The sequence below is a fragment of the Dromaius novaehollandiae genome, chromosome 5 (genome assembly GCF_036370855.1).
Source record: "Dromaius novaehollandiae isolate bDroNov1 chromosome 5, bDroNov1.hap1, whole genome shotgun sequence".
Taxonomy (NCBI): domain Eukaryota; kingdom Metazoa; phylum Chordata; class Aves; order Casuariiformes; family Dromaiidae; genus Dromaius; species Dromaius novaehollandiae.
Genome location: NC_088102.1, coordinates 26,078,419 through 26,149,288, shown reverse-complemented (window position 1 = coordinate 26,149,288; position 70,870 = coordinate 26,078,419). Strand labels below are relative to the sequence as shown.

Sequence of the window (70,870 nt, the reverse complement as noted above, 5' to 3'; positions counted from 1 at the left end):
TTATCCAGAAAAATCAGATCGGTTAAAGGACTGAAAACCAGTATCAAGAATCTTACTCAAGACAGCTTCCAAGAAGAGCTACTGAATCATTTCCAAAAGAAGCAGATCCTCTATTTATGATTGTAACCAATATCTGGAATATTTTCGATAAACCAAGACAGCTTAATCTATAATAAAGTTGCCAGAAGTCAAGAATAGCAACATATAAAAACCAGTTTTATGAGAACCGTACCATTCGAAGGTAGTCTCCATCTTAAAGAGCACAAGCAAACAGATGCTAACTGCAGCACGAACTTTCTCTACAGACCCACTTTTCAAGACAAAGAGTATCAGTATCCTGGCAAAAATCAGTAAGAGTGTCTCCAAGTCTGGAAGCTGTCTGCATCTGCCCTGCAGCTGACCACATATTCACAGTGGGTTATGCACAGAGTACTGACCAAGAAGGAAAAAAAGGATTCTACACAGTCAGCACCCGGATAGGCAAGAACCACCCATTTGAAAATAAGTACAAATGGGTTACTGGACAACTGCAACCCAGATGACCGGAAACTCATGCAACTAGTGAAAACGTTCCTCTACAGCAGCTGGTTTCAGGCCTAGAAGAAGCTAGACATCCATAGGGGTGGCCATGAATTGGCCAGTTCCCATCCACAGACTCTGAAAGCTGCTGCAGTTCAACCCACAAGTGTTCGGGGAATCTGCTTGCTACGGGTTTAAAAAAGGTCAAATAGAAGGTGCTCAGAAAAATAGCTATGCTGTGATCACTCTGGCTGCTTTAATCGGGCAGCCAACTCTGCCTTGTGACAGACAGCTGGGAAATAGGGTTTATGATTCTCGATTCTAGTGAGAGACTGATCTGTATCCACATTGAAGCACTTGTGTTTCAGGAAAGCATATGAACTGCACAACAAGAGCTTAGAGTATAGAACAGCTGCATTATGGGATTTTTCCCCTTAATTTGGAGACTTATAGGCTGAGGGGATACAACTGAGAACTCTAAAATTATAAAGACAATGGAAAAATTGAGAGCAGAACTGTTATTCACAAAACTCCATAAAACTAGAAGCTTGGGGTGCTCTCTCAGACTATGTGGGAGATAGGTTCCAAACAGACAGAAGCAGTAACTGTTTTTTTTTTTTTTTAAACACAATAAGTGAATTTCTGGAATTTGTTGCCACATGAGACTGAGAAGAAAAATAGTATCAGCAGGCTAGACAAAAAGGATTAATTTATGGATTTATGGATAGCAGTTCCAAAACAGACATCAAAGGGAATAGGCACACATACACCTTCTAACACTTCTAACCCAATGACTGTGAATGCTGGGAGAGAATGAGGGGAATGCACAACAGAAAGCAATCAGGATCATGTTCTTGCCCTGTATAATATCACCTCTTGTTACTGTCAGTGGCAGAAACATTCATCTAGATGGGCCATAGGTTTGACGCAGTAGAGCACTTATGTTTTTATGAATGAATCTGTAACTGGGGAAAGGTCATTTACACTATAGATCTAACAAGCCTGCTTCACTGCAGGAAAATACAGCTGGTGTGGCTGTACTTCTGTCAGGCTACACTTGAAAATACATATAGAAACTAAAAAGTGCTAGGTGTAAGTTTTGAAGAAGTTCTGCTACCTAGAGACCTAGGTAGGTCCTACCTTCTGTTAGAGCAAAGAAGCTAAAATCAGGATGGTTTGCTCTTATATTTCTGTAGCTGATAACTCCTGCAGGTTTAGAAAATCTCATCTGCTGTTCTTCCTTAAGTGCAGTTCCTCTCTATACCATTCCTTGCTCCATAAGAGCCCAATGAAAATAGTGAGCTTTGTCCCTGTTGCAGTGTGAACTTCTCTGCCAAACTTGCATCCAAGCAAGCTCACTTTATAGCTTCATAAAGAAAGCATCTAACTGATTCAGCAAGGAAAAGCTTTTCCCTCTCTCATGGTATGAGAGCACAAAGGTTTGAAGGAAGTATCCATAATGTGGTAGAATTCAAGCACATGCTGACTTCCTCTGAGCACAACAGATTTCACCTGCTTTCTTTCTTTTCCTTTCAGACCTCACAGCTGTGACAGATGTTGTTAGCACACAGCACATGTGCCACACATCCCCTCATCTTCCTCTCAGCATTTCTGCACTCCTGATGAACTAACTGAAAAGGAAACAAAGCTGGGCAACAGCCACCTGGATGTATCCAAGGCCCAACCAAAGGCTCATGAGATCTGACTGAGAGTTGAAACAGTTCCTGCTCCTTTTAGATATTAAATATAGCTATGAAATTCTGGGAAAAGAGCTGACATATGCATTTATATGCGACACATCCCAAAAGCCTTCTATAGCACAGAATTTGCTATATTACCTTAATTACTGGGCAATGACAGCAGCTGATAATCTATACATAGAAGAAAACATAACAAACTTACCCAACTTCATACTAATGGATGAGCAGGGGGATTTCTGAATATGCTTGGGGCTCCCTGGGTAACCAGATAGAAGAGGAAGATTCCTAATAATTATACTGGATCCTACTCCTTTCTCAAGTCTGAGGAACTGTCTGTTTCCATTCTTTCTGAAGCCAGCCAGTGAGAAGATGCAACTTTTTCTTTACTGAAATCTAAAAGATATGTCCGTATACTAACTAGCTCATGTCTTAGCCTTCCAAATTTAACCTGAAAGCGTAAGGTTGTATAATACATGAAGCCAAACACTGCCCTGGGGCAACAGAGATTTTATCTACCTCCTGCTTCAATACAAACTGGACAGCTGGTATTTGTCCATAAGTAGTTGGTTGCAGAATTAGTTACACTGGTCCCTATTACAGCCTTGAAATTGAGTCTCTAGAATTTATGACAGAAAAGAACCTATTAAAATCACCCATTTCCTCCACCTGGCATCACACAAGCTTAATTCATTCTGGATTATTAGACAAAGCTGCTTTAGACAGCAGAGGATTGGGCTTGATGATGCTAAGTCCAACCCTTTAGAATCCTTCCTAGTGGAAGATCCTAGCAGTGTCACCCGTCTACCACTGAGAGCAACAAATGAGACAACAGGCTCTTAGTATATGAAAACAGTTGGTATTTGCTGAGATCAGATTCTTTTCAAGTGCATTTTCTCACAGCTGAGCTGTTCATAAGGTGACCCCTCCCAAACTCCCAAAGAAATCATAAAAACATCCGATCCAAAAGTCGTTCTCATTGTGGGAAAGCAATAAACCATGAAAAAAAATTCCCCCAAAGAAACAGAAAATATAAAATTGGAAATAGAAGCAAAAAAATAAGAAGATGCATAAAAGTAATCAGGTCAACCTTGGTAACAGTCATCAAACAAGAAAGCTGCTGTTTAGTAAAAGCTTATAGCACACAAAAAAGTTGCAATGATCTTGAAATTTCAAGTTGCATAAATTCTAAGCGATTCCCAAACCAATTTTTACAAAATGCTATACCTTTCATTGTCCTGAGGAACAGATTAGATTATGTATTTTTCATTACAAACCACTAGGTGTCACTCTTCCCATTTTGTTCTCATTATGCCCAGGATGTATATTGTAGAACATGATGGATTAATTTTATATCATTTTTTACCTGAAAAGTCTGCTAAATAATCACTCTACAGCACAATAAACAAGTGATCAAATAAGGCACAAAGCCTCCCTGAACACAGGCTCTATAGTCTGAAGTGAAAAATCTGGCTCTCAAATACTTGCAGTTCGAAGTGTTTTGGAGCTGAGGTTTAGATTCAGCACTATCTCCATCTAGAAAGGGTGAAAAATATAATCTCAGTAGATATGAGTACAGATTTATGAACTGTCCAGTTGATTTCCAATTTTCAAACACTCACAAAAGTGAACAACTTGGCTGCAAGGCAACACCTCTCTGCGCAGTCCATTATATCCTTGGAGTGTGACCCTTAACCCTGCATTTGTCCCTGCAAAACTTGTATCCAAACAAGCTCACTTCATAGCTTCATAAAGAAGGTATTTCAGTTAAGCTACCAGGCAAAGTCCTTAGCCTGCACCATCCTATTCCTTATAGGATATCCACTTGGTAAACTTCTGTCTTTTTAGCCCCCAGCCAGAAAGTGGCTTTCCTCTTTGATACTGCCCATATTGATGACATTCATGAGGAACCAGTGTTTCTCTTTGCACTACACCTTAACTCACATGTAAGCTCAGTCCTACCTCCAAAATCTGCACTACCTAATTCTGTGCTCATAAATGAATATGGACGGTGTTGTGTGGCATTAAGCACATTTGATATGATACCTACCAAAAAAATGTAACATATTAGTGAATGCAAATGTATCAGTGCCAGGAAAGTAGCTGTTTTCAGCAAACCATGGTAATACCAAAGAACTGCACTGTAAAATTCCTTCCTTAAGGACAAGGCTGGATTTGTTTTAGCTTTGCTGAGACTCTTCTGGTCCTCCTCCAGCTTTCCTTTAAGCAAGACAACATATACTGAAAGGAAGGAAAGAAGAAAGGCCAGGGTATTGATAAAAGAAAAGGAGAGCTATATTCTATGCTACTTTCATATTGGGAAGTGCATTTTCTTTTCTTAAGGGTGTACACAGTATATTTCTTGGGAATAAACTGGAAAAAGAGGCCAAGAACTAAGGTTCCACTTAAAAATTGACTCTTCTCAGCATCTCCAGTTTGAACAGTAATTCTGCTGCCCTGCATCAACCTGATTAATTTTAGGTCTTCAAAACTCATCATTTTTTAACAGACAGGAAGAACACAAACACTCTTCAACTCAAGTGAAGTGCAAACTAGAACATCAGTGCTGCCTCTTTGGTCCTTTTCTTATGCCTTAAAGGATTTCCAGAGGTTCAGTTTGGAGAAGTAAATGCTGCTGACTGCTACAAAGCTATGCACAATATTTGCTCTCTCTCTGCAAGTTTTTCTATTTTCTCAGTCAGAGAATTGTTCCTCTCCCATGAGAAATTTTAACAAAACTTAATTGAAAAATTTGTATTTGAAATGTTTCAACCATTCTCTACATTTAACATCAATTTTACTGCTGAGACAAAAGGTCAGGATTCTGACATCAGGAACACACTGCAGCTGCATCCACTAACATATTCCAGTTTTCTCACACTTCCCATGCTTTCACAGATGAGATAAATTGTTGCTTACTTACTATACAGTGAATATCTAACACATCATGAAAATGAGAAAATGCTTCCACACTGCAGACAGCATGAAAAAAATAACACCATCTTTGTATCCTTGCTGGTTAACAAATTTGGCATAGTAGAACTATGAATAAATTAGTAACAGTATGAAAAATCAAAAGCCAATAGATTAACATTGACAAAAAGAACGTACCTTTTCTTAAATAGAGATAAACCCAGTATTCAAATGAAACACTTTACTAATCTTCTTCTAATAAATCCCTTAGTATAAAAAAATTCTTTTCCAGTCTGTGTCATGATAGGGCAGGTCAATGCACCTCTGCTCTAACTCCAGTAAAGAAAAGCAAGATGGAACTCTGACAAATTAGTATTTTATTTGTATTTCCAATAGCAAAAAGGAAACCGAGCTTTTCCTTAAACCAACTAATCACATTCCAGCTGACTCTCTCCATTCCCCAAGACTCATCTTGCTATAGGAATGAAGCCACTTTCTGAAAAATAACAAAAAGAAGTCTCTCTTGGAGGCACAGGCTTTTCATTCACTTACACTTTATGTAGCTTAAGAACTAAAGAAAAGAAGGTTGGCTTGTTGCTTAGGAGAATGATGCAGAGCTCTCCAAGACTGTGGTTTCCCAAGCCAGGAAGTACACTTGGCAAGGCACTGCTGAACCAGTATGGGCCAAGGCAGCACCAGAATATCATAGCACAGGGAATTGAACCTGAGACTCCATTTCCCAAATAAGTGCCTGACCCAACACACTGCTGGCTAGTTTGGGATTAGTCTCTCTCTTGTGTAAATAACTGAATACTCACTCTGACCCACATAAGGGAGACCTACATTATAGCCTGGGACAGTACACTTATTTGGATGCAAGAAATCCATGCTTAAATGTCTACCACACATCAAGTATAGGTGGGATTTGAATGCAGGTCTTCAACAACCAAATAAATACCCTGAATGCAGGTGTTTTTGCTATTCTGGTTCTAAATAAATCTTTCAGATATATCTGTTTTGTAGCAATGCAGAATAGGAAAAAAAGGTTTTATGGGATGGGAGGCTTTCCTCTCCATCTCTAGAGAAAGTATCAGATAGACAGAAAGGAAATGAAGATTTTTATGATAAAAGAACCTCCTAACTTTATCCAGAAGCATATCAGAGAAGATAATTACCTTTTAAACCAGGAACATTAGTTTTCATCTCTCATGTGCCCCAAATTTTTTGCTGGAGTAACTTTGTTTTTTAACTAAGCCATGGCTGTTTAACACTCATGTAGGAGAAGAAAGTTCTATTGATTTTTTTGTGACTGCTAAAACTGGAGAGTTTGCCAGGAAATATAGCCCCTTTCCTTTCTGGCTAAGTAGAATACCTTGACAAACCTGTTAGCTATTCAAATTCCTTTCACTGAAGTTTGATGCGAAACCACTGCAGTGTATGGTCTTTCTCAGAAGGAAATACCAGAACTTTAGAAAGCATTTACTCTTGCAAATCTTTCACTGGTCACCCAGATATCACGTTGCTCTTCCCATCCCGTCTGGATGAATTAATCCACAATTGCCAGTGTGCACACAAAACTCTAGCTTTTGGTCCCACACCCTGCCCCTAAGCTGGGGTAGCACAGAGCACATAAGCTGAAAGGCAGTTTGCTTCCCTTCCAAATCCTGAAACTCCACACCCAAGCCCTTTCTAAGGCCCTTTCATCAAGAAGGCTTATTATTAAGAACAAATGAGAAACTCAAGATAGAACAGTCCAATTGTGAAGTTCTGATCACTCTCTCTGGTCCTCTCCTCATTCCAGTGAGTCCAAATCTTTCAGCCTTCTTGAGTCCCAGTGTCTGAAACTTCATGTGTTGGATGATGGTAGCTGGTGTACTGATTGTGTCACAGATGGGATGGGGGGTGCCATGTGACAGTGTGCTGGGTTATGGGACAAGGCCAGGTCAGTTGGTTTGTGGTAACTCAACAGGCCAATGATAAAGCAAGACAGAGTTCCCAGGTACAAAAGGTTCAAAAATATTTACTGGCATTTGAAAACCTGACAGGATCCAAGTCTTCTCTCTCTTAGATCTGACCTACATAGGGAAAGTAATTAGTGTAACTATTCCTGAATAGGAAAATACATACAGTCACTATCCTCTGATGAAGTCATTCTTAGCTGCTCACAGAATGGGTCTGTTCTGGCACTGTTACACCAATCTGTCTCTCAGATGGACTAAAGGTTATATTGGCTTTACAGTCAAATAAAGAGCTTTGCTGGTGTCTTTAGAGATATTCTTGATTAGAAATGAGGCAAGAGCAGAATTAGGAGCAAAGGTAGAATTCCTGCCCTAGGCAAAGATCTAGTATAACATACATACTGCTCAGCAGTACACTGATCTCATCCGGGTTTTCTGCATAACAGAGAATTTCGTCCCACATAAAGACATTTGTGAGATCAGGCTACAGGCTGTACAGTTGTGAGCTGGAGAAAACTAAACACAGATGAAGGAAACACCACACAAACAAAAAAATCTGCAAACAAAATGCAACACTTAAAGATAAAATATGATTTGAAAAACCCTCTAACTGAAAGCAGCTTTAAAAAAAAATGTCAAAATACAACACCCAGAAAGGTAGCTCTCAAAGTGTAAAAAAGATATTACAGAGAAAACTTCCACTAAGCTACTCTGCTCTGATGTTCCACCCTGATATACACTACTTCTCGCATTTAAGAGCAAGGGTCACTCATGGGAGCAAGCTTAGCTTACTGTACCACACAGACAGCCCTTCAAATATGTGAAAACTCTCCACAGCTTCAGTGTCAATACATTAGACCACTGATTTTCAGCCAGAGAAAACAGGGCAGTAAAGGATTTTAACAGGTTCTTTCCCCTCCTCCCAAAAACAGGATCAACTCTGGCTAAACCACTCTGGCTGACAAGCAGTGCTTAAATTTCCTCAATGATAGAGACTCCATATTTTGCTAAGGCCATTTTCTCCAGTCTTTCACCATCCTTATGGAAAGCTTTTTGCTGTTGTTTTGGTTTGTTTGTTTAAGTATAACCCGAATCTCTCTTATTTCAAACTTGAATTACTTCTTGCCCTAAGTACCCCCTAACTGTAGGACATGACTCTTTTCAGTGGCCTTTTATATGTCTGAAGACTGTATCCTCTCAGACTTCTCTTCCCCTAGGCCTAATTCCAGCTCCTCCATTTATTCCACACAAAAGTGATATTCATGTAAATATGTTCATACAACAAATTAACACATATCTCACATAATTATTTTGCATAAAAAAGTTGCAACTAGAAAGCTATATAGGTTTCCTCCCCTTCCCTTCACAGAGGACAACAGCTCTGTGAAACTGTCAGGCGAAGGCCACCTGGGCTCCACCATGACATTCCTCCCAGCCACTCTACTCTGCAGCGTGACTTACCCAGACACTGCAGGGCCCAAGCACAGTCAGCCGGTTCCAAACCTCACTTCCTGCCCTTCACCTCTTCATTTCCTCTTGTAATTGCCATCAGTAACGTCAAGCTTGGAAGAAAATTTGTGAGTCTACAAGAAATCTACTAGAAGGACCTGGTGCAAAAGAACCTGTGATACATTGGAATGCAGCTCTCCGGATAAAAACCTTTCACAAAGAATGCTGCAAGCCATGGGGTCCGATATAGATGCACTGGGTGACTCAGGCAAGTAGAGAACAATTGCGAAGTTCTGAAAATCCATTTAGACAACCTGTAGGTGACTGTAAAACAAGCATCCCAAACAAATACAGAATTAAACCAAATGAACATGTAACAAATGTTGAAGGGAATTCAACAATTTCTTCTATACACAGCTTTCTGATAATAGCTTTGGAGCTAAATAAAATTTGGGAAACAGATTAAGAAAGATGCTTATCTGGCACCAGAAGCTTGCCACTGAGCTGTTTCAGGAACACAGAAAAGGGAACCCACTATGAAACAGCTATGAAAAAAGGAATATAGCAGCTTAAATGGCAAAGAGTAGGTCAAGACAGATAGAGACCACAGAACCCCTGTTCATGCTGTAAGCAGCATTTAGTGTTATGGAAAGGGTTCCAGTTCATGCTACAAAAATGTATGTTAACTAAACCAAGTAAATACTGACATAAAACTGCCATCAAGAACTAGAAATCTATGGTAGGTGTTTCAATTGCTCTTACACAAATTCAAAAAGATACTGCTTAAAGAAGAATCTGCTGCTTCTGAATTTTTTTTTTGTTTTTATAAAATGACTTAACATAATGACAAATGACTGGCAGAAATCAAAAGATGAAATATTAAACATGTAAAGGGCATTATGAAACAGAAAGTCTGCACCACTCACTATTGTCCATGCTTACAAAAACAAATTTAGGGTCTCCTGTAACAGAGACAGAACTCCCAATGCACCCATAAGAGCAGAAGCAAGCATTCCTTTTAACTGCTCTCAACACTACTTGAATGCCTGTATCAAAAATTCCTTATCTTATGAAATAATTCAAGTAAGTTTTGGCTTGTTGATTTTGAAGTCTTCCATCAGTATTATTTATTCTTTCACTAACAGCTTGGCAAGTCTTAAGCCCATCTTGACAAAACTTCACCTTTAACCCATCCTCAGGTGTGATTCACGCAGAATGCCTGCACAGACTCCGGCACAGTACTGCATCAGAGGATGTAAATAGCTCACAGACTTGGGCCAGCCCCATAGCATGGATGTTACTCTTGCCCTAGCCCAAACACTTTCCAGTCACTGAAGGAATGGAGGGTAGGTAGAAGAAATCTTTTTTTTATTAAACAAAATTGAATAGAATTCCAGTCCCTCATTGTCCTAGTCATAATAATCTGCTGCCAGATTAACACCTTAAAAAACTGAGCCCCTGCTGCTGCAAAATGATTTAATCATGGCAAGAAGGGAGGGACACTGCCTAATAATTAACTAACATAAACTGAGGCAAAAGGCCCCATACAAGCCTTATTCTGAGGCTTGCTGATTGATTGTCAGCTACATTTTCTGCAGCTGAGATTTGAGAATATGTTTTAAGGCATAAAAAATACAAGAATTATATTTCATTTTTATTTTAATACATTATTTTCATTTTTAAGGAATAATAATTCTTAACATGCCACAAATGTTAACTAATCTTTGCAAAATCTCCGGCTGCAAGTCTAAATTATTTGCATTTCCCTCTAACAGACAGAAAAACTGAGCCATAGAAGGTAATGGGAATTACCAACAATGAATTAGTGACAGAGCTCAAATGAGAAACCAGCATCCTTGTTTCTGTGGACAGCTGTGCTTAAGTTTCAGCCAGGGGAGGCCACACAGCTCTAATGGAAGCATTTAAAGGCATTGCACCCTGTCCTTTCCCCAGTCATGTTACTGGAAGCATACCAACCACTCAACCAAATGCAGATGCTGTCCCCTAATACACCTATGTACTGCCACTGTATGACAGTCATACTCCCAGTTCTGTGTTTAGATAGGAACTAGGGACCACTGCAGAAGAAAGAATCAAGGAATGGACTTGTGGGGGAATTGACTTTTCTGACAAAATGCACCTGCTTGTGGGCTACAGAGTGATCCTGCCATAGGCTCTGCTGTCTCTTTAGATATAAGGATTCAACTTCCGCCAACCACCGCTTGCTCACAGGGAGAAAACAAAGATGACTAGAACAATAACAAAAACCTTACTGGAGTGATAAATCAGCACTGCTCATGGTTCCCAATCAAGAGAAAAACCTTATTCAGTAATGAATTATGTTTAAGTGCTACAGAAGTCAATGTAAGTAGCATGAGGTCATACTGGTCATTTGTTTGGGCGGCTGAAAGAAGCAAGAGGCAGGGGCATACATTCAGCTTAATCTTCCTGAAAAGAATTTCTCCTTTCAGTAGTTTGGACACTGTTGAGTTCAACAGGGATGCTGCATTCAAGTATTTTGCCCTCAGAAAAAATCTCATATAAACATTTTCCCACAGAGTATTAGAAGAAAAGCAACATTTCTCTTTGAAACACTCTGCCAGTCTCTACAAAGGTTATATCCAAATCCCAGGACACATCAAATCCCATAGCAATCAGACGCAGGATGTTCATTTTCTGCATTGAAACTGAACAAGAGCCCTTTGTTTGGAGTGCTAAATGTAAACATTTCAAAGTGCCTTTTTAGCAGGTCCATCAACAGCTGACATGTTACTGTATATGCATTTCTTTTACTCAATGTTTAATTTACCAAACACCCTTCCCTTATGCTGGGGCTTTAAAAATGGGATTAATGTTATGGGGTGGGGAGGAAACACAGCCCGCAGTCCTGCCCATGCCAAGGCATAGCTTGGCCCTCATGGATTAGATCACAGCTGTCATACCAGCAACACATGGCATAAGAAACAGCTTCCACATCCACTGCAGTCTGCAGAGAACCTCCCATCACAGGTGTTAACTTTGCTGTACTACATGATGACAGAAACAGAGAACCAGACTGTGAAGCCTGAGCAAATCATTTGTTTTTAGACTTTAGTATATCTTCAGATCTTATCTGAAGATGCATTTTGTCTCCTTCCAGAAGGAAGGCAGAGTAAGTCCACAGGGCTGCTCCTGCAGGGACAGCCTAAATCCCACAGCACAGCCAGAGATCAGTGACTTGGTTCCTACCTGGGGAAGGCCCTCTCTTCCTTCCTTCCCTAGCACCTTCAGTGTTATTTTACTCTTGATATTATAATAAGCCAAAACAGCAACACCCCACGGACTTTCTCCTCCATTCATTGCTTTCTACCTCGCATTTTTATCCTAATTTTTCTATTCTCTCCACTTGCTCCTTACACGGCCATGTGACTCCACTTCTAGTGGGTTTCATTACCCATACATAGAAGCTCTCCAGGCCCTTCTGCCGACCAGCAGCCCAGCCCCGGGCCCATCCACCTAATCCGCCTCCACAGACCATCATTTCACATTTCAGCTCCAGGAGGTATCGGGCGAGCCCCTCGCTCGGCTCCGCCAGGGCACCGCCGGCCGCCAGCAGCCCCGCTCCCGGCCACGCGGTGCCTCTCCACATTCCTGCGTGGGGCCCCCCCCCGCAGGGCGACCGTTAAACGGCCGCTTCCTCACGCCGGCCAGCCCAGCCCAGCCCACCCATCAGGGCGACCGTTAAACGGCCGCTTCCTCGCGCCGGCCCCCATCGCCCTTTATCGCCGAGCGGCAGCCGCCTCCTAGGCCTTATCGCCGAGGGCCGCGACACCCGCCCCCATCCCGCCGCGGCCCGTTTCAGCAGGCAGCGCATGCGCGGGGCGGGCCGAGCCCCGGGCACGGGGAGGGGGGGCGTCCGCCCGCCCGCCCGCCGGCCGCAGCCCCGGGCCTCGGGGCCCGTGAGACGCCGCGCGGCCGCCGCGGCCCGGCCCGGGGCGGGGCTGCGCAGCCCCGCCCCGCGCGGGGCTTTGTTACCCCGCATGCAGCATCCGCTGGGGAGGTGGCTCTCTCCGCCCGCACGCCCGCCGCGGCGAGCGCTCGGGAGGCGGCGCGGCGGGGGCTGCCCTGGCGGCAGGCCCGCCCCGCCCGGTGCCCGCGGCGCCCACCGTCAGCGCCGCGGGCTGTTGGGTCACCGGCACCTCCCGCGCCGCGGCGGCCTGATGCGAGCGGGCGGCCGGCGGCGGTGGCAGCGGCACCCGGCGCTGCCGCGAGGGGCTGTTTTTTTCTCTTTCCCCGAAAATCGCGTGGCTTGATCTTCCCGGAGGCGAGTCCGCGCCGCCTCCCCGGGGCTGCGCGCGAGCCCCCGCTGTGGCGGCGCCCCGCCGAGGGCCGGCCATGCGGGGCGCGGCCCGCGGCAGCGCGGCCGGCGGCGGACGCTGAGCGCGGCGGCGATGCCGGGGGGCGGCGGGGCCGCGGCGGCCGCCAGGCGCCCCCCGGGTGGCGAGGCGGCGGCGGCGCCGCGGGACGAGGAGCAGGACGAGGAGGGCGAGGAGGATCTCCGCGACGGGGGCGTCCCCTTCTTCGTGAACCGCGGCGGGCTGCCCGTGGACGAGCCCACCTGGGAGAGGATGTGGCGGCATGTGGGCAGGATCCACCCCGAGGGCGAGAGGGTGGCGCGGAGGATCCGGGGCGCCGCCGACCTGCCCAAGGTGAGAGCCCCGCCGCGGCCCCGCCGCCCTGCGCCGCGGGGTCGGGCCCCCTCCCGTCGCGGCACAAAGGCGGGGGGGGGGGGCGGCCCCGTCGGCGCGAGGCGCCGCAGTTGAGCGGGAAGCCCCGCGCTGAAGGGCCGCCCAGGGGCTCCCGCGGGGCAGCGAGCCGCGTTGCAGCGTGGCGCCCGGGCGGCGTTTGTGGGTCGCTCTGCCCGGCCGCGGCGTGCGGTGCCTGATCGGGGCACCCCCTCCTGGAGAGGCCTCGACGGAATACAGGCTTGAGGTGGCGAACGCGTGGCCTGGGAGAGGGATGGGTCGCCACAAAGAGGGAGGCTGGGTAAGAGATGAGGAGATTTACAACCATCCGAATACTTGAGGCGGGGTGGGTGACAGAGCTGAGGGTTTGAATCGGGAAGAAATTAGATTTAGGTACAGTTTCCCCCGCCAAGAGGAATTCTTTTACAGGACAGTGCAGGTCAGAAGAGGGATTTTGATGCTAGAGATGTTCAAGAGGAGTTAGGTAGCACACACAGAGGTTGTTGCTGGTGTGGGATCAGATGTGATTTTGAAGTGCATTCCTGGCTTTGCTGCTGAGAACTGTACAAAAAGAGGAACTGAAGATCATTTCACTTAGCCTTGTGTTGTTCTGAATCATTTGCACATGAATCCTGGTGACTGTTGCTATCTGTATGTGTTGCTTGTCTGCTGGAGAAAAATCTCCCCCTTTATTGGCATCCTCTGAACAAAAAACACTGCAAGCATTTGGTGTGGCACTCCACTGGCCAGTTATGATGATATTTCGTTGTACAAATGGAGTAAATTCAAATACAAAAAACTGAAGCCTCTATGGGAAGGTAATATGGAGTGAGCAAGAAGTTGTTCCTATATAGGAACACGCAGGCAAGCTGTCCTGCTTTCCATGAGCCTCTCGGAGGGAGTGTGCGATGTAAGTTCTTTGTGCAGGGATGAGTTATAGGCATCTGTGGCAGCAACCAGACAAATCTTGAATCCTGATTACAGTCTCTGTTCTAACCACTAGACTTTTCTTTTCAGCTTTCCTTCCTCTCTTCTAACTTTGTCCTAAGCCTGGGGTGAATGCTGAAAGCATGTTTCAGATCAATCTGAACATGCAGTACTTCATTTCCTGACCAAAATAGGCTGATTTGGCCAGGAGAGATGAGGGTGCTGGAAGAAAGAAGTTCAGAGTGTGATGTATGAGGAGAGGGAAATACTTTGTTCGGTCTCTGTTGTTGATCTTGCTGTGAAATACTTCTGCTGTTTTCATTTAGCTGTCTTATACAGTCTTAGTGCCAGAGGGTTTTAGTTAGGGGATACAAGCATTACAAGCTCCTCTAACAATAACAGGTTAAAATTCGGCTGTTTATTTAGTGCATGCCAGCACACCTGGGAGCCAGATCTATGAGCTCTGTTCAATACACTGCAATCTGAGATGTCGTGCCCAAGCTCCTCAGGCATACAGATGAGAGGATGCTGGGATGCAGGAAGCAGCTGGGATGAACGAGTTCTTTCCCTAGCTCCTTCTCACCTCTAGGGATGTATTTATATCTTTGAGGGCTGCTAATACTGCCACACATCTCTGTGCAATCAAGTTTCTTTGAAAGGCTGATGCAACAGATTAGAACTAGGGCAGTGAGTGTACTCTGCAGGGCTGGCTCTTCTGAAAGGCCAGCTACCCTTCCTATGCTAGAAGCTGAATAGGCCTTTTTAGGTGTTAGGAGTTGGACAGTGGTTTGCCTTCTCACAAATTTTTACCTCAAAGGGTGATCAATATTGGGTGCTGGGGAAAATAATATTCTTTCAAGAGTTGCCCATAAACTTAAAATGATGACTGCAGGAGGCTGTGACCAGATATTATAAATATGTTCACAGATCAGCTATAGGGGCTGTCTCTTTCACTGTTGTATTGACAGCTTAGAAATTTCTGGTTTCCCAGGTTTCCTTCTGGAAGATTTGGGGAGTCCACCAAATGAGCTTTGCGAGGCTTGCAAAATATGGCTGATTGGCCATGTGTCCTAGTCTTGAAAGTGCCCCCCTCTTGTAGGTTGTTTCCTTTGTAGCTACAACCATTTGTTTCCTGTGTAGCATGGTACAGCTTTGCATGGAACTGCTGGGACCATGAAGTAGGTACACACTGGAAGACAAAGTGGTGTGTGCTTTCCTCCTTAAGAAATGATGTATTTTAAATGGGGAAGTCCTGAGGGTTAAAACAGGAAGAGCTATCTCTGATGGGTTCAGATGGATGGAAAGAAAAAATCCAGATTTTTCAGTGAGGTAATATCTGGAGTTGGTATTCTTAGTTGAATGAATGTTAATGAATGAACGTATGTTAATCCGTAACCACTGTCAGTGCAATATTGCTAGCAAAAGGGGAACAGGGAGATGCTTGGATACATATAAGCACTGTAAGAGAAATTGTTGGTAAACCAGGCTCCTCCAAAACACCTCTGTGATATGGATAAGAGGGGACCTGTGTCTGTGCCTCTGTTCCATCAGTCTGGTCTCTTGTACAGCATGGCCCACTTAGTATATGAAAATCTCTGTTGCTCTCTGGATCCCTTTTCCGGAAGCAGAGTCCCGATTGCATGCACATAGTCTGCCCGTCTAGCAGGACGTAAATGCAGTAACTTGGTGTGCATGAATCTAGGAGGGGTGTGATGCAACCCCTCCATGCGAGGACTCCCTCCATGTAAGGGACTAAGGATGTGTTCAAACAGCCTGCGAAGTCTGCCAGAAATATGTGTTCTGGCAAATCTGGACTTTCTTCCTAGCTCTTTCTCCAGTGTCTCTCTTCAGTGTAACTAAAGGGAAAGCAAAACGGATCTGATCTTCCCTCTGTTTTGTTGCAAATAAATTCCTCTCTGCTTTCTTCAGGACTGTGAAGACTGGCTAATGTTTATAGCCCTTCTGAGATGTGCAGTGGATGATGCTGGATAAGAACAAAGGGCTAGGGTCTCCCATCCCGTCAGTGTGGGGTTGAGGGATGAATTCCCTATTCCTCCCTTTCTGTTCCTATTGCCCCAGTAAAATGCTGGAGACCTGATGCAAAGGAAACTGTAGCCTGGGCTGCAGGCCCAGATCTGAGGGAGAGGGGGAGAGAGGGAGAGAGAGAGCATACTATGTTTTCATCAGTTTAATTATTTGAGGTGCAGGAGGCTCTTCTGCATTAACTAGTCCCCTGCTGAACTGGTTGCCATTACACTGTCTCAATGTTGCAGTCCTTTGAGGAAAAGGCTATCTGGGAGTTTGTACTAGTAAAGAAAGGAGTTACTAACCCAAATTATTCATCTGAGCCGTTAACATGCACTTAATCTGTTTGTCTCCACTCAAAAAGCATGAAAGTCTCCAGGCTGAAGAAATGAAACAAAGTTAAATAGTCAGCCTGTCCTGCTTGTTACCTCTTCCATTGTTTCTGCCTGGAAATGATTTCCTATGACTCAATGTGTCAGCTCACAGCATCCAAACTGATTCAGCTCGCACGGTTCCAGAGACGGCTCCATCCCTGCGCTGTTCACTGGAGCCTTCCCTGCTCCTGCTGTGGTTGAACAAACCAGGTTTCGCATCTGCTCCTGCTGTTCGTGCGCCGCCTCCTGCTAGGGAGGCAGCCGGTGCCCCTGCCTGCTCAGAGCAGGGAGCTGAAATCAGGCACTGGAGACAGTAATTGGCACCTCCAAGAGGTGCTAGGAAAATGGGTACTGGTGGCCAAATGGTGCTACTTTGTTTTCCTACAGAGAAAGGAAAGACCAGATACTTGAGAGAAAATGAACAGAGATTGAGTTTAGCTCAGCGTTGAAGTGCTGCAAGGGTTTGGGGCTAGAAAGAAAGATGCTTAGAGTACAGACAGTTTTCAGTGACAGCTCATCTCTCAAAGTTGAGCGGTCACTGGCTCCTGTGCTGTACTGGCACAAGTTGTGTGCGACCTTGTGGCAAACCAGGTCAGGGAACCAATCTGACTGAAAAATAACCGTGCCTGCTGGCTCAGCTTTCAGTTGGTTCAGGTGCCTGAGCTGGTTCACTGGTCAATTGTGCCAACCCAGGGTGGAGGAGAAGGTATGGAAATGAGGGGCTGTGGAAGTAGATGGGGAGGGCGATGGGTGGCTAAGCAGCGCTGCTGGCTACAAAACTACCGCCAACAGAGGCAGTGAGCACACAGCAGAATAGAAGGCCCTGAGGGAAGATCTGGGTCTGACTTGCTCTTTCTTAGGTGGGGCATAGCCCATCTCCTGGGGAAGTCCGAAGAGGAACTGGATAGTTAAAAACCAAACTGCTGTGGAGAGCTGCAGCTCTGGTATCAGAGAGATGTGTGTAAGGCATGAGCTATGAGAGAAGATGCTGGTCTGCTTCTCCGAGTCTTTCAGTCACACCACATCTGTGTCTTCTCCATTGAATTTGTTGAATGAGTGTGTCTTCAGGGCTGTCTGCCAACCTAGCTTGCCTGTCTGCTGTAGCTGAGCAGACAGGGCCCTTCTCCTTGCTTAGACACATTTTATCAGCCTCTGACAAGGCTGCAATTATCTTCTGTGGAGCAAACAGAGAGAAGAATTTGACCCATAAGGCCAAGGCCTCAGAATGGGACAGCAGTCTGAGTGGTGGACTTGCAAAAGTCATTCCCTGACTATGTAATTCAAAGCAACAAACACTGAAGGTAGGCAGTCATTATGCTATTAAGGCTGTGTCCTAGCCAATGCCAACTCACCTGAGGTGCCAGGTGGCAGTGCTTCTGTCCTTTGCTTACAAGACTGCTCCGTTCTCTGGTGACTCTGGGGAAATTCATCCTCGATCTTTGCCTCTGTCCCTCTCTGCCCCTCTTCCCTTGTAATGCTGTCTAAATGCAGAGCCCATTTGCACTGTGTCCCTGGCAACTTTTTGGTGTTAGTTCTTTCTCAATTCTTTCCCGGTTACAGGTATGAGAACAGAGGAGTGTTCATTGTGTAGCCACTTCAGGCAGCCAAAAGGGGCTGTTTTCAGAGGAACGCAATGCACTCCCTATAGCTATGCACCACTGAGTTCAGCAAGGAGCTGGAAAGCTTTGGAAGCTGTGATTCATGCTGTGCTCCCCATTTCAGATTCCTATACCGAGTGTGCCTGCGTTCCAGCCGTCCACCCCCATCCCTGAGCGCCTGGAAGCTGTACAGCGCTACATCAGGGAGCTGCAGTATCCTTTACTCTTACGTTTGACCCTGATGTGATAACCTAGGAAGAGGGAGCAAGGAGAACTTCTTTCCCTGGGCAGGAGAGACCAGCTGGAGGGGAACTGAAACTTGCTCCCTGAAAACAGGAAGCTGGACTTGGGATGACGGTTTGCTTTGCTGCTCTGTTTTGTTTCTATCTGACTTCCCTTCTGATCTTATTCACTCCCTGTAACAAATTGGCACTTTGTCAGGGGCTTTCTCCCCACAAGAACCTTGTAGGTCAGTACCCTGTCTTTACAGAGCCATTCTTCTAAAACATGCACATCCCAGAACCTGACTGCTGGGTCTCACATGGGCTACCAGCTTTCTCATCTCACTGTTATGCCTGGCTGAGCTGTGGTGGAGAGAACTGCCTGTAAGGTCACCTTACTTGAGCACTCTTCTCTGCTGTTTAAAAGGAAAGTCAGCCACCCTGCTTTTGTGCATCTGTGGTATGCTGCCCCTTTATATGTAGAGCTGCCTGTGTAACTGTGTCCTGAGAAGGAGATTTCTCCATCTCTGCTGCACTGAAAAGCATAAGGACAGGAGGCATGTGCCACACAAGCATAGTTTAATCTCGCTGATGAGAGAGAGCCAGCTCTGGTTGCAGCCTTGACACACAGTAAGAAGGCAGTCCTTTTGGCATCTTGTTCACGTCTAAGGTGGTTGTGCTCCTGGTTGCATCCCAGTCGATCTGAGAATAAGATACCATGAATGTTTCTAGGCTCCATGTATTCTCTGCAGACAGGAGCAGGCAGAGACCTATCAAACTTTATTCTGCCCTTACAGTTGGAAAGTCGAACAGAGCACATGCTGTCAGCAGGAAGCTTTGGGAAATGGGTTGGAAAACTGTATGTGAGGAGGAGGAGAAGAATTGATAGGAAGAAAATACAGTGGGAATAAGGAGGGACTCTAAATGGGAGAAATGCAGAATAGGGAGGTGGGGACTTTCTTGCTTTGGTGTTGTGTTTGTGGGATCCTGACGTTGCTGTGAGAATAGTAAATAATGTCTTTGTGACGGTTCTTCAGACAGGTTCCCTTGAAACTCTACTCTCCAAGCTGCAGAGCCCTTAACCTCTTACCTCCAGGTACAATCACACTGGGACACAATTCTTTGAAATTAAGAAGAGCAGACCTCTGACCGGGTAAGTGCTGGCAGCTTTTCCTGCATTTTGTCCTTGCTTAAAAATGCTGGGGCCTTGCTATACCTGCTGCTTGTTCTTCCTTCCTCTGGCCAACATCCAGGTGGCACTTGGAGCTCTCAGCACTGCAGCTCCATCCTACTTTAGGTGGCTTTATTGTCTAATGCTTTGAGTATGGCTGGGCAGAGCTGTGTCTAGCCTTTCTCAAGGACAAAGGTAGGTTTTGTTGCCACGAATTAGTAAATTTAGTAAAATGATGTATTTCAAAGATGTGTGAATTGTAATATAACTATATGAACTGTTGATGGATTCTGAAACTAGGTTCTGCCCTACATAAGTTTTGTAAAAACCAAGCATCTTTGCAGGTCTAACTTCATAGCATTTGTGAGTGCCTTTGCAGAATCTAGGCTCACTGAGCTTTTGGTGTCTTGCACTTTTGAAGTAAAAAGAGGGGGACTCTACTGATTGCACACTTTGAGAAGAGCTGTGCCTGTTAAATTCCTAGAGATAAGCACCTGATGTTCACTGATTCTCTTGGCCAGCATACTGAGACTCTCCCAAGCCCTGGTATTGGCTTTTTACTATTGGCCCAGTCCATAGGCTTATATGACTCAAATATATTGTATTCAATGCAATGTCTCTTCTGCAGTATTTCTTGAATAGAGAGGAGGGTTGCTTGGTGCCAGGGAAGACAGCTTTGCTGTCCTTGAACCTTGTGAGGCAAACACATTGCTGGCCCTTGGTCCTTTGAGTTTTCTGCCTGCAGTCAGATGGGTGTCCATCCAGAACTCACTGAACCAAGTGCTGTGGCCTCCTTGAGAACAGAGGTTGGCCTAGTACACAGCTTTGTCATAACTCACTGAAGGGAGCTCCTTGTAAGCAGTGACAGCGTGTGGTACAGAATGCCAGAAGGCTTGATTTGGATTTAATATCTTCCTAAAACAAGATATTTTCTCCTGTACCCTGATCTTAATGAGCCTTCCTCTCTCCTGGAAAACTACCTTACATATATACTGCAAAAGGACTAACCTGGCCAGCCTTGCATAGCATGAGCCCTCTAACTCTCTTCCTCTTTCCCTTGTCCCACTCCACAGGCTGATGGACCTGGCCAAAGAAATGACCAAAGAGGCCCTGCCAATCAAATGCCTGGAAGCTGTGATCCTGGGAATGTATCCTGTCCTCTTAATGTGCATGTCTGCCCATCCCTGTTTTCTGCTCTGTTCTCTTATGATGCTTCAAGGCTGCTGATATATTGCCACCAACCCCCATATTCCTTTCTTCCCCCCCCCCCCCCCCCCCCCAGTTCTCCCAACCCCCCCTGAAAAAATCTAAGCAAACCATTGAAATACCATAATTAATTCTTCAGAGCCACTCCTCCCTCTCCAAGAAAGGTAGTGCTGCTCTGGACAACTCTAGTATTGAGTAAAAGAGAAAGGAAGGATCTACGGAACATATAAAGGGAGCAAAAATATTAGCTAGAGTTAGGTCAAGAAGTCCTTTGTGGACGAAGACATTCCCTTATTGCAATGTTACCTGCATGTGTTCTACACTAAAATAAGGAAGGGATCCTAGTCAACTGTTAAGTATGGTGTATGTTACCGCAGTAGAAAGTTTAAAACTGCCTGCAAGCTTAGGCAATGCCCTTTATTAATTCTAGACTTGCATCTGCCTTTAAGCTCACATCTTCCCCAGCTATCTTCCCCAAGCTTAGTCTGTGTCACACGAACTGTAGACTTTGAAACACATTGGCAAAGCCACCTGGAGGGGCAGGGATGGCAAGTGAATGTTTCAGAAGAATGGTCTGGTAAGTGCTTTGTTCTGAAAGTTCCTGGGTTTCTGAGTGAAATAACAGCTAGTAAAACAGATTAAAACAAACTGTAGAATAATGCTGCAGAGTTTTTCAGTAACTATGAACTAAAATACATTAAGCATGTTAGCACTGCAACTTCTGCATCACAAACCTGCCTTAGACTTAACTCCCCTTTGTTGGCTGTCTTGCTGAGGAGGCCAAGTTAGAGTGATAACTCTGTTTCCCTGTGACCCAGATGAAAGTAGGACACCTTGCAATTAGTTGGACTCTTGATCTGGAGAACAAATCCTGTTTGTGTGATGCCTGATCAGTGGTGAGCGTGCTGAGCAGGCTGGGAGGGTTTGGAGCAGGAAGGAAGTATCTTGTCAAGAAAATGGTATCACCAGTTGTTTCCTGAATAGCAGTTGCTGTCAGTTACCTCACCAACAACATGACCACGCTGGACCGTTTCCCCATCAGCTTCAAAACCCACTTCTCAGGGAACTACTTCCGACACATTGTGCTGGGGGTGAACTTTGGAGGCCGCTATGGAGCACTGGGTATCAGCCGGCGTGAGGAGCTCATGTACAAGGCACCCATCTTCCGCACACTGAGCGAGCTTATCTTTGACTTTGAGGAGGCATATCGCCGCTGCTGGCACACCCTCAAAAAGGTGAAGCTAGGCCACTGTGTGTCCCATGACCCACACAGTGTGGAGCAGATTGAGTGGAAACACTCCATCCTGGATTTGGACAAGCTAAGCCGGGAAGACTTCCGTAAAGAGCTTGAGAGACATGCCCGTGATATGAGGCTGAAGGTGAGCAACTGGGATGGGGAAGTAGCTTCCAGCTGCGTATGTTGTTTTGCCTGGACTGTGACATGCTGGGGGAGTGAAGTGGTGGAGTGGAGGGTGAATCGGTGGCTGAAGGGCCTTTTCAGTTCAGGCTGGGCCCCTAGTGGAAGCTAGCAGAGTTATTCTCACATAATTAATTGCTCTTGAGCTTTGTGTTTTCTAGTTACTTACTAGTATTGGTTTTCTGCTCATGTTACTCTTATTTTTCCTGGCAGATTGGCAAAGGAACAGGGCCACCATCTCCCACCAAGGATAGGAAGAAAGATGTTTCCTCCCCACAAAGAGGTCAGGCCAGCCCCCATCGGCGTAACAGCCGCGGGGACCGACGGTGAGTGGGGCTGTGGGGCAGGAGACCTAGAGCATCTTTATCTTGCTGACAGACCCTGCCTTGCTGTCTTGTCTTGCAGCCTTTTGGTGCCTTACTGGGGTTCTTTATAACAGAATAGACTTCTCTTGCTTGCATTAGCATCCCTTCCTAACCTGTGGCTTTCTGAGTTTATCACTGCATGGGCCAGGGGGTGGTTGGATTTTTTTTGTTTGGAGTGGGGGAAGGTTGCGCATATAGACAAGTGATCTCAGTAGCTCGTATTTAAGCTTGCTCAGGGGTCTGAGCTGTGGCATCTTGCAGGCCTGTACCCCAAGGAGATTCCACAAATTACATCATTGGTCAGTGAGATTGTTTTCCTAAAAACTGATTTGAGGTACCAATGTGGAGTTCCTACTCTTCCTACCCTGTGTTATCTTTCTGTGGGGTTCTTTGGGAAAGTTATTAAGATCAGAGAATAATCCTGCCCACAATAGTGTGGTGGCATGAGTCTAAAACTTTCCTGTCTGCTTATCCCATGCTGGCATCTCTGTGTGCAGGCCCTGACTGAGAAGAGTTTCTGAATAGTTCTTACGTTCTTTGCTCACAGGCCATCTGGTGAGAAGAAGCCTGCCGATTCCAAAGCCATGCCAGACCTCAATGGGTACCAAATCCGGGTGTGAAGAGAGCTGTGCCTTGTGTGTCTGGCTCCATAGACTCCTTGCTGGCCACAGCTGGGACCAGAATCCACCTGCAGCAATCCTGACACAGGGCAGGAGTAAGTGGGAATGGAACAGAGTGCTGGTCTTCCCAGATACTTCCTGGTGGGCTAGCCTCAGAGCTGGATCCCATGGGTCCCAGAGGATTCACCTGCCTGCTTCTGGGAGAGATGTCCATCTTAATTCACTGAAGCAAGTGTGGGGTTTTTTGTTGGTTTGGGGTTTTGGAGGGAGGGGGTTGTTTGCTTTTTCAGAACAGATCTGCACATTGGTGGGAGTGTGCTGCAGGGAGAATAGGGAATGAGTGAGGTCAGCAGACTTGCTATCAGATTTTTTGGGTTGACAGCAAGTAGATGAAGCATCTCATCCATAGTGCTCCTTCCCTGCCTGCACAAGTCTTGAGCCCATGCAAAGCCCATGGGGCTGAGAGTGATATTGGAATGGGACAGCCCCTGCATCTTGTGCAAACACTCCTAGTTTTGTCATTCTGAGCACTTTAACACTGCTCTTGTGAAAGAGAGGGCTGATTTCACTCAGTCTCTGTTTTATTAATCATGCAAGAGCTTCTCATCTGGAGAAAACACATCTCTGGTTTAATCCAGCCTATTCCAATGCATTTCATTGAGTCTGAGGGGGCAGACAGTGGGATGATTGCATCTTTACCTGTTGCAATGCTGTTGGACTGTTGCAGTTTGTCCTTTTGTGGCAGAGTGGGTCAGGATATGCCTGTGCCATTGCTGTGTGAAAATAGGCAGGGATATTAATTGTCCTGGCAGCAGAGGGGGAAGGCAGGGGCTGGTTAGACACCTGAGTTTTGAGCTCTCTCTTCATCTGCTATAGTGAAAGCTGGCAGAAGGCACCTCAGTCACCAAGGTACAAGTTTTAAGAGTAATAGCTGAAGAAGGATTTGATGATCTGAAGAGGCTTTACAGGCATTTTTCCTTTCTGCAAGTCTTGTTCCTCCATTGCTGCAGTACTACTATTATAGGCCTGGGATGCCAGCCCCGAGCATGTGTTGGTGGGAGGCCCTGCTCAAGGAGATTGCAGCTGCTTTCCTGACAGTTCAGCTGGGAGCCTCCTGAAGGTAGTTCCCCATCCCAGCCTCAGAGTCAGGCTGGGCTTTTCTGCCCAGTCACTGCCTTAACATTTCCTAAACTTCTTTCCAGTGGAATCTAGTACCACTGATTAAGCAGTGTAATACTTGTCAGAAACCAGGAGTGTTGTCAGGTCCATGAGGTCTACAGCCTGGAAACAGAATGGTTGCCAGAAGTCAGCACAGTGTGGCCTTGAAGTGATCAGGATACATGGATCTGGGGGAATGCAGAAACTCAGCTTGGGAGTAGGAGGATTGGAGAGAAACTGAGTTGTGTTTTACCACAACATTAACAAGGAGCTAAACTGTCTGAAATACTAAATATTTAAGTTTGTTAGAACTGGGCTTATACTTTCTGGTGGAGTCATTAGAAACATGATGGAGCTTAGCTCTCTAGCAGTTTTGTGTCACAGTATAGCTGTGTCACACTCTCATATAAGCAGTGCTATTTTGGTGGCAGAGAATGGGCTCTTATCCCCAAACAAATCAGCTCTCCTGTCAAGTTAAAGCAGTGTTAATCCTTGAAGCACTGCCCACAAGTGTTTTAACTCAAGCCTTACAGGTCCCTAGTTGTACATCCTTCACTGTGATGTAACTTGCAAGGCACTAACTATGTATGTATTCATACAACTGCATTCTGTTCTTCCAAACTCTTAGTTGTCTGTACTTTTCTGCCATGCTGCATGACCAGGAGAATCCACAGTGAAGTGGCATAACTTGCTGCTGATCCAAGATAAGATTAATCCAGAAGAGGATGCTAGTTTCCACAGTGCACTGCAACACTTGATCTCCCTTGCACTCCAGCTACACATAACACTGAAACTAGACAGTATCAAGGCAAGTGGCCATTTAGCTGTTTTCTCTGGCCAATTTTGTGCAGATGTAAATTAGCATATTTAGTATCTGGATGCTAATGGTGATAGTTGTAAAGGTACCACAGCTACCTGTAAATAATATGGGTCACAGGAAAGCCACTAGTTGCCTTCTCATCCTGTTGGGTAGCACACTGAAAGTTCAGGTGTCACTGTGAATGCTACAATAAATACAAGCAGCAAGGGAGACTGAATGTTAGGTTTTATTACAGTATTTTTCTGAATTTCATCCACTTTAATACCCACTTAGATAAAACTAGGACATATACCATTTTTTTGTTGGTTAGTTAACTCAGAGTGATTGGAAAGCTCTTGAGAATAATTAGTAGCTTCATACAGAGCACATTCAATAGCTGGATAGACGTGAGCCTTTTTAGATGGAAAGGAGGGAGGAGAAGACTTAAAAAAAGAAGGGGCGAGAGAAGGGTCAGCTGCATGCTAATGATGCTTTCTTGAGAGCAGGGCAAAAGGATGCTCAGCAGTGTTAGATCACCAGGGCAGAATGGCTTAAAACAAAATGCTTTGTTTGACCCAGTAATTAAGCACTTTCCTGCAGGATGTAACTGAGGCCAATAGTTTAGAAAATCAAAGGAAGTGGATGTTTAAGGAACGAGTGACAGGTAGAGTTCAAGGTCTCTTAATCCTCATCCTTCAGAGCACTTGCTAGCTGGAGCCAGACAAGAATATCCTCTTTCAAGATTTAGTTGCATAACTGTGTATGTGAGGAGTCTTTCAATTCTTATGTATCTAACATTGACTTCTCAAGATGGACACAGGACCAAACACTGAGGCATCTACTAGGGTTACTGTTTCAAGCCTTCTGCTGTGTTTCTTTGGGTGGTAAATCTCCTGCCCCTTGCTGTTTCTGTATCACCAGTTTAGTGGCTGGTGCAAAGAAATAGAAAATGTCCTAACAATTTTCCCCTTCTTGTCCTTGTCCACTCTATCTCCATAGCAAGATGAATCGCTTCAGTATAAAGCTTAGGTTCCTTGCTGAGATGATAAACAAAAGGGCACCCCCAAATCCCAAACTTGACACAGAAGATTTGTGTAGTCTAGTTTTATGCCCTAAGTAACTTGAGGGTACAATGAAGGATTAACCCTGCTTTTGCAATTCCACTTTCCTCCCTCAATCAGCTGATCTAGTTTCTGGTCTGTCTGCCTCATAACCTAAGAAAAAGTCTGAAGATGACTCTTCTTCACTTTTCCGTTCTTTAGCATGACAGATAATGAATGGAAGTGAAAAAATAGGGTTTAACCCATACACCTTAGCATCTGCAGAGCAAAAAAAGATGGTTCTGAAAGATTCCTTTTAATGAAGTATTTAATGTTAAATATTGATGTGATAGTTCAAATAGCTCTGGGGTGTAAATTTCACTGTTCAATAGGTCTCATCTGATGTCTGTTCTGGAGTCCAAGTCCTTCTGAATGCTATGGAAGGGAACTGCCTCCATACATGGAGAATGGATAGACACTGCCTGTGTTGTGCGCCCAGTCTAGGTGAGGTTAGAAAGGCTTTACTTGAGCAAATGTTGGCCTAGTGCTAGCAAAAACTATTTTAAATGTGATTCAAACCTTGAATTAAGAGTTTCTCCTTATACTTTTATGTAGACAAGTCCTCTGACACAGGGGCAATCGAGTCTTTTTTAAATGGATGCCTGCATTAGTGAGCAAAACCAAGAACTTTCTTCTATGATGTCACTCTAATATAAACATCATGTACTAAGAAGTGGGATCAGGTCTTTAGCAATCTGTGACACAAGTTTTTTGGGGGGGGGTTTGTTTGTTTGTTTTTTAAACCCTGATAAGCTAAGTGAGTCTTTAGGAACTTAAGGTATATTAGCAAGTGTTTTAGCTGGGCAGTGGAGTGCTTTTATTCAGATGACTCTTACCTGTGTGCCACTGTATGGGGTCAGTACATAGTATGTTTGGATCCCTGCCAGAATAAATGACTCCAGAACTGTGGCTAAGAGGTAGTTTGTGTTTATACAGTAGCTATATTGCTGTTATCAGATCTACTTAAGGTGAATTTTTTTTTTTTTTTTTTTAAAGCATTTCAGATAAAAGCCTTAATCAGGTGCCTACCCCTGAGGGCAGGCTCACATGCAGTGTTGCATACACTGAAACATGACTGTCTTTAAACTTGCAGTGTTTAAGAAACCATAATGAACAGAAGCATCCTCTGTTGCTAAAAGGGAAGAGTCTGGATTAGATGGGTTTATCTCTGCTTCAGTGGTTCTGGCTAATTCCTTCAGGTGGCTGCTTTAGCCATTTACTACTTTTAAGTAAAGTATTTCAAGTGGTCCTGATGATTAGGAGCTAGATATAAGCAGGATGTGCCCCATCTCCCATGCATATTTTGTGTGTGAGTCTTGCTGAAGTAACACCATGAATTCCAGTGGTCTTGCACTGTTATCCTGCAAGATGTGCATTAGAGAGTTTATAACCTAAGAAAGCAAGTGCTATTCTTGCTTGGTTTTTGCTCTGCCAGAGCAGAGCTCTCTACAACCAAGCTGAACTCCTTAGGGAATTTAATATTTTTGTCTGTTTCCTGAGCAGGTGTTTACTTATATCACAGCCACTCTCCTTCAGAGTGTGCCCTGGCTCTGTCTGCTTAAGAGCAACTCAACTTAGGCCAAGAAGGCTACTAAATCCCCTGTAATCTCTGCAGAGCAGAGTTTTGCTCAAGGTCAGGGTTGAGATGGTGCTAGTGGGACCAGAGGGTCCCCTTCCATGCACATCAGTATTCTACTCTAGCACTCATAGGGTGCTCCAAAACCATTTACATATTTATCACTGGTACAGCTCAGAACTAAGAAATGGAGGGTTTCTTTCTTTATGAACTATATCATGTGTCTTTTTGTAATTAATCAGCATGGTTCTGTGTACTTGTGTAGCCAACACAGAACCTGTATTTAGATTTAGTTCTTACTGCACTTCCCATAGTCCTTGATACTTCTTCCTGCTTCCTTTCACACTTAGACAATAAAATTCCCTCTGTACTGCTGTCAGCTTGTGCAGAGAAAACAAGATGTCTGTACTGTCTTTCTTCCTGATTTTAACTTTCCCTTTTCAGTCAGTTGAGGAGTCAAAGGTATACTCTTGAGTGATGGTATCAGATAGATTAAGTATAGATGCCCTTCACTCACAGCATTACGGAAAGAGGACATGGAAGAAATTTTTTTCTCCTTCAATCATCTGAGCAGGTGAGTACATCTGTACATGTAGAAGTAGCTGCCAGAGAGTAAGAAGTATGCATGTAGCTGTCTAAAAAAGGCTGAAACGCATCTTTTCCTTCTGAACTGCCAGCAGTCAGGCTGGATGGAACAAAGTCTGCAGGATACAGTGATAGGAATTTCAATCTTGACACAATACTCCAAGGGTTAACACAAGCCTCTTATTTCCGCCATCTTCAACATATGATCCAGTCTCCTTTCCTGGCCTGAAATACTATTCTACTTAAGCTCTGTTTTAAAAAAAAAAAAAAAAAGCAGCAGTTTAGTGGCCTTCCAGGCTCATGACCTCACCAGGTCTTCTTCTCAAGACAGATGCTGGGTTAATAGAGGACAGTCAGCTGCAAGACTTAGTGCATTTCTCCAGCAAGGGGGATCCAACTTTATTCAAGCTATTGTCTTTCAGGCATAACATACCCTTCTCTTGGGGAATGAGTAATAGCTGGGACCAGGGCCAGGATGTAGGCAAACAAGCTTAGAGCTTATGCAAGTGTACAGGAAAGGAATAAGCACCCCCTACCCAGTTCCTCCAAAGAGAGTGGTGTCCATACAACAGTCCCTCTTAGCTAAGTTAAATTACATGAACAGCTTCTGCCTTGGGCGGAAAGTAATTGCACAGCACTTGATAGGTGGTGTTAAGAGACAAAAGAAAAAAGTAACCACATAATCCTGTAAAGTCTGTGCTCAAGCCCAGAAATTCACAATAGACTTCATCAACAGTAGAGGATTTCTTGCTCCATGTCCTCTAATTAAATACTTCAAGATTGATAATATTAGCAAAGACACTAAAATGCTCTAACTTCTATAAACCTCTACTTCATCTCAGTGGAGGAACACAGAGATGCTTGTTTGAGAATACCCTCTGCCCCAGATTTGATTTTCTTAAAAATCAGGTAACCTGTAAAACCCCTATAGAAGTATGGGTCAGGTTGATTGCTAGACAAAGAGTCAGAAAGGTAAAGCAGTGACTTGTCCACAGCTGAGATGTAAAAATAAGACTTTCTGTTCCCTCTTAGATCAGACTTTCATCCTGCTACTGACAGTTTCTGCAGTTCTAGGCTTTTAAGTCAAAGGCTTTGCGTTAAGGTCCAACTGCTGTGGAAAGGAGACTGAAAAGAAGCTGTAAAACCCCATAACTCAGTGAATCAATAAAAATAATATTTTAAAAAGCAACTACTGGTCAGCTATTATGTTGAGAAGCCCATGACTGCAAAATTTAAGGCCCTCACATGCCTAGAAGCATACAGGATATTAATTGGGGGGGGGGGGGGGGGGGGAGAACCAAACCTTAAAGAATTCTCTCAGTGTACAAACTGCAAGACTGTGAAAGGAAAAGGTATATGACCTGCTATGGACAACCAAAGTCTCTAATGGCCTGCTAACTCAGTTGAATCAGCTTTCCTGGTTTACGTTTTTGTTTTGCTAAGGAGTGACTGCCATCCTGTCTCCTACCCCACCTTTTTTTTTTTTTTTGGGGGGGGGGGGGAGGGAGGGAAGGAGAAGTGAGAAAGCTTTTAGAATAGCTAGTGCATTTATTTACTCCCAGTTTGAGAGCAGCTGCTGAAAGTAGCCCATAACTGAATAAACCTAGGGCTGCTGTAGCTGGCTTTCCATCCAGGGGGAGCAAAGCAGTTTTAGGCTGCATTGAGTCAGGCCTCAAACTAAGTAACATTGCTAGGACTCAATGTCAGATCTCCTTTGTGTGTAAAAGGAAAGACTGAATGGAGCATATGCATCTTTTACTGTAGTACAAGCCAGCTTCTAGTCCAGTCTGTCTCCCACTTGCTATCTCAGCACCTGAAAACAGGAAAAAGAAACTTTCCAGCTCCACTGTACAGCATTCCTAGTCCCTTAGAGCACAAAGAATGTGCAGCCTAGATCTGCCATTAAAAGGAAAAAAAAAAAAAAAAGCTTCAGGACTAGAATGACATTCTCAGTGGCAGCTGGAGGACAACTTGCCTTGACAGGAGATGCCAAGCATGTGCAGCTGACAAAAGGAGGGAGCTTGAGGCATGTCAGATATTAAATCAGTCATCTATGTTATCAGCACAGCAGGTGAGGTCTCTATAGAAACTCAAACATTTCATACTTCAAAACATTATGCAGTAAATTTGATAGCAGCAATTACACAGTGTGTGCATTTCAGTGTATCAGAGCCATGAAAAGCACTCAAACACAAGCAGCTACAGTCTGTTAAGAAGGATGTCACAGCAATTCAATTAACTTGCACAACAGGAAGCCTACTGAGAGGAGCTGATATCCCAGTAAGGTCTGCATGTGCTCCTCTTTTAGGTGGGGCCATAAAAAGGCTTGATCTGCATTTGGATGAACCCTGGATGTGTCTGCAAAGTCCTAACAGTACATTCCACTAACATTCATTAGTAAGGTGGTGGCAGTGGGAAGAGAAGTAGCACTGTAGCACAGCTCTGCTTTGCAGACTCTGCACAGATCATCACCCTGATCAGTCTCAAAAATCATTAGGAGCAGGAAACACACCTTGATATGCTCTGAAAGATACTATCTCTGAGGTGCTGAACTGCTCTCAAAGCCTCCAGGATATTCCTCAGAGAAAACAAACCAAGATCAAATATATTCTTGAGAGTTCTCCAGTGCTTCACAAGATGGGTGGTCAAGAGGGCACTAGCAGCAACAGTACATCTTAGACTTTTTTTTGTTTTTATGTAACAAGACTTATTCTGACCCAAGTATTGGTCTCCAAGCTCTTGCCCCTCCTGCCTCAGAGGGAGTTCTTCAGGGGTGAGGAACCCACTACTGGTTTGGTTTACAATATGACAGCCCTAAAGATTTCACCCACAGCTTCTAATCAAAGAAATACAGTTGCAGAAAAAATAAACATCAGTAACCTAAAAAAGATAACTGGATATGGCAGTCCTGGGAAAACAGCTGCGGGAGAGAGACTTCGTAAGGAAAAGGCTCTCAAGCAGCAGCCAAGACTCACTTACTGGGAAAAGAGCAGAAATTAAGAGCAATTACATTGTCTACTCCTCCTCCTGTCCCATGTAATTGTGGCAGCTGGTTTTAGAGGGCATCCTCCTGAAGTGCTGAACAACTTAAGAGTTTGAGACAGTGAAAGAAATCCAACTCCTATCTAAATGGCATAACTGAGCATAGCTTGGCAGCTATGGTGCAATCCGAACTGTGGGCTAGCGAAGATACTTTGTTGAATATGAGTTTGCCTCTACAGCTGCAAGCTTCTGGTAACAGACCAGTAACAGAGCATGTATGCATGCTGCCAGTGGTCTTTGGCACCCCTTTCCTTAAGTACTAATCTCCCTGAGATCTGTATCATGAAGATGATGTGGTCATATTGTAGCTCTATGATGCCCTCCCTTTTTGAGGGTGGCAGATATTCCTATTGTTCCACTTCTGTAACCATTTACGGCCCCTCTGTAATTCATCAGAAAGCCATGTTAATGACAACTAGCTATGTATTTAGGTCAGGAAACAGTGTTAAGAGCTACATCTGGGATCTTAATTCTGTTTCCCAACACAAGTTGCTCATTACTAGGTCTCTTAGTACATACTCAAAGAAGCAGTGTGCTATTGTTAAAGCTGCACAGAGTGTATTATTTTCTCACTACAACTATACACAAGTTACCATTTTAGTGGTAAAAACTCCTCCCCACTCCCCAAATTTTCCCTATAGTCCCCAACAGCCAGTCATTCACAGATCTCCAGATCCATTTGATGTTATCTCCAAATTACTCCAGAACATGGAAATTTTTCTTTCCTGAAACAGGTCAAGTATATAGGAGCCTACACCACAGCTACAGGGACAGCGACCAAATCACAGCAATCAACACTGAAGCTGCATATGCAGCTTTACCTCTGTCTTTGTGTGTGCATATGCAGCCACTAATGACAGTTGTATTTCTGAAATAGCCTCACCTATGAATGCCCAAGGAAGCATGTGTGAGCCAGGGCTTTAGGAGCTGCAGGACCCTCTGGGAGCTGTCTAGCCTTCAGAGAGAGGAATCAGAAGACTTGTAGGCATTGTCCTGTGGTTTCTTAGCACATGACTCCACATCCACTGTGTAAGAACAACTCAACCATTCCAACTATTCATGTATTGAAAGAGAAAACATTACTTTGACCCTGTAGAATATTAGATTCAGCAAAATATAGCTGGAAGGTTATACCAGCATGGAAGAAAACCTCCCTGAGAGATGCCTTCATGCAAGTTACCCAAAAGAAAAGTCAATGCTTTGGTTTAAATAAAATGGAAGAAGCACTTCTGGTTTTCAAGCACAACTCCTATGCCTCAGTTAAGTCACAAGATTGGCAGGGTGCATGGACTAGCAGAGGCAACTGAGTTATCTGACATGACAGGTTTGGGAGGAGGCAAACAAATGCGTTCTGCTGAGACCAGCCTCACCAGGGTGCCATCCAGCCCAGCTCTAATAGGGTCCTGGGAAGATGTTGCTCAACCCTCAACTATTTGCTGTAGTGTGTGCATGTTATGGGTCTCTGTATATGGGGCCAGGGGGGCTGCTTCCCTCCCCCCACCCCCAGCATTAATTGACCATCAGACCTAGCCAGCAGTTACAACTGAAGCAGGCTGCCAAAGCTGTAAGTGACAACAGCTAGAATTGTCACAGGGTTTTTGTTTTGTTTTTGGTGTTGTTTTTTTTTTTAAACCTTCAGTGTCTTCCAAGTTTCCTATTCCAATGTTGCCAGCTGGTAGGTGTTACCTGCAAGCAGGCTTGCAGGCTTGCTTTCTGGCAATCTGGAAACAGCGTGGCAGAAAAATAAAGCTCTTGGAGTGGCACAGATTTCCCTTTCCTCCCCTTCCCATTGCAAATGAAACCAATTACAAAACCAGAATAAGAGTACTTGTAGAAATTAGTGCAATTGCCAGACAAAACAGAGCCATGGAAATACAAAGCCTTGCATTCCTCTAAGTCCTTGGAGGGTTCAGCTGCCAGGAGCATAAGGTGCTGCAGTTACTATGTATTTTTTCTTAAATTACAAAATTTTTATTTTTGAATAAGATTAAGAAAGTAACATTTAAAACATGAAACTCCCCCAATATAACCCAGGAAAAGGCAATGATATTTCAAGTCTCCTTGTACCCTTCCACAGAAATCTGACTGAGGTGGGACCAGATTTCCCTGCCTCATTTATGAGCAGAAGGTTGAAAGTGCTTCTGCCAATACTGCACCTGTCTCTCACAGGGAAAGCTGAGCACCAGAAGTCGGGCCAAACTGTGGAATCCACCCCAGGAACACATCCAGTTCTGTTTTTGTACTGACCAAGCCACTGCTGACTAGTAACAATACTGACAGGACATCAAAGGTATACTGCGATCCAAGTGACTGATGCTGTGGCTCCAAGCACACAACTCTCCCCTCCCTCCCAACCCCTGCCAAGAGACAGCAGTCACTCCTATAGGTTCTACCTAAACATGGCTGGCTCCAGAAGGCATGAACTTCCATCTGGACCAGGAGGATGCTACAGGTTGGCTATCTGACCTCTGACAGGCCAATTGGAATAAGGAGGGCACAGAGAACAAATAGGGCAAGTGAGAGATAGCAGCTCTTCCACCTGATGGCTCTGCTTCCTCTGATTCACCTTCCATTTTCACCTCTCTCTCGGGACTTCCCAGAGCCATGGCCTCCTGAGGTTCTCATGCCTTATAGCACAATTTTCTCCACATGAAATCCACTGAGAGGATCTTAAACCTTTCCTACAAGTGGCAAAGGAACTAGGTACTGTTCTGAGACTGCCAGAAAGGAAGGGAGCCTTCCCCAAGGCCTCTAGGCTTTTGCTGTGTTTCTAGAGCTCCTGAGGACAGTTCTGTAGAGCCCTGGCTCCATTCCCAGCAAGCCCATTCCCAAGTCCTTTAGGCACAGTGAGGAGCTTCTTACAGAAACTGCTCAAGTCTACAAACTCTTCTGTCACAAAGACAGCCCTTATATATCATTAGGTAAAAGCCATTTCCAAGCAGTCAGCAGGGCACTGCTCTCAAAGGCAACACCACAGCCAGTGGATGGGAGGACCATGTTTCATAAACTATCACTAACAAATTAAAAGAACCATTGTTTTCGCATGAAAGAGTATTGGTGTATACATCCCCAGTTGCTTGGCAGCAATTAACTAACTAAAAGTAGAGAGCATTGCCCCTTGACTGCTCAGCTCCTTGAAGGTTTCACCCAGGGACAAGCAAACAGAGGAGTTAAGTTGGCTCCTGCAGCACTAGAACATCTGCTAAATGAAGCAGAGAAACAAGAAAGTTAACTCAAAAGATCTCTTTAAGAGACGATAAAGCCTGAAAACAACTGGAAGCCTGCTGGGAATACAGCTCAGGTTTGCAGAGCCCATGAAACATCAATGCAAAAAAGGCTCCAACTCTCCCACCTCCAATTTTCTGTGAGGGTATGAGAGGAGAAGGAGACTTTTAGGACATGACAAGGAAAAGAGTTTTCTTGCAAGCAGATTATGCATCCAGAGCTTCAACTGCTGTATTCATAACAGCTTTTCTTTAGGGAAGGGGGACCAACACTAACCCTCTCTGAGGCTGGAGATCTCCAAGCCAAAGCTAGCCAGCAGGCAGAGATGATCAGATGAACAAAAAGGATTGGGTAAGCCATTTGCCATCAACAGGACATCTTCAGAGAGAAGGGAAAGTCGGCCAAGCAGCTTCAGGGCTCCATCCTGGTACAGCCTGCGACCTGACAGAGAAAAAGGAAACAAAACATCAGCTGGATACTCGTGCTGTAGATTAACTCCATACACTCATAGAGGGAAGCTTGACAATGCTCTCCCAGCCTTTTCCTGATGAAGGAAGTCGACCTGCACAAACACTGCATGCACCTTTGAGCCTAGATGTGAAAGCAGTCAGCATCAAATACCACTGCTGTTCTATGGACTCATATACTTGGGAATTCAGTACATGCTAAATTCATCCCACAGTCGCATGGGAAGCCCCTGTTCACTGCACTTACTCCTAGAGATGCCTTCATGCTCTCCTTTGAGAGGGAGTTGATCTCTTCATTCCTACCCTTCTCCCCAAAGTTGATTCTGACCTGATCCAAACCAGCTCAGAGGCAGTTACATGCAGTCCTTCATCAACCTAACTCCTGTTTCAGGTAGTAGAGAGGTGGTGTCAATGTAAGGTAACAAAAGCCTTAAGGCCAATGTGAGGTCTCAGTCAGACCAGAAGTCCAAATCTTGAACTTCGGACCCAGCACTGCTTATGATCAAGAACACAAGTAGATAATTGCACACAAGAAGGAGAACACATTCTATTCTGGCTTCCTCAGAAGGCTACCTGAACCTCAGCTGAGCAAAGATGTACGGTGTCCTCTTATGATAACTAGAAAAATGCTGCTTCTCTTTCGTGCTTCATTCTGGTCACAGGCACACCCTGTAGATCCATCACCAGCTAATGAAATGCATTGTCCACCACAAAGTTGCATTCTGCTGTACCACACAGCACTCTCCTGACACAGTGGGGATGAGCCCCATGCTGCCATACTCACCCGCTCTGTTCCCATTCTCCACAGGCTCTGCTGAGTAGAAGATATAATCAACGGTGGCTCCAAGCCCCATGGGCATGGTCGTGACCTCTGGGCGCCCTCTCTGTGGCAGAAAGTGGCTGTAGACTGAGGTCAGGTTGAGACCATGCTGAATAACACCTGAAGACCTGCATATGAACAGCCAGCTTTTACAAAGATGGGAAAAAGGATGATGCCATGTTCAGTGCTGCAGTCACAGCTGAAGTTGGATGTTCTCTTGCTGATGCAACTGTCCAAACTATTTCTATATTTGTGAGCACATACAAAGAGACAGTCCTTCAGCATTATTCACTCTGCTTACACCAAAGACAAAGCAAACTAGAAACTTCCCTTCTCCCAAATACCCAGTCCTGTCTATACCCTTCATTCTTGATCTCATCAACCCCATACTGGTATGGTATCTCCCAGCTACTGGGACAACCCTGTGTGGATCCAGCTGTTCCAGACAGCCCTCCTTACTCTCTTCCACCCTCACAGTTATTTCAGTCTTTACTTCAGGCAGACTTCCATTGTTCAGGACAATGAGAAAGGACTTCCTCCCAGGAAGGTGCACCACATTACCTTGGGAAGAAGGGCTGGGGATCAGGGTCATTCACCACAGCAGCATGCTTGGGCCAGTGTGCAGGACGGTCTGCAAAGGAGCAGAGAGATTCCAGACAGACCTACAGGAGCCTGGAACAGGCTGCTTAACCTAACTTTGAGTTCTCCTGAGACCAAACAAGTCTTTTTGCCCAAAAGGAGCAGATAACTTCCAGTCACAGGCATCTTCAAGAAAAGCATTCGAAGGAAAGCCCAGCGCAAGACTTCCAGGAACACCCTGAGAGCAGGTCACTGCAAACAGCTGAGAAACCAAAATTCTGTCCTGTTAAGGACATGCCCTTAAGGCATTTAATACTATCAAAGCCCAGGCTACCTCAACCTTTGCTCTCAAAGAAATTTCATCTGTCTCAGCCTACAGCTTACCCATCTAGAACAGCTGGCCAGAAAGGCAGAATAGAAATGGAGAGAGCAGAACCAACCATGCCACAAAGCCCAGAAGTGAGGCTGTATATATTATCTCTATGTTGTGGCCAGTGTGGCTGGACACTCTTCAGGTTTGTTCTCCCTTCACAAAAATCTTGAAGCAGAGGGAAAAAAAATATTTTTCTCTACTGAAAACAGCTTCAAAAAGAGGCTGAATTCCAGTGCATCTCAAGGTACACGGTATTGCAAGACTTGCTGTGTAAAGACTGTAGGACTGTACTCCTCTGAGCCCTCACAGAATCCATTAGTAATCACACAGGCACAGAGTGATAATTCCCCTTTCCTCACCAACCATTACCTCCACCTGAGTCTTTCATCAAAATCCAGCTAGGAGAGCCATGAACTAGAAAACCTCCCATTAATACCTGGTTTAGCATCTGTCACACCTTCTAAGAGGATCAACTGTGGTGGTCGTTCACAGGCAACATCGCAAAAATGGAACTGGAGCAGGAAGTCCCGGCTGTACTTACGTCTGTCTGCAGAGAAAAAGACTAGTTAAAGGGAAAAAAAAGTAACAGTAGAAAAGTCTTATCTACAGGGTATATCTACGTCCTCCTTAGACTTCCGTTCCAGAGAGATTTTGGTGTTCAAGCATTCTGATACCATCAGAACAGGAATCACTTAAAAACTGAAACATAGAACAGATGTGGCAATGTAGAGGAACAGAGCTCAGGCCAGAGCCCAGTTACTGCAATCCCTATTGCTAATGCATCCATCACTATCAGCACCTAGATGTCACAATTAAGAATGTCCCCTTCAAAACACCACAAGTTAAAGAGATTTAAGGAGATCAGTTAGCATGCGACCCAGGGAAATGTCTACCTAAAAAGGAATGACAGTTCTGGAGATCAAACTGAACACAAGTTCTACGTTCACCCAGCTTCCAACAAGAACTGTCTGGTGGGGGCTCCTTCTTTTGAATCCTCTCTAGAGGAGAGGATAGTCTTTATCATAAGTGGGCTCTTGGCAATAGGTTCCCAATGGGCAGTGTTTGCACACTACAATAACACATTCCAACAAACATTTGCAGCTAGAAGCTGTCACTCCTGAAGGTGGTTTACAACTGCACAAAAGCACCACTATAGGAACATAAATAAGGTGTGCAGAGGAAGGGTTGCTGGTAGGGGAACATTCACTTCCTGACTAGAGAAAGAAGATGGCAGAAACTGGGGTACAGTGACAGACTCCAGAAAAATTAAATTTAAACCATGTACCAAGGAAAGGGACAGGAAAAAGAGATAATCTTTGCCAAGTGCCTCATGCAACACATGCCCCAAGTAATCAGAGAGAGAGAGAGAAAGGCCCACATACTGTGCATCCCTAGACAGCTCAAGTCCTCAGTGCACACTGGAGCTCACCCGATTTCTTTGACAGGCACAGAGAGGCGTATTGGCAGTTGTCCGTTACACCCAGCGAGCTTGGCCACAGTGGAGCCAGCAGCTTCCGTGGATGCAACTGCTGGGAAAAGTCTTCCTGTCCAGATACCTGCAAGGAAGCCAGGAACAGGACAGGAAACGTCAGGAACACAGAACAGAACTTTTACAAGCTATAGGCAATGTATATACTTGCCAAGAGCAAACTGGCAGGATGCCTTCATGGAAATAAGCCATTTAGTATATGGTAGTGCACTGATAAAATAAACCCTCAGATATGGGAGACAGACACACAATTAGCTAAAAGTCACCTGATAGAAGATACCTAGCAGACTTCTATTTGCAAAATGATGATTTAGCTTGAAGGCCAGCAATACATTTGAGCATGGATACACAGCAACAGGTAACCACAGGAAGGTCTAGCACAGGTGCGCATTTCATGTGCAAAACTGTTTTCATATCAAACACCCATATAAAATTCCAGTAACTCTTGCTGAATTTGTACTGTGCCTCTGTTTCCAGTCACCCAGTCATCAAAACCCCATAGCAAGGGAGAATGAGGACCTGAAATTAAGTGGTCTATTATCACTGGTCTGCCTTAAGAGAAACCAAAAGAGCAGTGGTGGAAACAACAGGCACACACTTGTCTGTGTCTTTCCTCAGCAGTGCTGGAGGCAGAACAGAAGAGTCCTGAGTAACTGTAATACTGGGACTATTTCCTCATGAGAGGGAGAATATAGCTATGCATTTCTGTAGCAGCATGCAGCAAAGACCTATCTGATCCCAGTTCTGTGTGGCACCTACCTTCCAGGCTGGCATCCCATGGTAAGAAAGCTGACCATTCCGGATGAATTTGTACAGTGGAGAATCAGGTACAGAGTTCAGGTCACCGCACAAGATGACAGGGCAGTAGCTGCCTTCAGTAGTTTTTGCAATCTTGTCGATTTCTGCTAGGAGCAAGGCCATCTGTGCAAGTTTGACATCTCCCCGGCGGGGATTGTACAATACATGAGTGTTGGCCACACACAAAGGACTGACCATCTTCAGATCCAAGCCCTCTGGGAGCAGGGGCTGTAGTAGCAGCACCAAGCCCACATTATCCCGATTGAGGATGTCCAGACCAGGCTGGAAATATTCTATCGGGCTGACATTGATCAGCTGGAACTTGCTATGCTTATAGCATACTGCACAGCCATCTGTTTTCCTCCCAGTTCTCCGTTTATAGAAGCATGCAAAGCCTGAAGAGAAACCAAAACACATTAGAAGGTTTATCTGGCCACTTCCTCAGCCTCCTTGCCATTAGTTGGAGAGTTCAGCAAGCCTATATAGCAGAAGAGGTCCCTACTATACATCTCAGGAGGCTGACTTTCAATCCAGTAGACTTGTCAAGGAGGAAGCTTTCTCCAGCAGCTATGCATTCTCATCCTGCTAATTGTCAACTTGTTTTCTACAACACACCTGGGTTATAACTATAAAAGTCCTCAGCTCTCAGTGGCCAATGAGCAAACCTACTTACAGGGCACTGGTTGTTTAGTAATGTTGCACTTCACATTCCCTGTCAGTCTTCCTTCAGCTCTTGGTTCTCTCTAGTCAAAAGCAATGTTGGGGCACCCAACAGGACTCAATGCCTGGCAGTCCAACCTCTACTCCTTTGGCTCACAGCATTATGCCCAATTCTATCCCAATAATCCTAGTTTATCATCAAGAGTCTTTTTTCTCTCCTTGTAGACCAGAACCATCTCAGTTTCATTACTCTGGTTTGTCAACTGGGAGAAAGATCAGTTACAAAAGAAGCTGAGTAAGAACTACATTGAAGGGGGAAATGTCTAGGCAGAGAGTTCAGAAGTAGGGCCAGCAGCTACCCAAAGAAACAGGGAGAAGAGCTCTCTCAAGACTGTAAGTTTTGAAGACATACAAAGGAAGAACACTGTGCACAGCTGCCATGAGTTGGAACTACAGACACTAAAAAGCAGGACATACCCATCATCCTGAACGTTGGTTCCAGCTGCTCCCAGTAGTGATTCTCTTGTACCTCCTGGAGACACAGAACCTGGAAGGAAGGCAGAGACCTCACTTGCTCCATCAGTATTTGCCAGCTACCTTGTTTTGGGGAAGGAAGAAAGTGAAAAAGTGCACTCACATACAAACCCTACGACTAGAAAGGTCATCACTGCAACTCTGTTCTGCACTTTCCAGCTAGAGAACAACTTTCTGGGTCACATCAGTTTCTCTTTCAGTTATCCAGTGATGAGGCAGAAGCTCCTTCATCACCCAAGGAGGACTCAGGGAACAGAGAAAACCATGAAGTCCTCTTCTATATACTCTTTACCTTCTGTACTGCCTCATAAGCCTGGTCCCTTTCCCTGAAAACAAATTACCTCTTCTTCATCCACTTCTACTCTTCAAGGAGTTAAGTCCTGCTATCAAAGCATGACTAGTTTCTACAGGGCCACAGTACACCTTACACCCAAGGCCTCTGATAGAGGCATTGGCCTTAAGTTGCCAAGCAGGCAGCACCTTCTTAGGACCTTATTTTTTTCTTTTTTTTTTTTAAAAAAAGAAAGACATGCTGTTAGATCAAACAAGGAATTCAAATTCTGGTGACACTAATGTGGCAGGAGCTTAGTCGTTACTCACATCAGGATCCCAGTGCTGGATTTCCTGCAACAGGTTTGGAAGGCGGTAGTTCCAGTTCAGGATGTCTGGATGGCAGTGTAGGTAAAGATCAAGACCCTGTTCCACCAGGTCCTGGGCCAGGATGTTGTAAGACATCACCCGAAATTCAAAGAGGGGCACGTTTCTTGAGACCTGCTCTAGCACATACGGCTGGACAGAAAGATCCTCCCAGTCTCTCCATAAAATCTCTATACACAAGAGACAAGAAGCCAGGTTAGAGCCATGCTGGGTACTCTGCCAATACTTTTGTGTCCCTAGGATCCAGAAAATAGCCAGTCTAATTCTCCACCCTAGGGTGTTCTAGTCTCCGAGCAAACCCTCATGCAGACTGGGTTTTGGGTGTTTTTTTGACTCACATGGATAGCTTTCAATGAGGACGGGATAACAGAAGACCAGAATCAAGCACACTGAAAAACTCAACCATGTTTTGGGTACTTTTTGTAATAGGAGGTCGGCACTTAGGCACAACTCCTGGAAAATGAGCATATCAATAACGGACAGTCCAACAGCACAGAGAACCCTAGTTGTGACCAGCCCTCCCTCAGCAAAAACTCTATAGTTTTTGCTAGCAGATCCTGTCAATTCTGTATGGACACATACAATCAATGTCTCACTGACAGCAAGCCCAGACCTACTCACCTTGCCCAGACACATACAAAAACCTGATAAGGTTCATTACAAATGCAAATCCCAAACTAAACATTAGATTCAGAGTTGTTGCTACTGACCATGGTAGGGTACCTCTGTTGGAAGAGGTTGAAATTGTTCCATATCCTGAATGGTCCAGGCTGGGGGCTCCACTGGCACTATCTCTGCATCACGTCCTAAGCTCCATGCCAACACAGCTGGGTCTTCATTCTGCCCTTCTACATCTACAGTGGCACAGCCAACTATCTGGTGATCCATCTGTGGCATTACAGCTGCCCAAGGGGCACTGCCTACTACAGCCACTGTTTCCTCTGCTGGTAATTTGGCCAGTTCAGCCACTGCATGATCTTGTGGTTCTGAAGATGCCAAGGGGTGTAGCTCTGTGAGCTGCTGACCAGCACACCACGTGACTTCTGGAGCTGAATTCAGGTCACTAAGACTAGTCATCAATAGCTCTGAACCTTCTAACCAGTCACTAGTGAGTGTAGCTGATACTCTCCCCACTGCTGGAGCACTCTCACTGGCTGGTAAATTCCCTGCTCCTTCCTCCAGCCACTGCTGGAGCAGGGCTTCTTGCTCTTCTGGGACCGACCTTCCTCTGGTCGCAGCAAAGATGCCCTCTACCTGGGTGGACGTGCTCTTCGCCAGAAGCACATTCTTTCGACAGGTAAAGAAAGCATCTGCCCAAAAAAGAAAAAAAAAGTCAGTTTTGTGTAGATTTTTCTCATTCACTGTTTTTCTTTAAGCATTGCTGCAACTCAGTGCCATAGAACCATTCAATGTAGCAACCAGAATAAATGACTTCTCTGAAGAAAACCAGTTACAGTCCAAGTAACTTACCCTGCCTGTTACAAAATGCTAGGCCACAGTCCAGTTTTAGCTATGTTAGTCAAAGTCATTGAAACTGTACAGCATGACAATTGCTTTACCAGCCCTAAAGAATGCAGTTCCAGCACAGGCAGCATCACAGCCAGTCAGCCAAGCTAAAAAGTGTTGTGGAAATTGTATTAGCTCTCAACAACATATCTAAAGCTATAGCCTGTAGAAGTTAGCTTAATGGGGCACATGGGTTGAGAAGCAAAGCTCTTTGCAGGTGACCACTTCTCAGAAACTTTGAAGCAGGTTTCTTCCCAGGGATTCAATAGGGAAGCTAAAAGGATGGAAAACAGTTGTTTAACATATCACTGAAATGTGCTGGAGAAGAAAAACTATCCTTTAATTAAAAAATTAAAAATAAAAGCAGCAGAGGGACTATATGAGAAGTTAAAAAGCTCATTAGACAGAATATAACCATAGAAGGAGCCCCGATAAGAATTATAGACCAACTGATGACTGACATCTGCGATAAATAATAAAAAACTTCTGCTAGTCACCTAGCACTTTTGAATATACTAGTGTTGGTGAGGTAAAGTTGAAAAAGAGAATCTTTCCACTTGTACCTATACAAGAGATCATGGCATTGATCTTTTGCTATGAATCCTGCACAGATATAGTTCCTACTGTTGACCCGCAGTTTCTGCTATCTACACATCACTTTTTTCTTTTCTCTATCCCTGCAAGGGTCAGTCACCCAGAACAGTAACACACAGAGATCAGCAGTATCTGTGCATGCTTTTACCGGCATCTTCTGTGTCAAAGCTTTTTGTACACAGCAGAAATGTAGCATTAAGAGCCATATTCCTCTTTGTAGTTTTGTAATTAAGTTCATGAACATCAGAAACACAAATGTATCAATGTAATATTTTTGTATGCCATCACCTAAAGAGCTGGTTATTAGAAGAACTGAATTTCAGAAGAGTCAGCTAGCTTGTCACTATGACCATAATTCACCAGTGGCTGCTATAGATCACAGAACAGCTTCAGACAGGAACGTGGCTTTACATTAGCACAGTCACCAGGGACTGTGAAGTACCAGCTAGATCTAGGAGACAAAGGAACATCTCCATGTGTGCTAAACAAGAGCCCATCCATAGTCACCTGAAGGTCCCTTAGGAGTAACAGAGCTTGAAGCAGACTGTCTCCAAAGATGCCCCAAAACCTGCAGCGCAGGTCTGAGGCAGAACACTCAGGGCCTCCAAGCAGGATAAAACTGGCAACTCCAGCAGAATTGGCAGCAGCTGTTTCCTCCAAACAACCTGACAGGCATCTGTCACAGCCCCTCACCCTGCCTTAGGCAAACCCCCGACGCGCCTTGACAATCTACAGATTTCTTACGGCAACACCAACAGCAGCGGCCTTCTCCTCAGCACCGCGGCGGCGAGCGGCACCAAGGCAGCAGGAAAGCCCGCGCCACCCTCTCACGCCTCTCCCGCTCCCCCGGGTGGGCATCCCAGGGAGCCGCCGAGCCCGCCCGCCCGCCGCTCCCCAGGGCCCGCCCGCGCGGCGCCGGCCGCGAAGCCCGCGGGGCCCCTCGGCGGGTCGCAGCCGCCAGCCCGCCCCGGGGAGCCGCCCGCCGCGGCGCCCCTCGCCCCGGCCCGGCGGCCGCCGCTCTGCCCCGGCGGCCGCTCCCGCCCGCCCGCCGCGGCCTCTGCGCGCAGAGGGGCCCCCGGCCCGCCGCGGCCTCCCCCGCCGCGGCCCCGCAGCGCTGCCCAGGCCGCCCCCGCCGGCCGCGGCCAGGCCCGCCCGGGCCGCTCACCTCGCAGGGCCCGCAAGAGCCGCGCGGCGGGCAGCAAAACGTAGCACAGCACAGTGCCGATCATGCTGCCCGGCCCGGCCCCCGCCTCCGCGCCCGGCCTCCGCCCCCCGCGCCCGGCCCCCGCCTCCGCGCCCGGCGCCCGGCCCCCGGCCTCCCGCGCCCGGCCCCCGCCCGGCCACGCCTCAATCGCCATCTTAGGGGGCGGTGCGACCTGGGCTCGGCACCGTGCCGGTGCTCGCTGCAGCCCCTGTGGGGCGCGCCCGGGGCCGCCTCCGAGGCCCGGGGCAGGGCGCGGAGGAAAGCGCCGCTGTGGGGCCCGCAGCCGGAACGGGCTGGGGTCGGGGCCTGCCCCACTCGTGTCCCCCGCGGGGCAGGCCTGCCCCACTCGTGCCCCCGCAGAGCAGGGTCTGCCAGTGCTGCAGCGCCCCGCGGCATCTTGGTCTGACCGGTGTGATGTTAAAGCAAGGCCATGCCAGGTTGCTACGGCGCACCCCAGTCTCACTGTCAATTTTGAAACAGAAATTTGCGCACAGACATAGACACCCCATTCCCCAAAAACAGAGCAGAAAGGGAAATAATCCAGTGGAGTTACATGTACCAAATTAAGCCAAATTTGTTCATGGAAAGTTAGTAATTACACTGCATTACAGGTTCTGCAAACATCGTTCGCAATAATCCAAGATTTTACAGAGTGCGATGTCTGTGTGGATAAACCCAATCAAAAGTGAATTAAATGAGCAGTGCAGGAGCACGTTCTCCTTCGGTGCTTCACCCATAGCTCATTATAGCTCTGCAAAGTCACATTGTCCCACCTGGCTGCGAGCACACCGTGGCGTTCAAAAGTTGAGACCTGTCAGATGTTGAAACCTGATAGTTTCATGTGTAGTGAGAAGTCCTGGTCAAAGTCTGTGTTTTTAATATTTTCCTCCATTCCAAATTTGAACGTGTATAATAACCTCTAAGGGCGTAGTCAGATCAAACTGAGCACCACTCTGGCTCTTTATGCCAAACACACCCTTTTAATGTATTATAGTAATATACAAAACCGTAAAACAAATTCAACTGAAGCGCGATAAACTTTTATCGCTCTTGTCATCTCCTGGTGAGCATTTTGATCCTATACCCCTCCTGCTTATCACCTCTTGCATGTCATTAGAGGTTGATTTCTGCTTCAGATCAGAATTACCCTCTTCTGTTTTCAAACGAGAGCTTTGTGCCATCCGCTGTGTTGCCCCTCGTGCTTGGGAAAGACTCCCCATGCACATCTGGAAGATGATCTCATTAGCCTTCTTCCAAACTCTCTCAAAGATGGGCATTTGCAATGAAGTCAACAAGATAGGGAAAAATGGTGGCCATGTACCTGCCTGTTGTATTGACCAGAGCTGCTAAACTACTCCCTTGGTGGTCACCATCTGTTGTCTCTTAAACTTTTTGAGGGAAGGCCTGCCTCTTTACCCTATCTTTGTATGATGACAAGCACCATGGGTGTCCACGACTAAGAATCTGAGCTGGCATTATAATGTGTATAAATAATAATCCCACCAATACAATTCTAAAATCTCTAGTCATAAAATACCACAAATCATTATTAGCAAGAACTTCACTAACTTTCAAGACAGTGCTCTGTAGCGTATTTTCAAAGCGGTAAGACAATACTGTGTCTTTTTCAAACCTGCAGAGCAGAGTTTGCAATATCTGTATTAAGATTTTTACATGGATCACAATGCAATGGCATCTCAGCACTTTTTTATTTCTGCTTCTTTGAGTTGGAACCATGTTACAGAGGGGGAAGCTGAGGCCCAGACACAGTGACCTATCTCAAATCCCATAAACGTCTTTGGCAAAGCACAGAGCTGGACTGTGGTCTCCCATCTCTTGCTGTAGTATGCAAACTTCTGGAAGCCATCCTTGGTTTCTGTCTAAAATGGAGGATGGCAGCAGCTGTTCTGCAGAGGAAGAAGCTGCAACAGTAAGGGCTAGTGACTAGGGAATTTAAAACAAGGCTGCTGTTTGAAAAGAAAGATCTAAGAAAGTATCTAAGACTCAACCCACATCAGGATAATGAGACTGAAATTGGAGAGGAATGTTAGCCAGTACCACAAGCAAGCAAACATCTGGGTTGCCATAATTGTTGGCCCTACAAGAAAAAAAATTTACAAACTTTGGCAACAAAATCAAAGTTGACAATGGTCATCTGCTTCAGGGTCAAGACTTCCACTGGTTTATGCAACATTTTATTTGATATCCAGCTACAACCCTATCATGGCCTCTAATGACTGGACTGGTTGAGAGATTTCTGCAGAACCTAGGGAAATAAAACCACTAAAAATACACTGTCCTTGGGGAAATGGACTTTTTCTTCCTCTCTGTATACCACACACTACTCTGTGTAAGTTATATAGATTTCAAAATCTCTACAAGCGATTATCTTCATGGAACAATCTCCCAGAATGAAAATATTTCAAAGTGTATGTAAGTGTTAGTTCTGCTCAACCTTTACCAAAAAGCTTCTTCTATTACAATTTGTTTATAGCCTCCTAGGAAAGGTCACTGAGTCCTCTGTATAAGTCATGCACAAATAATAAGCAGTCAACCAACTTTGGCACCAACATTAGTTGCTAGCATGAATGAATACTCGATTTGAGGCACTATTAAGTGCCGACACATTTACAAGCCACACTTTATTACACATTGTAAAGGAAATTTGGCAGTAGGCAAGTCTGAATCTGTACAAGACAGAAGACTAATATACTCATTTTGTCCTAATCTCCTTTAAGACTAGGTTTGACTTTCTTCTATGAAATTGTACAGGCTGGAACACTAATTCAAAGGAAAGAAATACTCTTACCAGAAGACTGGCACTACTCTCTGGTACATTTGGGGTGTCACACCCAAAATCTGATCTGTTCTCTTCTCAGGTGAGAGCTGACACAATCCAAGCCCGAGGTGATACAACGCTGGTCACCAACACGACGAGTTTCCTCTCCTCCAAGTCACAATGTCCAGGTGAGGTCACAGAACGGCTGCGGAGGCTTCACAGAAGGTTCTCCTAACACCCAGCCAGCCCCCGTGAATGGGAAGCGTGATTTTTCTGGTCGTAAACACTAACATCAAGACCATAGATCTTACCAATGGCACCATTCCTCCTGGAGATGTTTTAATTATAGCTGAGCGGCTGCGCTTTTTGTGTGTATGTGTGAGCAAATTACAGGGTCTAAGAGGTGGCTCATTTACAGAAGAGAAAAAGCAAATAAACAAGCAGCTCACTGGTGGTGACAAGGACACATAGTGATGGAGAATCAGTCTGAGAAGGACACAGGTGCGGTGTTTAGCTACTAGCAAATTTGTTTCAGAAATGGTCAGAAATAGTCAAAGGAAAATCACGAGGATCCCAAGAGGGACTGCTGTTGCTATCGGCTGATTCCCCCTGTGGGAAGGCTTCCCTTCCGCAGGCGAGGCGGCAGCGAATATCCACTGCGGGGAGACATGGGGCCCTCCACTGCGCACAGGCACCCAGCAGTCCAGTGCCCTGAGACAGGAGCAGGGAGCTCGCAGGACTCACCCCTACCCCTGCCCTCCACCGCCCCAAGGATGGAGTGGGCAGGGCCTGAGGGTAGAGTACTTTTCTGAGCTGTGCATTGAGCTGTGCTTCTGCACAGCAGAGCCAGGGTCCAGGTCTGGTGGTAGCATTTTGGCCTGATTTCCTAGCTTAGCGTAACAATTCTTACGCTGTTCCCTCCCGAAATTTCACATTTGGCTGACTTTAGTCACAGTGGGATGGGGACTAGCATTTTACCTTAATTACTTTCAACGTTTTAATTTCTTGAAACTGAGCAAAGAAAAAGTGAAAAGCAATTGAGAGTCTCTTAATATGCACCAACACTTATTAGTTATGAAAATTCTAAGTATTCCCTTCATTTATAAATACAAGCTCTCTATAGAAGTTTCAAGTAATTGTATTAATAAGTCTTTCATCATGGTTTATTATTAGATTGGTGTTCATTTTGTTCAAATTTTAAAGAAAAATTATTCAATATTAGTATATGCAGGTATGCTACTTTATGCATTATATACGTTGTTTCACCTGATCACTAATATTAGGGAACATTTTGGAAGGTAAATATAACTCATCTGATCACTAATATTAGGGAACATTTTGGAAGGTAAATATAACACATCTACTGTTAGTAATTATCATAATATTAATGACATCAAGAAGTTCTTCTCAAAGTATAAAACCTCCTTTGGACTCTCACCTAGAAAATTCACTACGGGTAGACTAACTGTAGTTACCTTGAAAGTTTAATTTCTTTTTTTCCTTCATAATACAATTACTTTAGTGTAGTCAGGTATACAGGGAAAATTCTCTCTGGTTGTTGTTTTCTTATATTTAAGTACAGCATAATACAATTTGTAAAGTGTTCTGTAATAATTTTCCATAATGATTGCTCAAATGGATGAGATCCTTTTCAGGATATTTTCCATTGTTTCAAAATGACATTTGTCTAAACATCCTTTTTTATTTTTCTATGAAGGTAGCTCTGCTATTTGGATCTGCCAATAATAATTGATTGCTTGTTTGGGATTAGTCCCTTTTAGACAGTTTTTCTGTAATAAAGGTTTCTATTCTTGGCTATGAACTTCTGAAACTTTCTCTCCTTAGATGGGATCTGATGTAATTATGTATTTGTTAACAAGCCCAAACTGTTATATTAGTATTAATATTCCTCAAGGGGTTTTGATAGTATTAATTTCAAAAATATTATTGCTAGGAAATACCCGGTCAGTCAATAGTTTGTTGCTGTTTTTCCCTACATACTGGATTAAATAATCCTGGTTTTATGCTGATTGAATCCCGTTTACACTAACAGCAAGGAGAATGGTGTAATTATTAATTCTGCCCAATTCCAGAGGCAAAATTTTGTTATAATGTCTGGTTGCTTCTCTTCTTTGTTGGTGCAAATTATTTATATTAACAAAAGAAATCTATATTTAATTTATTTTTCCACAAGTATCTAATATATTTGTTTATAATTTCTGTAGAAGTCTTTTGGTATCCACATTGGTATGACTTAAAATAGGAAATAAAGATTTGATAACCTTGACTATGGGACCAAGCTAAGGCATATACATTTTTTTTCCAAACCAAAATAAACCCCATTTTTTCAATTTTGCTATAACAGCATTCAGAATATTGATTCCTAAGTACTTTTTTAGACTATACAAAATCACATGTATGTTGTAGCTGTTTCCTCAGAGATTATTTCAACACTTAATATTCCCAAGTTAGTATAATCATATAGTTTGATGCGTCACTGAATTAACTGATTCCTTACAGAATGTAAATAATTGCTTCTACTTGGTACCATTAGTATTACGTTGTCTGCATACTGCAAAATGTTATGTTCCATTTTATGAGTTGTCCCAACTGGGCTATTACACTGATGTATTTCTTATGCCAGACATTCGACAAAGAAAATGAATGAAAGGAGAAGTGAGGACTACCTTGATAGTTTCTTTTCACAGTTGAAATTCCTTGGTGTGTATCAGTTAGTTTTTATCCTAGTAGAGAAAGAGACTAATTAAAATCTTCATCTTACCTTTAAATCCATCACTACTAGTAGCATTTCTAAGAAAGGCCACCTCATTAGTTTAGTGGCAGGAAGCTCCATCGTGAACTAGGACCGTGTTGGAATACTAGACAAAAGATAATGTTTGCTGTACACCACAGAGCTTTACCATCAAAGTATAAGTTATTCGTGATTTACTGAATATTTGTATGAGACAGAAGAGGGAACAATATAAGAGAGTGAACCTAGAGGACAGGCATTGTTAACCTAGCATAAGAGAAAGGTCGTGTAGTTATCTGCACGCATCCCTCATAAGTCTGTTGGTAAAAGACGTGCAGAAGAAGGCTGGCCAGGAAGCTGTGCCTGCAGCCCTAACCCCTCAGAAGGGAAGAGGGTGACAAAAGAATCTCCCAACCCATGACTTTTCACTGCATTGATTTTTATAATGATGTTCATGATTCGATGCTTTTTAAATTTCTGCTTGAATTATAAACGTGTATTACTGCTAACTTCTACAGCTCCACAAGGGTGCAGGGACCAGCGCTCAGGCCACATAGTGCAGAATCGGCTGCCATGCTGGGCACATGACCGCCGCGTTATGGGAGTGTGATGCAGTCTGGGTGAGCTTTGTGTAGGTTACAAAGAGACTGCCTGTTCCTCAGAGTGGGAAGTTTATTTTTATCAGGATGTCCAGCATTGTAGGGTCACTAACCAAAGAGGATCTGTGTGTACTATCATAGTACTCCATGTCTTTAGTTCTACTTGACTAGTCTCCTGAGTTCTTTATATGGGATTTAGACCTATTTTTACCCTTCTCTTTCTCGCACTAAAGCAGTGCAAGTAAACCCATCATTTGAACAAGTTTGGCAGAAGCCAAAGGTCTTAATGGAAGAGCTGCAGCTGCAGGACAGGTTGCAATGCCCTCCTGTAGGTGCCAGCTGGCCAGTCATCCCCTCACACAGGTCTGTGAATGAACAGCTAAACTGCAAGCTCCATGTCGCATATCAGTGCTAAGTGACACCTGAGAAAGGTACAAAATTAGAGGTCAATAGCCTAGAGCTGATAAAGGAAATAAGGAGTAAGGGAAGAAGATAGCAAAAGCAATGACAGAGAACGAAAAGAAAGATTAAGAGTAGGAAAAATTTTAACAGCAATTATAGTTATTAGCCAGAATTGGGTTTGGCAACATTACTCTTGATGATTCTTGTATACATTTATTCCTCTTAAAGAGCAGTTTCCCAAGTTCTCCTTCTCTCTAACTATAAAATAAATTATGAATTGTAGGCAAGAGAAATTGTATCATTTCCAGTGGGTCTGTTTATGCTCACTCAGCCCTAACATACAGCAGCATTCAAATGCTTTCTCCTCTGCCTTGCTTGAAGAATACTACAAAGCATTCCCAGTCTGACAGCAAAGGCTGCTGACAGAGTGTCCTGCCAGTGCCTGGGAAAGTGTGAGTCAATTCAAGAAATCTAAAAGGAACTGGTGTAGTTCTGGCTTATAAGTTTGTGGGAAAGTGCGATGGGGAGGGGAAATTTAGTGTTGCCTGGCAACCTCAGAAATTGAGGAAGGGGAGAAAAGCAGCTCATTTGGGAATGACCACCTAATCTGGGAGAACTGTGATTCCCCTCCATGTGGGCTGAAGAATTTGGGGAGAGCTAATTCCAAAAGTTGTCAAACCACAGCCTGATTGCAGATTTCCAGCCACAGAGTGAGAACATCCCTGCACCAGAGCCAGTACCACGTGAGTGTGATGCACAGCAAACAGTAGACACAGAGTGGGCTGGGGAAGGAGTGTTTTTGGAGCATGGTGAAGAGGGGGGCAGACTTCAATGGGAGCAGTGGGATGTTCTGTCAGCTAGAGTGTGTCATGTATGAGCCAAGCTTGCATTGACAAAATGAATCTCTTCGGTTTCACGGCAGACCAGAATGAAGAGATGTCAGAGACCAGTGAGTCCCCGGAGTCTCTGTCACTTGCCGAAGTCTCAGCAGAGAAGGCCACACCAGACTTTGACACTGACCTAGAGATTGAAGGCAAGTGTTTTCTGACCATCCATCCTCACCAGCCTTTCCCCTTACAATCAGTACTGTCAGAACTGGAGATCAAGGATGCAACCCTACCAAGTGTTCTGACATTCACACTTAATGTGGCAGTTGATAAAGGTGGGAGGAGGAATTTCCCTGTAAGAGCTCTCCCTTTGATGTCAAACATCTTCCACATCATATGCCAGCATCTCCCCCAACTGCCTTCTCTAGGCCATGGCTATCCTTCTGCTCCTTCATGCCTCTTCTAGTCCTTGATAACCAACATTATCAGATCAGACTGCTGTCAGGGCAGCAGAAGCAGCTAGCTGAAGCCAAGAATGAGACTTAGGTCCTGTTCGTGTGCTCCTGATGAAACACCATGTATCTATCGATTGTGGTCTGAGAGCCATAGACTTGCCATGACTGTTCTAGACTTTTCTAGTGGTTCTCCTGCTTAGTGAGGTCAGTCCTCTGGTTAAACAAGTCTTGCTTTCATTTCTGTAAACAACAGACTTGTCCAAAACTTGGAATGAGCACTTTTTAATATGTTATAAGTGGAAGGAAAATCAAAAAAACAGAATAATGCAAGAAAAAAGACTGTTTTGCAAGGCCTCAAATTGAACTGGAAAATGGCTTTGGCAAGAGGGGAATTTGTTTTGAGGTCAGACCATTCCATGTACATAACAATATGAAGAAATATAACCTCTAAGTATGGGGTTTGATGAAGGAATTCCAAATGACAGGTTTTTGTGGAAATATAGCCACCAGCTGCACTGGTATGTCTCACTGCAGCTGTGTCAACAACATCCAATGGCCAAGATGAGAATGCTGGGATTCTTTCTGCTGGTTGGAAGCCAAAATGTTCTGAGCTGTCGTGGCTCCTCTAGCAATATCAGCTACATGTTTCAATTAAGATTTAGGGAAAAAAAGGACAGTTTTTTTGCCTGATGTCAGAAATTCTCAATTACAGCAAGAAAGATTTAGTCACATTGCAGACTGGTGAAAGCTACAGCATTTCACTGGTTGCCAAATTGAGAAGCAAGGAGACTACATTAACTCTTGGAGGTGCGGAATAAATGGATGGGGAATACCACAAGGGAAATAACCTTTTAAGAATAAAACCCTACTGTCATTGCATAGTGAACCCATGAATCTGGCATAGCCTGTTGATAGTTTGGTTTGAGTCATGAATCAAAACCACACAAAATGAGGTGAGGCCAAGAGTGACCATGGTTGAGGTGGCCGCTTAATTCTCTGCAGACAACTGGCAGACTGCCCCCATCTCTCGTTGTCACAGATGCCGAGGCAAGAACTCCTCTGCTCCCCATCGCAGTTTCCAGTGATTTGGGGGCAAGCCCTGAGCTTAGTACAGAAATGCCAAGAACTCGTATTTGATTGCTTTAGGGAACTGTTAAGTTATGCTTACCAGCCCTTCTTCATTCAAGTGGCCCTCTGAAGCCAGGGGTCATCAAGTGCTTGGGAGAAACAGTCCCAGAAAGAGGAGGGAGGACACTCAATGCACCACTCATCAGTATGCTTTGTCTCTGTAGATCCTGGGAAGGCTTTTACGGGCATTACAGGCATAGAGCTGTACCTGGAAGCATGCAGGCTGTTGGAGGCGGTGCCTGTCTCACACTTCATTCAGAACTTGGCCAAGCCTTATATAAACCTGAACCACCACGGTCTAGGACCCAAAGGTGCCAAAGCCATTGCTATTGCTCTGGTGGTGAGTAGCCAGTAAGAGTGGAGGCACTACTGTCAGACACAATAGGCATCTGGGGCTTCTCTCAGCCTTGGAGGCCACTACTGAGTAAACAGTGTGGGAGGAAAAGCCATATATCTTCCCGACAGGAGCTCTAATCCCCTGCACATGAAGGCCTTGTGTGGCAACTGCTGGCCTTTGCTGGAGTTACCCTAGCTCTGCTCAAGCAGACTGTTACTCTTCCATGGGGCACAGGTCCCCAGCACTCCTAACCCCGACAGGGCCAGAGATGAGGACAGAGGGACTGGTAACCCCCACTCTGAGTGCCATATGGGGATCTGCTACGCTCACCAGGAGACAGACCCAGGATGCCTGAACTGGAACTTGGAGCTGAACCTGGGTCTCACTGAAAAGCAGTGGAAAGTCTAAAAAAGCTCTGAAACAAAGTGGCTCTCTTTTGTACACCAACTCCCACAGCCATGGCTCTGCCACGTCCTCTGACCTCTGTTCTGTTTGGGACCTGCAGTGCCTTCTGGGTTTGGAGGGAACATCCAGTGTCTATTTGTTGAACTGAGGACACTACCCATTTCATTAACTTTTCAGTAGTTTCTGGTGTGTCCCTGTTTACCTTTGTGTCTTCACAGTCCAATGCAACTGTCACCCACCTGGAGCTGGAAGATAACTGGATTCTGGCAGAAGGAGCTGTGTATCTAGCACAGATGTTACGAGAGAACTGCTGCCTTCAAGAACTGGTACCCAATTTGAGATAGTTTGTAGCCAAGATTGTTGCTCACCAACTCCAGTCTTCTGAGGAATTTCATAAAGGAAAATCAATTCATTCTATTCCAAGTTTTAATTAAATAACAGTTGCCCCCATGCAAAAAAATACACATTCTGAAGATGATGATATTTTGTATTCTAGTACTAAAAAGTGCAAGCTTCTAAAAAGCAGAAGTTTACATGTGATGGCAGTCTGGTGAGCCCTCTCAGTTCCTGCAACTGTTTTCTTCATTAGCAGATGTGACAATAATTACCATAATGTGGTCTTTCTAGGTCATGCTTAGCCAATGGAAAAAACGTTTTGGTTAGGAACTTTCATTCTCTGACATGATATGGGGAAACTTTTCTAAAAAGATTAAGGGAATAACACAAAACTTTCAGATATGAACCCTTCTATCTGAAAGCACGGCATGCAAAATACATTTTGATAGGCCATGGGATCCGTGTTGCATCAGAAGAAGAGATTATTGACCAAGTGCCTCTTGTTTCATTGAAGACAAAAATCTATGTGAAACTGATCATTCTAGGGCTTCATTCCTATTAGGAAGGAAATGGGGTTACACACATCCGTAGCTCAAATATTAATTACTGCCTGGCTGGCATTTCTCACACTGCTGGTCTTGCATTATTTCCTTAATATCTTGGGCATTAAGAAGACAATAAAACTGATACATTCTTTGGGCTCATCCTTCTTATCCTTTTTTGCTTCCTCCCAGAACATCTCCAATAACCACCTAGACACAGAAGGAGCTGAAGCCATTGCCAGTTTGCTTTTGGATAATATGTCCTATCTCCACGCTCTTCAGCTCTCAGGTGGGCTGCATGCACCCAAGCAGTGATGGGAGTGGAAGCCAAAAAACATGTGTTTCTTTTCAGTCTCTCATTCTGAGAACATTAGTCAGACTATGGGCAAAATCAAGCTCTCAGATAGTTTCCGATAGGAACCCAGAGTAACAGTGTGGAAATCTAGATTTATACTGATGTGATTAAAATACATATTTGGCTGGCTAAACCTCCAGCACCTCTGAAAACCTGCCTCTTATGACAAACTTAGATAACTGTTGGAGCAATCCTGCTATATGGATCAGAGTGGGTTAACAGCTAACTTCCTACAACCTGATATGGGCCATGATTAACTGAATGTTCCAGCTAAAAGCACAGCTTCCTCCAGAGCCTGGTACAATGCCAAGGGAGAGATCAGTGCACTGTTAACATACTTTTCCTCCTCAGGAAACAACTTCGGAGAGGAGACTGCACCATACTTTGCTGAGGCTCTAATGGTAAGTTACCTGAAATCCAAGGCCATCTTCTGCTCTGGCTATGTAAAAGACTCTCCTCATGTTGAAACTGCTACTTATTTGGCATGATTTCACTTGGCAATGCCCATATGATTTCTTGGCATAATTCTAAGTGCGTCTTGCTAACTTCAGAAATGAGAGAGGCTGGGAGGACACAGAGAAGGATGCACTGAGTTAACATTTTCTCAGGACAGCTGTGGGAATCTGGCTAAGAGACAAACCCTCAGGACTCTGTAGCAGAACAACAGAAGGGCATCTGGGTGATACAGAAATTTCAAGAAACTTAAGTAATCCAGCTTCATATCTTTTTGAAATTCTTTAGCAAAAAGAAGAGTCGTGACTCCTGTGATTACTTCCTGTCACAAAAACATCCGCACCATTTGGCACCACCAGAAGCTGCCAGGGAGCCAGGTCTTGAACTTATAAAAGAAAGGGCTCTTGGTCAGGGTGCACTGGTGGGAATGAAATATGGGACAAGAACAGAATCGCAGGATGTGTTGCAGCCAGACATGAGCTGTAGGAGGGAAATTTGCACAATACAAAGTCCCATTTCTTTTGCTGTTTCAGGAAGAGGATCACTCATGTTATATGCCTGACAAACCTTTGTTCTGGAGGACACAGTGCCCCAGTCTTTATGCTGATCAACTCCTGTGCGCTGAAGATTTCAATGTGTCTGAAATCCTGTTTTATCCTCATGTAGGGGCCTTAGCATGGCAGCTGGTTGCAGCTGGCTGGAAGAGCTCATTCTCTCTGCATGATTTTCTCTTTGCAGAGCAATTACCAAGTGAAGGAGCTGGACCTCAGCCACAATGAGTTCTCTGAAAAGGGAGGAGAGCTCCTGGGACAGATGCTGGGTAACTGCACTTACTACTCCTCCAGAGCCAGGAGTGCAGGCACACTCACTGGGGTACAGGATGGCGTCCATGCAGTGAGAAATCTGTTTCCTTCCTCAGCAAAAATGCCCTGTGACTTGGTGGGTGGTACAAAAGATGGAGCGCCCCGATTTAGAGCCTCCTGGCTGCTCCACCTGGCCACCCTCATCACCTCGAGGCCTCCAGCCACAGTGTGTGACTGCAGTACCAGAACACAAATGAAAGATGAGAAACCACGGTGACAGAGCAGTCTGTGTTGGCAAGAAGGGAGTTGAAAGAGAAGTCAGTCAGAGAATTTTCAGAAAAGGAATTTTTGCTAAAACCAGTAAGATCAGAACTGTTGTTTGTGTCAGGACCTCAAGAGCACTGCCAGCACTCCATGCCCCTGCCCACATCCCAGGGCCTCCTCTCACCCTGCCCAGGCCCAGGCCCCCATTTCAGCCCAGCCCAGCCCAGGGCCATCAGTCTCTGCCCCACAATGCTGTGTAGCCGTGCCAGTCTCCAGCCCTGCCAAGGCCCTGACCCTGCCCGGCCAAGGGCCTGATCTTGACCCCAACCCACAGGCCCAGCCTTGGCCCAGCCCTGACCTCATTTCCCTGCCCAGTGATCACTGGGCCTGATCCTGACCATGAGCTGTGGATTGGCTTCCTGGCTTGATCTCAGACCTGCCTCATCACCACAAACTTCCCTGATGGTCTGGCCACAATTGCTGGCTCTGCCCTGCTCGTCTCACTCAGGTACTGTGGGACTGAGTCCTGGCTGGCGAGGCCCCTGCCCTGCCAGCTGCGTTACCATGTTTGGCTCCTGGTTCCCCATCCCTTAAGGAACAGCTGGTCCTTGCTGTTCTCTGACAGTTTGTTTTAAGCTTTTGATTACAAATTTCAGGAGGGCTTTCTATCTTTCCTTGTAACTTCAGCAGCCCAAACCCTAATGCTTTGAGCCATTGCATAGCAAGCAGCAAGGGAAACAGATTAGAAAAAAAAAGAAGTGAAGCTGTGTAAGCTAGCTGATCAGACAAAGTGGGATCCAGAGTGTGCTAATAGCCTGGGGGGGGGGAGCAAACAACAACTATAGTCTTACAGTTCTAACAGTCTCAGGTGCTGTTAGTGCACTGGGAAGGACTTCCATGAACAACTGATGGCTCTTTTTCCCTCAGCATTGCTGATGCACCTGCTACCGCAGTGGCCACAAGCCTGTGATTTGCGCATCCAGTGTTTCTTGAATTTTCCAGTAACACAATCTCTTCAGTTTAATTAATGCTTTTATTTTCCTGGTTCAGCATTTCCAGTGATATGAACCTGCTATTAATTACAGTCCTTGTCTTCAGAAGGTGGATCAATTGAATTCTGCAGTAAGTGACAAAGCACTGTGCCCCTGCCTTGGATAAGCCTGCAGGGAACACAGGGATCAGTGCTAAACAGTGACCTTCCTAACCCCGCAAAACGCAACTCTAAACTCAAAGGTCCTGCAGCTCTTCTTTCCTTCCAGCCCACTTGAGGCAGGAGCTACAGAGATGTTTGTGGAATCTGTTGCTTTTCTGTTTTGTTTTTTAAAGAAATATTTTTAAAGTCAGCTAAATTCATCATCTTCCTGCATCCAAACTCCTATCCATGGAAAACCTGGATGAGAAATTTCTGAGAATGCGAAGCAAGTGTTGGCAGCAAGTTCTATCCCTCCCAATCTTGCAGTAGATACAAATGAATTCACACATGTCCTACTCTAAGCAGAACTTACACAGTGCAGTGTGCTGTGCATGTGAATTGGCACTGGCACATATACAGCCAGGCACAGCTATGATGTGAAGCTAAGTTCCTCTCCTTTGCTAATCAGACATAAGTAGAGTAAGTCTTGTTTTGTGGGGGGAGGTTGGATATGTCAGGGAGAAGCCAGCCATATTTTCACAGTGAGAAACACAGGCAGTGTCTATCAGCGTAAGAAATCCTCCCTCCCTCTACCTTACTCACTCACAATTAGTTCTTCAAATAAGCCAGCAAAAAAAATACGTTCCCTTTCTACCTGCAATCAGCAGCCCACTCTCTGTTCTTTGGGTGCACTGGACAGCATAGTCTGAGTAGCTACAGGTTCCTCCTGCTGCAATCAGCGAAGGCTGTTGCTGAATCACCAGCAAACGTTCTTTTAGCCCCTATGTGTGGTGCAGCATTTGTGTCCAGAACACTCCTCATGAGCTGACATCTCGATTTCTCTCTCCCAGCCAGCAACGAAACACTGGAACTTCTGAACCTGAGCTGGAACCACCTGAGTATGAAGGGGGCAGTAGCACTGGGCATAGGTCTCAGGGTAAGAACTCTCCTGCTTTGTGATACACTTTGCAGTGATTATTAGCAGGAGCTGGCTGAACATGCTGATCAGGAACTCACATCCCTGAGGTCTGAGCTGGATTCAGTAGCTCCAGCAAGGCCTATTCTACTAACAGTAGCAGTCAGTGCCACAAAAAAGACTACAGCAGTGAGTTCTGGGGAGGTCTGGTGACTCATGTGGATGGAGAAATCTTGGTGCCATTGCCGAGGAGCTGGATTCATTGGCCTGGGCTGGGTGTGACTTGAGGGATGCTCCTGCCTCAGCCAGGCAGGGAAGGGTAGAGTGGTATAAGGTGGGCATGCAGTAGCTGAGGTCCCTTTCTTCTCCCTGAAGGGCAATGGTTCACTGAAGATACTCGATCTTTCTTGGAATGGCTTTGGGAATGAAGGGGCAAAGGCCCTAGGAGAAGCTCTCAAAGTCAACAATGTGCTGGTTCAGCTGGACCTCAGCAGCAACCAGATTGACAATGAGGGGGCCAAGAAGCTCTGCAAGGGCCTTGAAGTCAATGGAAACCTGAAAGTCCTGAAGGTAAAGTCAAAGCCAAGCCAAGGCTGGGGGAATAAACAGAAGGAATAGAAAGATTTGAGTCAGGAGGAACAGAAGACAGAGGTCAGCTTTCTGAGCTGGAACTGGAGGAAATTAGTATTGCTCTGTGCTGAAGATGAGCAGAGTGGAAGGAAATCCCATGCTGTGAATTTCTTCCAGGGCGGCTAAATTGCACTGTTATGGAATCCCTCTAAGACTGGTCATGGGGTCATCCCAAACCCATTATCACCCCAAAGGGGTTGATTCCTGTTATGTCTAGTCTCAGGCAAATGCTAGCAGAGAGTCTAGGCATTCAAATGATCAGTATATCTGCATAAAATATGGTTGTCTATGTACATGTTTATATGGAATATACATTTCAGCCTAAGGCAAAGGTTCACACTGAAGTTTGCAGGTAGGAAACTGTGTGCCCTTCTCAGTGAGTTAATGATTTGCTAATAGTTTATTCAGGCACAAGAAAGACTGCTATTGCCTTATCAGAGACACACCATTACCTAAATAATACAGAAGCATTAACATGTGGAAGAAGAATGGCAAACTGCCTCCTAGTAAACTAGTGATTAATAATCCTGGAAGGGGGCAGAACTGAATGAACAGACAAACTGACTTCAGAGACAGTGAGGGTTGAGAGCTAATACATCTTTTCAATCCAAGATCATCATCCAGGAATTCAGCTTTGAAAAGTTGGGTTGCTATGAGCTGGATTCTCAGCTAGATCTAATATCAACATCCTGAGAGCGTGCAAATGGCAGCATGCTGGGTGAGAGGCATCTTTAAAGCTGTTCGTATGGGCCTGTCTTTGGACATCCCTGTCTTTGTAAATCACTGCAAGCATGCTGCCTCTTTTGGATTGCTGTTTTAGATTTTGTAAATGTTTTTTTCCTTGTTCTTAACCTGCCTTGAGGTAGGGCACTAGCTAACACCAAGGCATTCCTCTCAAGGGGGATGGCAATCCTACAGCCAGCCCCTGGAACACAGTGCCTACTATCCTAATAAATCTCTTCAGTGATACAAAAGGTAGCAAAGGCTCCTCCATTTAGCAGCATAGACTGTTTTATGAGTTGGTAACACAATGGACTTAGAAGAGGAAATTACTTCTGCTGGCTAATGTTAATCAGGAAAGTTTTCTTTCACATATCAGGAGTGGGGAGTGCACATGAAGTGCACAGTGGGAGAGAGGTGATGCTCACACTGAAATACACACAGCTGATGCCAGTCCCATAACCCCAGACAGCTAGACTTTGTAGGCCAGATACAGCTGATCAGCCTGAGCTGTAATCTGCTGTTCACCTGTGCTGGCAATGGCTGTGGGAAATGTCCTAAGGCTGTCCTATTAGTACATGGAGGCCCCATTCAGAGGGCATGCCCTCAGTCTGTCACCTCAGTTTCTTGGCATCACATGACTGAACAGGACCTACATCAGACAGTCCCACCTAACAGATATATGGGACCTGACATGTGGAATTTCACACAAGGAGACAAAGGACGCTGAGAGGGCAGCTGGACTGGGAACCTGCACTACAGAGTTTTGTGGGGCAAAGACAAGAAATGTCAAGGTAACAGACAAACCCACAGAAAGGGACCACAGCTATTCTACAGTCTCTCTGAAGAATGGGAAGAAAGGGCTACCCCTGCCATTACAGCCTGCTCACTGCTAGGGCATGAAATCCTCATTCTCACTGTGTCTGTGTCTCTTCTTCCACAGTTGGCCAATAATCCCCTGACCGTGGAAGGTGCCACTGCACTAATCACATCTATCAGAAAGAACCCTAAATCCGTGATGGAAGAGATCAACATCTCAGTAAGAGCTTGTGTGCTGGGAGCCTCAAAGTCTATACACTAGACCTTTTTTAGGAACTGGTTGGATCCCCAAGCTGCCCTCTTCCAGAACTGTTTGAGACTTGCTGTTTCATTTTTCCACAGCCACTAATGAAAGGAGGATACTATCTGACAGCCCTTCTAGGAGCCATGTTGAAATTACATGACTTTGGTCTAGCTCTGGAGAGAGGTGCTTGTAGTATCAGCATATTTTACTCCCTTCCATTTTGCAGTAGCAGAAGGAGAACAAAGAGTGAATTCACCCTGGAGGAGGAATTCTCTGCTTCCCCTGAACTGTCTCCCTCCAGTGTAGCCTAAGATGCTAGATACTGGTGCTTAGATACTCTGTCAGTATGTATGAGGAGTAGAAAGGGAGAGAAGCTTCAAGGCACGGAAAGGAAAGCAATTTTGTATCAGAAAATATTAAATTAATTAGCCTAGAAGGAAAAAAAATCAGAGAAGCCAATTCTTAATATGCAGTTCCCTCCATGGCAAGTCAGGAGCACGATACACACTGTTCTAAGCTCATGTGCTACTTCGAAAATGGCAGACCCAGAAATGCTTCTGAGCTCCCGAGTGAGGGCTGGGGTTGCATCCCAGATGTGTATCAGCCAGCTCCTGTCCCTCCCATAAACATGTTGGTTCCTGATGGGAGGAAAACCAGGCCTGCAGCCCTGGGAGAAGTTACAGAACCTGTCACCAGCCTCAGGGCCCTCCATCCACCTCAGGGAGCACCATCATTAAAGGAAGGAATATTTTCACAAAGATCAGATTTGGGAATTGAAACATAAATGAAGATGTTCACACTTGTAACTGACTAAAAAAAGTTCATGGGCAGTTTTGGAGACTCACATAATGGGTTGTATCTCAGTTAGTTACATCTGTGTGTGTACCCTTGTCTTGTGGTTACTATATTAAAGAAAGAAATGAAAACAAAGTAGAGTGAATAATATTCATCTGTGGTGTTTTCTAAGAGTATCGAGTGCTTTCAACAGAGATCATCTCAACAACGGGTGTTCCTCTAGGACAGAAATATTTTCCTGCATAGATTAAGATCAAAGAGAATTATTTGCCAAGTCTGCAAGCAGTCAGGCCTCATTTTGCAAGAGAAAAATAAATAGGCTACATGTAGGTAAAGAACTTCATTACAGTGTATATGGTTCTGTTCATTTTTAATTGATAACCTAAGCAATTCATAAACTTGTAAAGAGTAATATATTTTAGCTAAATTCTGTGAAATTAAAGAAATTATTGAAATGCATTTATTTAAAGAGAGACACTGCAGGAGGAATTTTGAGGCAAGGAGTTAATGAATATTAAAAATCTTAAATCTAAGCAAAATCTCACTATGCATTTCTGCTTCTCAGGGTTAACAGATACTCTATGCTCCTCATCCTTCAAAATTACCTGGCATTTCACAAGATAAATGGTCAATTGTATAAATTTACAATGACATTTTGTTATACAAATCAAATGCTTGTAGGAAAACATCTAATCTCTTCGACAGACTTCATTTCACCTGTGATGTGGGACGTCTTGCATTTCAGTTAGGAATATTTGCAAATGTACATCTCAGAAGATCTTATGCTGTCTTAAACCCTTAAGAAATTAGCAAAGGTTTTAACAGGAAAGTTAGGAGCAGAAATTAACCAAAGTCTCTTCGGCCACTTTTCCCAGTGATAAATGTTCTTCTTGACTTTTAAAGAATGAATAACTAGCATGCCTATAAGAGGAATTTCCAACAAGCATCATTTCTAGAAACTTTGCATGGGTTTGACAGCACTAGCAAATGGGAAGCAACAGCAAGGCACATTTTTTTGACAGTTTATTGCTTCTGACAACACATCTAAGCATAACTGTTCCCCACATTCTTTTACACAATCTACTCTTTACAGAGTTTCAACCTGCAGTTACAGATCAGCAAATACTTTATGCAAGGCATGAATCACAATAGCTAACACATACCCATCTTAGCCATCACAGTACAAAAGAATATACAGTTACTTTTCAGCTGTCCATGTGTTGTTTCCCTGGGCTGTGGACTGACTGTGGCTCCCGGCAGGTGCTGCCCAAGTCCAGAGAGGTTTATTAGGCCAAGCATAGTCCTTTGGCTATGCTGCTTCTGAGGCCACACTGGCAGTGGAGTGCCTTTCCCATGGGGTCAAAGCCCCCAAAGGCTGATGAGCCTTGGAGAGGCTCTCCTGTGCTGTGTTCCCATGGCCAACACATGCAGCTAGCGTGCACAGAGCAGAGCTATCTGAGCGGTTTCTGCAATGAGCCACTCTGAGTCCAGAAAAAAAGTTGGTGCTGATGAAAGCTAGTAAACCCAGCCAGATTCAAACTGACTTCTGCACAGCCACTTGGCTTCTTCTGCATTGTGCTCTCCCATGTTCAGGATTATAGGAGAAATGATGTACTTGGGTGCAGTTGAGTATGAATATGCACAGCTAGCCTGAGTTCAGGACTATCTTCAAGCTAATGGACTCATACAGAACACTTGGAAATGATAAGTCACCCAAGTGGTTCTTCAGAAGACAGTTCAGATCCGGCAAAGCCATTAGCTCTGGTTCATTGGCAGCTATGCAAGACAGAGGCTAGGTCTATGCAGGCTCATCCAAATGTAGCTGCTTTTGTGCCTCCATTCCCCATATCTAGGTTTTATCTTTCTCCACAATCTCCCAGTGCAAATAATGAAGAGCTGGCTATATTGTAGAAATCTTAAGCTAAAAAAGAAGCTATAAGAAGGCATTGGGAGACTTCGTAAATACACTTGGGGTAAGAAATAAGGTGCTTGATGCCTTGGGAACATCCGGCAATATGACCGAAAACAGAAGTCTTCATGAATTCCCTGAACTGACTTGAATTTTCCAACAATTAAATATGTAATTAACATAAGTACATGAACAATTATATTCCTCTGACATCATGAGTATGAACAGAATCATAATCATGTTTTCCAAATATAAGTTGAGGTAAAGGAAAATTTGTAAGAACTTAAATTTAGAAGAATAAATTGCTGTGACATTCTTAATAAACATATTTGGATTGATAGTTTACTCTCTAATATCATAAACCCCTAAGTCAGAACGCTGTGTGCTGCTGTTCATTCTAACAGGCCTAGAAAGCACAGCGTGAGCTCTGAAACACTGAGGTGTCACTACTTGGTTTGAATTCCATAGGAAAAACAAATGTCAGGTCTTGCTCATCATCTGGAACTTCCTGCTAGGGTAACAGAGTTTTACCAAAAGCACCAAAAGTTCTTCTCATCTGGCAACACCCAGTCCCTTCCCAGATAGGTGCATCTTTCTTTTCTGGGCTATAGAGCTACATTATTGGAGACACCAATCCTTTTCATTTTTCACAAAACTCTCTGCCACATTTTAGCCATTAATTGTTCAACTTGCAGTCTGCATCTTAACGGAATGGAGAGGGACACCCATGTAGAACTGTCTCAGGGAAGAACCTGAGTCACCTGAAGGCATGAGACATCTTCAGTGTAGATGTTTACATCTGAACTGGACACCTTATATTCTCTTTAGAATCAATGGAGAGAAAGAAGCACTTCTAGACCATATGCCATCTTCTCTATTTTACCCTGTCTTCTTTGGATGAAATGAAACATACCCTAGAATTGTGAATTTTCTTCACTGACAGCAAAAGGAAACTGCTTAGTTCTCTCTAGTGTAGATATCTACACTGGAAATATATGTGTGTGTTCAGATGAATCCCATTAAGTTGACTATTCCAATTAAGCAGACAACTGTGTCTCCTTAAAGAGATGACTATTCTTATTAAGGAGATAGCTGACGAAATGTACTTTGCATCAAGTTAATTTGCACGTACATTAGGAGATCCTTTCCTGTCTCAGTCATGGAAAAAGAGAAGGAAGAAGAACTCTTATTTAGGTTGGGGCCCCTGTGGGATTTCTGAACATAAAGAGTGAAAATGGGAGAAGGCACAATCCTCAGGCGAGAATGGTTGCTGTTGACTTAAGGGTTTGTTAATACAAGCAAATTTTTGTTGTTCTTTGGGTGACCATGCTGAGTGCACTGTCCTTTCTCCTATGTACCAGAATGTGCTGGTGAATGAAACTTTCATCAGGCTGTTGGATTTGGTGTGTCAAGAACATCCTGGACTAGATGTCACCTATGGTGTGGTTGGAGGCTATATCTCCAAAAACCCTGAGCAGTATCCAAATCCTATGAAAGTGATTCAGGTGAGTCACTGAGATTTGGGTCTATAGTTCCTCTGCATAAGGTGCATGTGTCCCAGACACTTGGAGGGATGGGGGCTGGAGGGATAAGCTTTCTTCCAAGTGGAAAACTCAGTCAAGTCCTGTCAGAAAAGCGTATTCACAATGACTGTCTCATGTTCACATATCTCATTCCATGCAGATTGACTAAGCAAATCCTCTGATTTTCAGAAGCAAACGTCTTGGGATATGAGAGCACTGAGGGGGAAAAAAGATGTGGTGTTTGATCTGCATGGTTGTGATCAGTGATTTAGTAATAATAATCTTACACCTTTATATGACATCATTCATCCACAAATTTCGTTTCAAAAGTACATCTGCATTGTTTCTTTCACAGCTGAGGAAACTGAGAAACAGAAATTATATGATTTGGCAGCCTTCAAAAAGCAATGGCACAGATGACAGTATAACTCAGCCCTAATGCTGTAATCGTTCAACAATATTGTCTGCCATTTCCATCTGAATGGATGTTTGCTAGTTGTGTAAAACAAACTGATTGATTTCAGGTCTGATCCAAATGAACATACATCCACATCTCAAGGCCCACCATAACAGCTGACTTTCACAGAACTCTTCCTTGACAGTTGTGATTTAGCTTCAAAATGAAATGTGCTTCACAAAAGCAGGATATGGTATTTTATTATAAACAAATATTGTCCTAAATAAGAATGAGTTAGTTTTTTCAAGACATGTAATTTCTATCGCTAGCAGCAGGTGGTGCTGTCCTCCTTCCTGGAAGACAACGCAACAGCAGCACTGCTGAGTTAGATAACATTCTTTTGCACTACTAACTTCACTGTGTTTCCTAGCTGCTGTGCAGATTTTTAGCTAATTGGGCGAGACATTTCTGTAGGTATGGCTTCAGATGAAACTAAGCAAATGCTTGAGCTGTTAGCTCCCATCAAACAGTGCTGCTGTGATTCATAGCTAGTGACGATCCTGCTAGCACACTTTGCAGTTTTAAACAGCAGTTATGGTACTCAGATATGTCCTCAGTCAAACTGAAGGGAATTCAGAGAAGAGCAACTAAAGTGATCAGAAATCTGGGTGGAAAGAACTGTCTCTGGCTTAAACAGCCTAGCCAAACAATGGCTGATGGGATGAGGACCAAATAGCCATACACAAATATCAGGAGAAACAGTCTAGAGACAGTTTCATTACTGAGACTTGTTTCAAGGGGCAGAATATAACTAAGAATGGGATTAGCCTGAACAAGAGGATTTTATTTAGACTATAGAAGGACAGCACAAGGAGTTAAGGACGTGGGTGTCTCAGTGATGGACTGAGTAAAGGCATGGAGACAGATGGAGCAACAGTCGCTCAACGGGAGAGCTGGAGGCAGATACCAGCAGCTGTTTCAAATCATGGTTATGCCCTTGTTTTATCTCTGCTTCTCCTAGAACTATTTGAATGAGCACAACCTACAGCTCTGGGACTTTTTTAGGAATATTGACAAGGATGGAAACATGAAGATTCCTGTGGCGGCTGTCCGGAGAGCCATAATGCAGGTGTGCCTCTAAAAGCATACCCAAGATGCTCTTCCAGCAGGGCACTGCTGTGGGGGAACCCTTCTGCTGCAGCATGGCCACCAGTCAGCCTTGCTGCGGAGGCAGTTCAGACTAGAAGTCTAAATTCACCCATGGAAAAAGCTGAGCCCTGAATGAGACCCAGTGGAATTGCTGTAGCATCCAATAAATACTCCAGGTGGCATCAGTGATTATGGATACACTTTGGTATAACACAAGAGCCCTGTAAAATCAGAGAGCTTGGCCATCTGTGTAGGATATGCCTTCATAGACAATTATATCTTACTGCTGTGGGGAAAGTGAAAAAAAAGGCGTTTATCCTCGCATCTAACACACTGAGTAGATATTTCTCTTCCTGCCAGAACCATCATGGTGCTTGGGATCAGTGGGCACTGGTTAGACATCCATGACACTATTTTACATCCTTGCAAACAGTGGTCATCCAAGCTGTCACTGCATTTCTGTTTGAATCCTAAAAGAGTGAAATTGCCTTCCCCCACCCTGGAATTTTTCCATCCCTTCTTCCAGGCATCAGGCCATCTGCCCAACTATTAAAAGGTGACCAGGCCCCAGACTGGTAAGGAACATTTTTCTGCAAAAAAATGCTCAAGTTTGCTAGATATCTCTTTTTTTCCTAGGAATCAAACATCCCACTGAATCGAGTCCAAATTGCAGAACTAGTGCAGAAGCTAGACCGGAATCGGACAGGAGTGGTGGACTACAGGTGAGTGAGTGACTCCACTTACTGCCTTGTCTTCTTTTTCTTTTCTTCATTTCAACACCAAAAGAACATATCCATATTCAGTCTAGGAAGTTAAGGAATACATGTTTTTGGCAAGTCCTGCAACATGATTACATATTACTTACCCAAGTAAAAAGGAGATGACAAGCATGCTTGCATGCTTAGGAGCCCTATTGAGTCAAACTAGAAGTATTATTTTTCTCTCTTATAAACTTGCTGTGAAAATGCATGGATTTCAGAGCTGAATGGCCTTTTCATTCATACTCATAGGCCTGTGTGAGAAGAATCATCTCAACGCTGTCCCCACCCTGAAGCTAGGGTGAGATTTGCAAAGATAGCAAAAATATGCCTTCAGACCTTTTCTTCCATCCTCAGGGTCTCTCTCTTTTTTTTTTTCTCTCTGATCCTTCTTCTTAGGAGCCCTAGTTTTCCCTGGAAACCCACCTTCAAACTACAGAACTCTACGTTTTCTTGAAAGCACCTCTTTCTTAGTGCCCGTAGCAATCGTGTCCAAGTTCTGAGATTCTGAGCAGTCAGCAGCAAACTCTTCAGAGACTGTCAGTTGCTGCAGGCTAAACCACTTGTCATTGGACCACAAACTTCTCCCTAGTTTTGCAATCAGTTCTGACATGTGACTCATGATCTGAAAGCCCTATTAATCATGCCCAAATATTCCCATTCCTCAACTCATACTGATCGGTTTAAAATGTATGCTGTAGTCTAGATTTAAGGCTAGAAGCAGTAGGTCAGTTTTGCAAATCTAAATGTTTTACCTCTTAGTGCCCCGATGTTTTCAAATAGAAGGTAAGAACCTAATTACTTTGTTGGATCTGGTCTTTATTCTTTAGCGTAATGCCATACTAAATGCATCTGTGCCCAGACACTGCACAAGCTTGGTTAATCTTGAACAGGAGGTTACAGTGAGTCTCAGGTATTTTAGGCACAAATTACAGAGCTGGGGTTAAATAGTTAGCAAATTAGGAACTGTTGAATCCAAATGGACAGCAAAGACTTCACTTGGCCCCATTAATGCTCATGAGTTCACATATAGAAATAAAATAAAAAATAGATATCTACTCCTTATCTAGCTTCTTAGTCCATTTTCGCATTGTAGCATGTGTGGTAGCAGTAATAGTCACCTTGTAGACAAGAGTTGTGACCTTTGCCATCCTTACTGTTCCCACCTCAGACTGTTTCCTCAAGGTCCTCTCAGCAGCTTTAAGATATTGGATAGGGAACATTCATTTTTTACTAGGCTAATACTGAATCATCTCTTTCTTTTCAATTAGTCACTTAAAAGAGAAGAAGGTAGCACAGAAGCCTGTGGAAGGGGAAATGAAGGAGGAGGAAGAAAAAGAAGAGCCATAAGAATGAAGTGAGGAGGCAAGTCAGTCAGTGAAATTCAGTAGGAGAAACACTGGAAGAAAGCTCAGAGTGGCCCTGGGCTTGGGGAGGCGCAGCACTGGGGATCTCTGATAGTCTAAGGAATTGAAGATAAAAATGAAGTTGATGTTCCCCTGTACAGGAGTGACAGTGTGGTCCTTTGGCTTAGGGCAGAAGGATTAGTCTTTTGGAGCTAGTTACCAAGTCTGTCTTGCCCTGCATGCTGCCAATGCTGAACTTCTTTCCAGAGGGAGGCAAAACTGGAATGCAGAAACTAAGAGAACTTGTACATTGTTATTATCCCCTTCTGGGGGAGAGCAACATGGACAAAGACTGAACCAAGTACTCTGCAGACAACCCCTGCCAGATCTCAGCAGCTCTGATGCAGGGACAAAGGCAAAGAATTAAATTTATGAGACACCACAGCTAACGTTGCTTATAGGGTTACAGGTAATATGAGTTTTATTAAACATGTCCAAGGGAAAAATATATTAGAAGGACAGGAATGGGATGGAAGCCATAACAGATTTTAAATGGCTCAGATACTGAACTGCTTTTTAAAAATCAACATTTTAAAAAATTCATAACTATTAAGAGGGAATGAAGACCTTGTGAATATTAATATTTATAAATAAAGAAGACTTAGAAAATGTAAACACGTACAGATGAGCAGATCCACATGAGGTACACTTTGCCATATGTGAAGAACTGCCAGCATTGACTGTACCACCACAAAATCCAGACTAGGAAGATCAACTTTCAATGGAAGGGAAAAGAAGAAGCTGGCTACCATCTGGTAAGTCTCTGTCTATTTCCCAGCAGAATTCCCATCTGCAAAAAATTCTTCAAATTAGAATTCAGATGGCTCCAGTGCCTCATAACAGAAGGTCAATATGACTGTTGACAATAACGGCATCAGTATGAGGATTCTAAGTGTTTCATCAGTCTTTACTTTCTTCTAGCTTCTTTGCATCCAGCTATATTGCCATCTCCATATGGTGACTCCAAAGGCAAATGAACAAAAGCATGAGCTTATGAGTAACGGTCATTAGCCCGTGGAGGCAGCCAGGAGAGAGGATGAACCAAGGCAACAGGGAGCTGGATTGTTCTGCATTCTGAGGGATCAGGAAGAGGGCTTACACCCAAAGTGGCCTTCAGATTACTTTGTATCTTCTTCCATACAGGACCTAGTGGACGGATGAAAGAAAGTGGTGAGAGACCAGCACTGGAAGCTGAGGAAGGAGGACTCCCACCAGAAGAAAGAGAAGTGTAAGCATGAACATACACTGCAGACATCTAGGACTGCTATGGGAGTGGTCGAATCACATAGTTCTGTGGTGGTGTCTTCCAGGCAGAAGCCAATAGGGTGGCCAGAGTCTGTTAGTCCTTTCCTTGTCCCTTCCTCCACCACTCTTTCAGGTCCTGGTACCATCCACCCATGAAAGCACACCGTCAAGCAGCCAGGACTCTACCAAGCTGGCACTTGGTAGTGAGACACAGGGTTGCTATCCAACAACAGGGTCCTATCCAACATCAAAGAGTGTAACACACTCAGTGATCCAGGACAGACTAACATCTGACTTGAAAGTGAAACACTACCCACCATCCAGTTTCAGAAGCCTAGACACATTCCAGGTATTAGGTGACAACATCTGACCATGAAATACACTCCAAATCTCTGCCTAGTGGCATAGGCCCTCCCTTCAAAGCCATGTCACTTATGAGC

The 70,870-nt window shown here is 44.6% G+C and overlaps 3 protein-coding genes across 4 annotated transcripts; 2 read left to right on the top strand and 1 right to left on the bottom strand.

Moving 5' to 3' along the window:
• Nucleotides 1-12,419: 12,419 nt before the first annotated feature.
• VASH1 (vasohibin 1) lies at nt 12,420-28,215 on the top strand. Its single transcript, XM_064512272.1, has 7 exons — nt 12,420-13,224; nt 18,309-18,397; nt 19,502-19,558; nt 20,650-20,724; nt 21,780-22,161; nt 22,413-22,525; nt 23,112-28,215. Exons 1-7 carry the CDS (start codon nt 12,967-12,969, stop codon nt 23,182-23,184), a joined length of 1,047 nt encoding a protein of 348 aa, XP_064368342.1. The 5' UTR covers nt 12,420-12,966; the 3' UTR covers nt 23,185-28,215.
• ANGEL1 (angel homolog 1) lies at nt 25,371-44,442 on the bottom strand. Of its 2 annotated transcripts, none has more exons than XM_064512270.1 (11): nt 44,312-44,442; nt 41,757-42,356; nt 40,990-41,216; nt 40,333-40,402; nt 39,157-39,590; nt 38,338-38,464; nt 37,345-37,455; nt 36,518-36,587; nt 35,921-36,084; nt 34,946-35,110; nt 25,371-30,215 (listed from the first exon to the last, which is right to left on the bottom strand). In XM_064512270.1, the coding sequence occupies exons 1-11, from the start codon at nt 44,373-44,375 to the stop codon at nt 30,106-30,108; spliced, it is 2,142 nt and encodes a 713-aa protein (XP_064368340.1). In that variant the 5' UTR covers nt 44,376-44,442; the 3' UTR covers nt 25,371-30,105. The 2 variants fall into 2 exon arrangements, with proteins under 2 accessions (XP_064368340.1, XP_064368341.1); XM_064512271.1 differs by having other exon boundaries at nt 25,371-28,651.
• A 1,793-nt stretch (nt 44,443-46,235) lies between these two features.
• Nucleotides 46,236-69,226, top strand: LRRC74A (leucine rich repeat containing 74A). The gene is given in 16 exon segments (XM_064512089.1): nt 46,236-46,280; nt 47,523-47,600; nt 47,603-47,630; nt 51,805-51,915; nt 53,457-53,632; nt 54,253-54,360; nt 55,105-55,201; nt 55,619-55,668; nt 56,459-56,540; nt 58,771-58,856; nt 59,211-59,405; nt 61,129-61,224; nt 65,314-65,457; nt 66,894-67,001; nt 67,658-67,743; nt 69,051-69,226. Coding segments are annotated over 16 exon segments (1,569 nt in total). The 3' UTR covers nt 69,130-69,226.
• The last annotated feature ends 1,644 nt before the right edge of the window (nt 69,227-70,870 follow it).

What these genes read in the sequence shown, in the direction of transcription:
- VASH1 (XM_064512272.1), top strand. Translation starts at nt 12,967, where the DNA reads ATGCCGGGGGGCGGCGGGGCCGCGGCGGCCGCCAGGCGCCCCCCGGGT. An exon ending in GCGCCGCCGACCTGCCCAAG is followed by an intron (nt 13,225 to 18,308) that starts GTGAGAGCCCCG and finishes TCCCCATTTCAG; the next exon opens with ATTCCTATACCGAGTGTGCC. An exon ending in AAGAGCAGACCTCTGACCGG is followed by an intron (nt 19,559 to 20,649) that starts GTAAGTGCTGGC and finishes CCCACTCCACAG; the next exon opens with GCTGATGGACCTGGCCAAAG.
- ANGEL1 (XM_064512270.1), bottom strand. Translation starts at nt 44,375, where the DNA reads ATGATCGGCACTGTGCTGTGCTACGTTTTGCTGCCCGCCGCGCGGCTC. An exon ending in GCTCTTGCGGGCCCTGCGAG is followed by an intron (nt 42,357 to 44,311) that starts GTGAGCGGCCCG and finishes TTTTTTGGGCAG; the next exon opens with ATGCTTTCTTTACCTGTCGA. An exon ending in AACAGAGGTACCCTACCATG is followed by an intron (nt 41,217 to 41,756) that starts GTCAGTAGCAAC and finishes TCTTGTGTATAG; the next exon opens with AGATTTTATGGAGAGACTGG.